At 43.1% G+C, this 72,089-nt stretch overlaps 1 protein-coding gene and 1 long non-coding RNA gene across 5 annotated transcripts; one reads left to right on the forward strand and one right to left on the reverse strand.

The window, feature by feature from the left end:
* Positions 1–4,032: 4,032 nt before the first annotated feature.
* Positions 4,033–7,335, forward strand: LOC131232957 (multiple C2 domain and transmembrane region protein 14). The gene has a single exon (XM_058229499.1). It carries the CDS (start codon positions 4,231–4,233, stop codon positions 7,228–7,230), a length of 3,000 nt encoding a protein of 999 aa, XP_058085482.1. The 5' UTR covers positions 4,033–4,230; the 3' UTR covers positions 7,231–7,335.
* Positions 7,336–29,409: 22,074 nt separating this feature from the next.
* LOC131233460 (uncharacterized) lies at positions 29,410–33,964 on the reverse strand. Of its 4 annotated transcripts, XR_009165250.1 has the most exons (3): positions 31,660–33,964; positions 31,402–31,592; positions 29,410–29,844 (listed from the first exon to the last, which is right to left on the reverse strand). It is a non-coding gene; the product is annotated as an uncharacterized LOC131233460 (long non-coding RNA). The 4 variants fall into 4 exon arrangements; XR_009165252.1 differs by lacking the exon at positions 31,402–31,592; XR_009165249.1 differs by lacking the exon at positions 31,660–33,964 and having other exon boundaries at positions 31,402–31,653.
* Between the last annotated feature and the right edge of the window lie 38,125 nt (positions 33,965–72,089).

A 72,089-nucleotide genomic window follows, 5' to 3' on the forward strand; every position in this document is an offset into this window, starting at 1 on the left:
ATTCAAGTTGTAGAATGTATGTGTGGATGTGAATGTTGTAATTTTTACATTTCAAGCACGGCGGGGAATGTTGTAATAACTTAGATTTAAATTCCTGCAATTTATTTCAATTCCTTGCTATTTATTTATTCCTCTTTAGTTTGAGTTTTTGATACAAAGAACGTTCTAGAAATAAGGTTGTCCTGCCATAAATCCTTGGTTTTTATGGTGTAAGGTTGTCCTTAGAACTGCATTTGTTTCAATCTCTTAATACTTGATTATTGAGGCTGCTTTTCTTTTTAAGCATTGTGAATTGATTAATTTTATTTGGTTATCATTTTTCCGCTATTAAAGTTTTATTTAGCATAGTCCTATTCACCCCCCTCAAGGACATATAGCTTGGCCTTTTCAGGTGTTTTTCTTGAACTGAACGCGGGCCCACATCTCCTAGCTTGGGTATCGCTTCGGTGTATGAGACGCAGTGTCGGAACTGCAGCGACGGCATGGTCGCAAAGGTACAAGTTTCAAGTCAAGCCGACTCTGATATACGAGACACTGACTTAGGATTGCGCGCAAATACTGATTTCAGGTTGATGGTTGCCGGAATTTGACCGGGAGGACCGCGAAAGCCTACGGAACGGTACGGGCTAGAATATGAGTCTTATAAGAAGCACCAAGTTAAGAGTTACTTATATATCGGCCACGATATGTGTGAATTAATGAAGAAGTTATCATAACTCATCGTATGATACGATTTTATGCGACGTGTCACATAGACAACCTAGAAGAGTGAGACAAGGATATATCTTGATAAGACATTGGTCGAATAGAATCAATGGGGAAACAATATGTGGATTAATGACCGATTGCAGCAACGAAACAACGTCGTTGTCACCTTTTTTACAAAGGCGAAGCGAGGGGGGGGGGGGGGGCAATGTTGTACCCTATTTATGGCTATTATGAGAAAGTCAATAGGAGGGTGACGCATGGCATTGCATGGGGAGTATGAAGTAGATAAAAAGATCTTTAAAGATTTGGAGCTCTTTTTACATATTACAGTTGGCGTAAAACTAGTTCTAGACGCCAGTGGTTGGTCAATATGCAAGAAGCGCGATCGAGCGGTCAACATGGAAAGATGTGGAGAGCAGTTGAATGAAGGACAGTCGAGTTGTTTAAGATATAAAAGTCGATCAAGGGAAACTAAATCAAAGCCTTGGCCGACATAAGAGGAACTGTTGTAATGATAAACACAGTAAAAGAAAGATCTAGGGAAGAGAAGAATATAAAAAGATTTTTTTTATTGCTGTAACCGTTGCAATAATGGAAGAATGATTTGAAAGAATAAGCTACAACAAAAATCTATAAATAACAGGGGAATATGACAGAGAACACCAATAACCACACAACCAATCAAACACAACAATCAATCAACTCTATCAATGTATCTCTTATCTCAACTTATCTTAAGAACAGTGGTAATTCTTAGCTATAATCTTTAGTTATAATTCAAGTTCACGCTTATACTCTAGATTTGTTCTTTATCCCAAATCAAACAGTTCTTTCAAAAGATGTATTCTTACAGTTACTCCTAATGGCTAATTATGATGTTTAACTTTTGTTCGATTTGCATAGGTATTCTAAAAGTCTTTTCTTGCGGAAGGCACAAAATAACTTATATTCGGAGAAAGAGCCTCACTATCCAATTATCGCTTGATCATTATCAATCTCTGCAAGTGGTTGAGTAAGTGACCATTATTCTCAAAATCTAGTCATATATATACAATATAAACATATTTACTTATTTTGCCACTCGGGGTCAAAGTTGATCAATTTAGATTAAGCAACTGTATGTATCGTTGCGCGCCCACATAGTAAAAAACAAACTAAGATACCAATAGATTAGCCCACGTTTTATAAATATCAATTACATCAATTCATTAAGCACACAAATTTTTAAATGGTTAGATATTGATTTCCATGGCGTGGGCCACCTAATTGGACCGAGTTATGGTTCACCTAGCGGGTTACTTTATTCCCGTTTCATGGAGAGAAACAAGAGGAGAGTGGGTCCACAAGAATAAGAGAGAAATGGAGAGTTGGGAAAAAAGAGCAATGTCTATTTTTCACGGTACGTGTATGGTCCACTTGATGAGCGGATCAAACAGGCTTTGGAGCCAGAGCATATAAATTGCCATTGCATTTCCAAGTAGAGAATGACTGGTTCAGTTAACATGCGTCCGTTATTGTAGCTGTAGCATGCGGGATCTCTGTCGTATATGGAGCAGACCCTCCGGCTCGGAACTCTTCGTGTGGGCCTGCCCTGGTGTCCCACAAGATTAATAATTTAACAAAGAAAAGAAAAGAGAGAGTCTAATTTGATCCCTTTCGGGCGATCATAACCATCCAAGATTTTGCTTGTCGAATGTTCCATATGCCATTTAGACCAAACCAGCGATTTGAAGCGGATTTTAAGGTCTGGGAGTGATCTAGTTGAGTAATTTTTTGAAACTGGTATACCCACTGAGTCCCATCAGATGAACGGTTTTGATTAGTAGGAGTATCCACAAATTAGGTGGAGGTACTACGCTTATGGAGTCCTCCTGCAGATTACCTTTAATTTAAGAGACAAATTGACCAATATACCCTGTAATTTACAGAAGCGGGCCTACTCTGTGAGGAGACTTTCGTCAAAACAACTCCATACGCACGTAAATGCCACCAAGCTGACCAGGAGAAACTGGTCCATCCTCGACCGAGATATCTAAATGACACTCGGTTTCTCATTTTAACGAACTGGGAGCCATGATCAAGGATCAAGAAAATCTGTCAGCTGGGACCCACCGAGGATATTCCTCATCCGGAAAATCTCTAAGATCAGACGATTCTAACTAACAATCATGGGCATTTTCCCATTTGAATTTGGACTGTTGATGTCTACAAATTTAAAGTTTGGGAATAGGATTATTGTATTGTGAGATTCTTGGACAGCAGTACATTCAAGTTGTGGCCCAAAAGATCAATGTTAACGATGACTAAACCATGGGCCCCATTCGTACAAACATAAACCCAAGTAAGATTCACATATCCTCGGGCCGTGGCTCACACGCTATTCCTTCACACACTATTCTTCGCAACGGCTCCTGCTTGTCACACAGCCCTCGTGAATTCGTAACTCGACGAGCCGTTGCAGATTTGGAATAGTCCGCGACCCCATTTTACGGAGCTGCGTAAAACGCCAAAGATCTCTCAGGCTCACCATATTCTAGATGAAAATCTACTCCGTCCATCTGATTATACCATTATTTGAACCGTAAATAAAAAAATATCAGCACAAATGAAACATATAATGGGCCACAATGGTATCAATGCAAAACTTCTCATACACCCTATATGTACGCATTTTGTGGGCGGCTCGATATTTAGATCAGCCTGATTTTTGATATCTTAAATTAATCCCAGAGATTTACACTCGATTAACAGGTTTGATGAAAGATGATTACCCTGATGGCCCCACATAAACTTATGGTTGGCATCTCATCTTTAATTTTCATTGTTTCTGGCGTATGGCCCACCTAATTTGTATATATAAACTGATGTTTTTCCTACAAAAATGCTAGAATTGAGAATAAAACCTAATGGACGGAGTGGATGTTAATTATACAACATAAGTGCTCCAAAAGCTCACGTAATTCACGCGCTGTGCAGGAAAGACAGGTGTAGGCCAAGATTACGGTCCTAGAGAAAGAGAGTATTAGACATGGATCGAGCATTGAGTGGCAGTGCCGTTAATTCCTTAAAAATCAGTAGCATTAAATAACACCAACCACATTTTTTTCAAAAATATCCATGCATGAGCCGGCCCATCACATAACGCACCAAGCGCCTGCCGCGCTGCTCAGCCAACTCACCTTGCCGGGCCTACTGCTCCAAAATCCCGCAACCCGAGGCCTCGCCACGTGTGATGTACAGACCCTACGTGGCTCTGCTGACGTGGCGTCAGGCTCCCACATTTTAAACCTCTCGTTGCCTCTCTGTTCTAAACCATCGGAAATCCCCGAAACTTCGAATTTTTCCCCTTCCCTTCTTGCCGGAGTTCCATATTTCCATCGCCGGAGACATCTACAGTTTCCTCGGCTCAACAAGCTTACAATCCGTCCTTCCAGCTGGAAAGCAGCGCTTTTTTTTCTTTTTCTTTTTTTTTCCGCCGGAGATATCGTTTTTTGGCCTGACACTTCAGATCTGCCGAAAAAAATGGCGGAAACCTGCAGCCGGAAGCTCGTTGTCGAAGTTTCCAACGCGAAAAACCTAATGCCGAAGGACGGACAGGGCACTTCAAGCGCCTACGTCCTCGTCGATTTTGACGGCCAGCGTCGACGAACGAAGACGAAGTTCCGCGATCTGAATCCGCAGTGGGACGAGAAGCTCGAATTCCTCGTCCACGATCCCGACTCCCTAGCCTGTGAAACCCTCGAATTGAATATCTACAACGACAAGAAGACCGGAAAGCGCAGCACTTTCCTCGGGAAAGTCAAGATTTCGGGCAGCAGCTTCGCGAAATCCGGATCCGAGGCACTCGTTTACTATCCGCTGGAGAAAAGGAGCGTCTTTTCGCAGATCAAAGGCGAGCTCGGGCTGAAGGTCTATTACATTGACGAGGAACCGCCGTCTGATCCGAACCCAGATGCCCCCGCGGCCACAACTGACGGCGGAGATGCTCCGAAAGAAGAAGAGAAGAAGAAAGAGGAGAAGCCAGAGGAGAAAACAGAGGAGAAGAAAGAAGAGGGAAAACCAGCAGAAGCAGCAGCAGCTACGCCGGCAGCAAAAGAAGACAAGAAGCCGTCGGAGAATCCGAAACAGGGGGAGAAGACGCTGGGGCCGGCGTCGGAGCAGGCAGTAGAGAAGCCTCCAATTGCTGCCGGAGAAGCCAAAGAAGAAAAGGAGAAATCCGAGATCGCAAAGATCCCGCCGGATTCCGGCGTGAATGATGTGACAGTCGGAACTCAGCGGCCGCTCGGCAGCAGCGACCGGGCTGGTGGATCGTACGATCTGGTAGAGAGGATGCTATATCTCTACGTCCGGGTCGTCAAGGTGAAACGTACGGATAAGGATACGGGCTCGTCTGCGTACGCGAAGATGGTGATCGGGACCCACAGCATCCGTACACGGGCCGTACAGCATACGGATTGGGATCAGGTGTTCGCCTTCCACAGGGAGGATCTCAATTCTTCTTCGCTGGAAGTTTCCGTATGGACAGAAAAGAAAGATATACATACGGATACGGTTACGGATGCGTGTATGGGTACGGTGTCTTTCGACCTCCAGGAAGTGCCCAAGCGGGTCCCACCGGATAGTCCTCTGGCCCCTCAATGGTATACATTGGAAGGGCAGCCGGAGAACTCGAGTGGAAATGATGTAATGCTCGCCGTCTGGGTCGGGACTCAGGCGGACGAGGCATTTCAGGAGGCATGGCAGTCAGATTCCGGCGGGCTGATCGTTGAGACCCGAGCCAAGGCGTACCTCTCTCCGAAGCTGTGGTATCTGAGGCTAACGGTCATCCAAACCCAGGACCTGCAACTTGGTTCTACTCCCGAACCTAAGGCCCGGGCTCCGGAGCTGTACGTGAAGGCTCATCTCGGCGCGCAGGTTTTCAAAACGTCCAGGATCACGATCAGCTCATCCGGCTCGGCTAACCCGACTTGGAACGAGGATCTGGTCTTCGTTGCAGCTGAACCGTTCGAGCCGTTCCTCGTGATTGGCGTCGAGGACGTGTCGAGCGGACAGTCGGTGGGCCAGGCAAAGGTACAGGTGTCAAGCATGGACAGGCGCGCCGACGATCGTACGGAGCCACGATCGAAGTGGTTCAATCTCATCGGTGACGAGAGCCGACCATACGCGGGGCGCGTACACGTGCGGGCTTGCCTGGAGGGTGGGTACCACGTGCTGGACGAGGCGGTCCATGTCGCGAGCGATGTCCGAGCTGCGGCGAAGCAGCTATCGAAGCCGCCCATCGGCTCGCTTGAGGTCGGCATACGTGGCGCTGCCAACTTGCTGCCGATGAAGACAAAGGATGGCGCGCGTGGGACCACTGATGCGTATGTCGTGGCGAAGTACGGTCCCAAGTGGTTCCGCACGCGTACACTACTGGACCGGTTCAATCCTCGGTGGAACGAGCAGTACACGTGGGATGTATACGATCCGTGTACCGTACTCACCATCGGCATATTCGACAATGGACGGTATAAGCGCGACGAAGGAGGCAAGCCAGGGAAGGATGTACGCATTGGGAAGGTGCGGATTCGTCTCTCTACACTCGACATCAACCGCGTGTACCTGAATTCATACGCGCTCTCGGCGCTGCATCCGTCGGGAGCGAAGAAGATGGGCGAGATCGAGCTGGCAGTGCGGTTCTCATGCTCCTCGTGGCTGAACCTCCTGCAGTCGTACGCTAGCCCCATGCTCCCGCGGATGCACTACGTCCGCCCGCTGGGGCCCGCCCAGCAAGACATCCTCCGTCAAACGGCCATGCGCACTGTCACCGCGCGGCTCGCACGTGCCGAGCCTCCCTTGGGACAGGAAGTAGTCCAGTACATGCTCGACTCGGACACGCACGTGTGGAGCATGAGGCGCAGCAAGGCGAACTGGTTCCGCGTGGTCGGCTGCCTTTCGTGCGTTGTAACCCTAGCGCGGTGGCTCGATGGGGTACGCACGTGGGCCCACCCATCGACGACTCTACTGGTCCACATGCTCCTCATGGCGGTCGTGCTGTGCCCGCACCTAATCCTCCCAACCGCGTTCATGTACCTCTTCTTCATAGTAGTGTGGCGGTACCGGTACCGTTACCGGGCCCCCGCTAGTATAGACCCGAGGCTTTCCTATATCGATGCAGTGGGGCCCGACGAGCTCGATGAGGAATTCGACACGTTCCCGACCACACGTGGGCCCGACCAAATCCGCATGAGGTATGATAGGCTGCGGGCCTTGGCGGGGCGAGCACAGTCGCTGCTGGGGGACATGGCCGCACAGGGGGAGCGGGTGGAAGCGTTGGTTAACTGGAGGGACCCACGGGCGACAGGGATCTTTGTGATGTTCTGCCTCGTTGCTTCATTGGTGCTGTATGCGGTGCCTTTCAAGGCGCTGCTGCTGTGCTTGGGCTTCTATTACCTGCGGCACCCGAGGTTCCGTGACGACATGCCGTCAGTTCCCCTCAACTTCTTCCGGCGTCTCCCTTCTCTTGCCGACCGGATCCTCTAGATTCTCAGGCTGCTCTAACACACTTTCCGGTTAGATTGGACGGTTACGATGTACGGTGCTTATTTAATGTCATTTAATTTATTGTTTTAATCGTCTTTTTCTAAAGTTTTTTGTTTTTTATTGGGGTCGAAATAATATGCATTTAAGCTGAAAAGTGGCCGTTGTTTTTGTGGGGTCCACTGACTATTGACTAGGTGTAGTTATGAAATTTGAATTTGGTAACCGTTGGAGATGGGTCTTGGGCTGCGGCCTTTTTTGGTGCCCACTGGAACCAATCAGTATAGAGGTGGCTCCACCATGGCATGGATGTACTTCGATCCTATTTGTCCAAATGGTGGGCCCATAACCCAAAAGTTACGCTTGCTGCGATGGACATGTGACATAACTGCTGTTAACACTTTGGTTTCCTTTATGTCACATGCAGTGCGGGTGGGCGTCGGAATCGATATAAAGGCTCGATCCAAACCGTCGAAATGATCAAATAGGTACAATATGAATGTATATGATTGTTATAAGATTTATAGCTTAATTAACCAATTATGAAATTTAATAAATGATTATGCAGTAATCAATTTTTTCCTGTGAAGATTACTTTGTGCCTTGCGTGAAAAGTAACTTTCAAAATATCCATGCAATTAAACAAAAGAAAAATTTACAATCCATCGTTGAGAGCAAATGCAAGAATGTGTCTCTTAAGAGAATTGTCTAATATAGTCTAAAGAACAAATCAAGTCTGTAAGTGTAGATTTAGATTAAAACTAAGAGCATATTTTGAAGCGTGGATTTGGAATCCCCTAGATGAACCCTTCATATTTGAAACCCCTGGATTTGAAATCTTCTGGTTGTATTTGGCACCCTGGTTTCAGAATCCCTGAAATCCGAAAGTAACTATGCATAGTATATTTCATAGGAGTTTGAATTTAATTAGTAAATTAACTTCAATACCTCTAATTAGTGTATGTATGTAATATTTAATACAATGGTTGTAATGAGCCCATTGAAATGTATTTTTTGCCTGAAAATGATGAAATTCCAAGTCTCAGATGGGCCACAAGCACAAGATCACATTCGATTGACTAACCAATAATATTTAACCGTTGATTTACGTGGACAATGTTTGTATGGCGCAGATCATCATATTAAAGTAATTATAGTGATACAATTAATAATCTGATTATTTTGAGATATCATCAGTGGGCCCTGTGCCCAATAGATTATTAATAGCCTAGTGACACACATGTTACACATGCAACTCTTTGAAGGATTTTAGATGTAATTCAAGCTTTCACCTTGAAATTTAAACCTCATTTTTAAGGGGATTTGAAACCTCCGGTTACTTTATAGTGCCAAATATACTAGGGGATTTGAAAACCCCTCCCACAAATCCATGGTGCCAAACAACCATTAAAGATTATAACTAAGAATTATTGTTACCCTAAAATAGGCCAAGATAAAAGATAAATTGATAGATTTGAATTGATTAGTAGTTATGTTGGATTTTTCTTGTGTTGGATTTCTCTGTTATTTATAGAGTTCTGTTGTAACTTTCAAATCTTTCTTCCATTATTGCAATGGTTATGACAATTAAAAAGTCTTTTAGATCCTTCTTTGGTTACGTTTCTTTTCATGACAGTTGCTTTTTGTCAGTCAAAATTTTATTCCTTTCGGTTGCTTTTGTATTCGAACAGCTCGATCACATTTCTCTCTTCGTTCATAACTTGACCAAACATTCTATCGACCATCCCCTGACGTGTAAAACTGAATTTACGCCAACTATAACCCTGTAAAAAACACTCCAAGTATCTTGAAGATCTTTTCATCCACTTCTTATTCATCATGTGATGCCACATGTCGCTCTCCTATTAGCTTTCCAGGATGACAAAAAATACAGTACAACATTACCCCCACACATTGCTTCACCTTTGGGAAAAATGTGAAAGCGATGTTATTCCATTGCCCGATACAATAAATGCAATTGGTTGCTTGATCCACGTGTTATCTCCTTATTGATTTTGTTCAATCGAAGTTGTTATGAGAAATGTATTCCGACCACCATCAGCTCGGCTTGACGATATCACCGCTGGTGAGAGTAATGTTCAGCCGGCATCCAATCCCATAAGAACAGTTCTGAACAATACGAATACCGAGCTTCTATTCAGTAGTAACCTATTGAAGGATGAAGGGCCCATAAGGTTTAAGGAACTGCCTGGACGAGCAGTGTGGATAGAAACCTACACCCGAGTTGAAATCTCCGCTTGCCATATCTCGTCCAAGATAGGATATGTCGCGCTCAGCTAACCGACGAGGTTTGGCACATAGCTTGGTGCAGGTGAGCCCAACTCAGGGGCATCCTAGGCAGCTCAAAGGTAAGCTCGACTCGAGTAGTTGTCGGTTGGAGTAAGCTCGGCTCGGACAACCCTCAACCAACTAGCAAGGCTAGATCAACTCCAATAATGAATGATAGGAGTAACATCCAGCGTGCATGATCTTAGTGTAACCACTAGCATCACCAATCCTGCACGTCTTGCATAACAGCTAAGATTGTGTCTATAATGATAAGCCACAACTCCTATGAACATTATAAAGGAGGAGCCCACTCATAGGGACAGGTATGCAAAATCTCTCACCTAAAAGCCCTTACACTACTAAACCTAGATTCCTAGCCTAACTTTGGCATCGGAGGGTCCTTTGCTCTAGCCAGGGTCTCCTTTGTAACTCTCCTGTGTAGGTGCTCGGAGCTTGGCGAGGGTGAACTAGATTTTTGCATCAACATTTTGGCGCCGCCTGTGGGAAACGACGTGAAAGTCGTTCCTAATTCACTATAAAGAGCAATGACAAAAGGAAGAAAGAAAACACTTCCTCCAACCACCGCAGCCAGCCTTGAGCCGGCCGGGCAAAGTAACTCGTCTTCTCAGCTTCAAGTTGAATCAGCCCCTACAAGGCCGACGCAGTGATCTCAGAACCAGGGAGGGTGATACCTTTTATTGCAAAACTAGGTTGAGACACTGGCCAACGAGCTCGGCAAAATGAGGCGACTAATAGAAAGGCAACTCCCCCTCCCTAACCAAGAGGCGGTGGCCCCGACTACGGTTGAAGACTCTGCACTCGTTGGCTCCAGGAGAGAAGCACCCCGGGCCATGTCTGATCGGGCACCATCCCACGTTTTAGGGACATCAATACTAGCCTCCTCTGATTTACGTCATGAGTTGGAGAAATGTAGGCGCGGGAAGACGCCCGAAGCAGATCCAGCCCTTGAGACTGTCGCTGAAAAGAAGGACCCTTGAGAATCTCAGCTTGATGAACTACGAGGCCAGATCGGTACTATGCTCCGAGCTTACCAAGCTGTAACATCCTGAATTTTCATGACCAGAGTAGGTACTCGTGCCGAGGAAATTGGGTGTTAATAACGTACAATTGGATGCTCTAAAATCACACCCTATTTTTTTCGTTTGTTTACATCCAGATACATTCAGGAAGGTAACATTCACAAGAATAAAATCAACTGTATTGATTATATTTCATAAGAGAGAATAATAAAATGGCCTCATGATGGGAGGTTTATTACAACATCAGAGTTCACAACGAAAGTATAAAACTAAATAGTCAAACTGTCTTCTTAGTCTTTCAAGAAAATCTTCTATAAGGAAGTAAACATCTAAGTCTTCAATCTGTACATCACTTGCATCATCTGTACGGTTGGGAGAGGGTCAATGCCCTACTCATAGTGAAGGTTATCCTTTAGATTAACAATAATTCAAGAGATACATAACAGGTAAAGTAAGGTTCTGATACGTCCCATGCTCCACTAACACGAGGGTATCAGCATGCACAAGCAACCTACATGAGATGCATGCCTAGCAAAGTATGTGGGGCTTATCATACGTACTGATCATCACAATGTGGAATACGATTTATAAATAACCGGCTTGACTTGCACTCTCACTATACGGATATTCTTCGGCATGACCAACGCTACCGTGGATTTACGAGAACTCCTCAGAGCGCACAACACATGGGCTGGGTGATTTACGTGACATGACTTGTTCATGGAGCGACTATTTGCGACATCCAATCCTGGGGTGATGTGACGATGTTGCAATTTACACACATCGATTTGTGCACCACTACCTGAAGGCTCATGGATTTACGTGCCCCAAGAGGGTCTCTACCCAGAGCGCATTACGTCCATGATAGAATATTTGATCACTAGTTGTGATACATCTTACACATCACTTGCACTTACAGAGATAAATTGAAATATAAAAAATATAATTGAATCTGAATCATGAAGAATATCAACTGAATTATGGAGGTTTTGAAATAACAAGATACAAGCTCAAGCCGTAAAGATAAACGGCATGAGGCCAACATAATAAAAAGAAGAGTGATAATGGTCAACTCAACAAAAGTGGCAATTGCTAATGTAATAACAAGAAGAGTGGCATGGGCCAACTTAAATAAAGAGACGAGTGGCAGGGCCAACTCAATAAATTTGATAAGGTAGGGTAAAGTTGTATCCATGGCCTCATATAAATTCAGAGAAATTTCTTGTAATTGACATCATGTCATAATCCCAAAAGGGCCAATAGATGTAATGATATTAACCAAATCAATTAATAGGATAATTCTTAGGAAACATATAAACATTAAAGGCAGGATAAGTCACATCATTAAAGGCATGATAACTCTCATCATCAAAAGTATGAAAAAGGCAAGATAATTCATATCATAAAAGTCATGAAAAGGCAAGTAATTTAAATTAGTGTAAGCTTAAAGGATAAAACCCTCACCTTTGATGTCGGATCGCCCTCATTTGTTCTTGTGTTTACACCACAAGATTGAGTTCTAAAACAATTCAAGAGGTTAGGGTTTTTATTTATTTATTTATTTTATTTTTGCTTAAGATTTAGGTTTAGGCTTAGAAGAGTGATGATTTTAGGCCTTAACCTAATATGGGGTTATTAGCAGATGAGTGATTTACCCGTAACCTTGACTAGAATTTAGCTGTTGAACCAGCCCAAATCAGCGAGGTGACTCAATGAGTCACCTTGAGTTGACTCGATTGGACTCCATCTATTTCTTTCTTCCTCTTTTCTTCTCTTTCTCTTTTCCTTTCTTCCATTTCTTTCTTTCTTTTCTCTTTCTTTCTCTTTCTTCCTTTCTTTCTTTCTTTTCTTTTTTTCCTTTCCTTTTCTTTCTCTTTCTCTTTCTTTTCTTTTTCTTTTCTTTCCTTTCTCTTTTCTTTCTTTCTTCTTTCCTGCTGCTACGTCTAGCAAAGAGCTGGACATCGCTCTCTCTCTCTCTCAATTTCTCTTTCTCTCCTTCTCTCCTCATCGCTGGATGGCCGTTTTATATAGGCACGGAGACCTTTACGCAGTCTCGGCTTTCGCAGCAGCAAAGGGGTGTCGTTGTGACCCCTATTTTCAAGGTGTTCTCAAGGTTCCTGCTACGCTGGGTTTCTTCTGGATGACGGTCGGATCGCCCCCTGTAGTTTCTTGGACAGCTCTGATCATCTCAGATGATCTTAGATGTGGCCCATCAAGCCTTTAAATGGACGATGTTTGCTTGGATTTCAGATGCGAAAGCTCTGTTGCGAACTGAAGGTTGCAGTGACGTCCATGGGGCCCGCAACCTTGAATCTCTATCAAATCCGCACCCTCCATCGGCTTTCTTGCGGAGATCAGACCATAGGAAGTAGGTCACTGATCTGGACTCGGCGTGGGCCTTTGAATCCTACCCTCTACGTCAGTTGGAACATAGTGAACGACTGGAAATGCTCCCTGATCAGTTGCCCACGGAAACCAATTGGGTCTTCGTCGGCAACCCGCTATGATTCGAATGGACGGTCCAGATTTGTCCCTCTCTCTTGGTGGTGGGCCCTACCGAATCCCCGAATGGTTTCCTTTTTGAAAACGCAGGCGTGGGAATAGTCCCGGAACTGCCCGGTTTGTAGCCCAGTTTGCGTGCGTGCGAGCCGTTATCTACATGCGAGTTTGACTAGGGTGGGGTAGAAATCACCTTCTGGATAGGATAGACGGTCCGGATCATTCGTCCAGATCCCTAAGGTGGGCCATCACCGCTCTCATTGGACCGTCTGCTGCGTGCGTTGAGGAAATCCCACTGGTCTCGGGATTTCTTCGGTCGTTGCGTGTTGACCGCATTTTGCGGTTCTGGTGCATTGTGGTGTACGCACCCCTTATGGCGCACACTTGATCGTGGGGCCCACATGGAGTTTGGGGTAAATCCCCACCGTCTATCGGCCTTGGTTGGCCCAAATTAGGGTTTATACTAGGGTGAAAACTGAATCTTAATCCTAGAAGGGTCATTCTAGTGAAGGTTTTGATCAGTCATTGATCTTTGCTGATTCAATGACTGAAATTGGTTATGTACGATCAAGTTGAGGGAATTAGTCTTGGTATAGGGTTTTGCATGATTTGGATCATGGGAACCCTGTATTTTCATGGATGCATACTCTGGTTACAATCAGATAACGATGCATTCTCCGGACAGGCAAAAGACAACGTTCGTCATGGACAAGGGGCTTTATAGTTACCAAGTCATGCCCTTCGGCCTGAAGAATGCAGGAGCCACGTACCAGAGGTTAGTGAACAAGATGTTTGCTCGGCAGATCGGTCGAACCAGGGAGGTCTTCGTCGATAATATGCTTGTAAAGAGTATTAGGGAAGCCGACCATATATTAGACCTTGGGGGGCCTTTTCTATCTTACGGAAGTATCAGATGAGGATAAACCCGACCAACTATGCGTTTGGTGTGGGCTCAGGTAAATTTCTCGGCTTCTAGGTCAGCCAGAGAGGCATCGAGGCGAACCCAGACAAGATTAAGGCCCTCCTAGACATGAGCTCACCTCATACGATGAAAGAGATCCAGTGCCTCACTGGAAGAGTCACTGCACTCAGTCGGTTCATCTTTAGAGCCACGGACAAGTGCCTCCCCTTCTTCCAGCAGTTGAAGGGTAATAAGAAGGCAGAATAGACCTTGGACTGTAAGTAGGTTTTCCAGTAGCTAAAGCAATATCTAGGGTCATCCCCGTTGTTGTCCAAGCCAGAGAAAGGGGAGCCCCTGTTTCTCTACTTAGCAGTTTCATCCTTGGCCATTAGCTTGACCCTCATTAGAGAGTTCGGAGGGAAACAACAACTCGTTTACTATACCAGCAAGGTGCCGGTTCCAGTAGAGACAAGATATTCGGGCATGGAGAAGCTTGCCCTGGCCCTGGTCATGTCTGCGCGACAACTACGCCCATACTTCCAAGCACACTCCATCATCGTCATCATTGATTCACCACTTCGGTAGGTGCTCCAGAAGCCTGAAGTATTTAAACGCTTGACCAAGTGGGCTATTGAGCTCGACGAATTTGACATCGAATATCGGCCGAGGACTGTCATCAAGGGTCAAGCAGTGGCCGACTTCATAGCGGAGTTCACTGCTCAAAATGATGAATCCGGGGGATCTGATCCAGATGCACCCACATGTTCAATGGAAAATCTCACCATCCTCTAAGTTTCTCCATCCGTCGAAGATACCGAAGTGAAGATGAGAAAGGTGGACAAGTGGACAGACGGGTCATCAAATTCAAAACGAGGAGCTGGAATTGTTCTAGTCGCACCCGATGCAAAAACCATTCAGTATGCCATAAGGCTCGGCTTCCGAGCCTCGAATAACGAAGCAGAATATGAGGCCTTGCTAGCTGGGCTCAGGTTAGAACTGCCTTAGGGGTCCAGTTCCTTGATGTTCACTGTGATTCTCAACTCGTCGTGAACCAAGTATCAGCAGAATATGATGCCAAGGAAGCCAGAATGATAGCCTACCTGGGCAAGACAAGAAAGCTCATGAATAAATTTCAAGAGTGCAACATTAGTCAGATACCAAGAGCTGAGAATTCCGAGGCTGACGCCCTCGCGAAATTGGCCTCGACAACTGAATGGAGCATCCCAAGGATCATCCTAGTGGAATTCCTTGATAAGCCAAGCATCGATCAAGCTGACCAGGGAACCGTTCACCCTATGCGGACAACAGCGAGTTGGATGGATCTCATAGTCAGGTGCCTCAAGGACGACAAGGTTCCTAAAGACAAATTGGAGGCTCGATGCTTGAGGATCAGAGCAACACGATACATGCTTATAGGGGATACTCTGTACAAGAAAGGGTTCTCTCAGCCATATCTAAGATGTCTATGACCCGACAAGGCAGAGTATATGATCCGAGAAATACACGAAGGAATTTGCGAGAATCACATCGGCAGCAGAGCCCTGGTGCAGAAGATCGTCCGCCAAGTATACTTTTGGCTGACGATCCAAGAAGACTCTAGAGACTTCGTTCGAAAATGTGACAAGTGCCAGTGATTCGCTGTTGTCCCTAGACAGTCGGTAGAAGAACTAACTCCCATCAGTGGGCCGTGGCGATTCGCTCAGTGGGGGATTAATATCATTGGACCTCTGTCCCATGGTAAGGGACAGACCAAATATGCGATCACGGCGGTGGATTATTTCATCAAGTGGGCCGAGGTCGAGCCTGTTGCAAGGATCACCAAACAGAAAGTAGCGGACTTTGTCTAGAAGAATATTATTTGTCGGTTCGGCATTCCACACACCATTGTGCCGGACAACGGGAGGTAGTTCGACAACGACAAGTTCAGGGGTATGTGCCAAAGGCTCGACATCATTAATACCTACTCATCACCTCAGTACCCTCATTCCAATGGGCAGTTGGAGGTGGTGAACAAGTCATAAAAAATCACCTCAAGACTAAGTTAGAAAAGGCAAAGGGCACTTGGGCTGAGGAACTCCCGTTCGTGTTGTGAGCATACAGAACTACGGCTCGATCAGCAACAGGAGAGACCCCGTTCTCCCTTTCTTATGGTGTTGAGGTCATCGTCCCCATCGAGATAGGTCTCCCCACTGTTCGAGTGCAATCCTATTAAGATAAACGAAACGCCAAGCAGATAGCAACAAGCCTCGACTTAATCGAAGAGCTGAGGGACATTACAGAACTGCAGAGCGCAGCTTGGCATCAATGGGTCACCCGCTTCTACAACTCTAGGGTCAAAACAAGACATTTTCGATGGGAAAACCTAATCCTTTGGCGTGTGTTCCAGAACACGATGGAACCCGGAGTAGGCTCCCTAGATCCAAACTAGGAGGGACCCTATCAAGTAGTCGGCTCGACCAAGACTAGCTCCTACCTTCTTGAGGATTTAGAAGGACGACCACTGCCGCATCCCCGGAACACCGAGCACTTAAAGATCTACTATTCATAGGGAGATCAATGTAAGAGTCGACACTACTTGTCATGACCGCGTTCTGAATAAAAGATGCAGTTTTCTACATAAAATCGAGTTATTCTACATGGCCTACATAGAACTTCCTGTGCAAGGAAGATCCCGATGATGGGTCGACCACTTAAAAAGTGGTCGCCTCGTCATCCGAACATGCTACGAAGGACCATTTCTCATGTGCAGAGATGGAACCCTTCGATGAGCTAACTCTTAAAGAAGAGGTCAGCTCATCATTCGACAACCCCCACAAGCATAATCCATAATCAACAAATAGAATCATCAATCAAAAAGTCAGCAAGTGTATTTACTAATGAGGAGCTAAAATGCCATGATATCTGATTACACAAAAGAGAGAGAGAGAGAAGAGAGAGAGAGAGAGAGAGAGAGAGAGAGAGAGAAATTAGTTGGCGCAAGGGGGAGGGTCGGCAGCAGGGCTAGGGGGCTAGTCGGCCGGAGCATCCTCAGTTTCCTTAGTAGCCAGGGCGTTGAGGTCGAGGTCTGGGTAGAGTCCCCTAATGTCACCCAAGCAGGCGTTGTAAGCATGGTAATAAATCTTATCGATCTCTCTTGACCTCTCTGTTGAAGACTTGAACTCCTCAACAGCGGTAGCAGCTCTTGAAATAGTCGAGGCTTCGAGCTCGGTGTGTTGTGCAGCCAAGGCCTTGGCGGTGTCAAGCTTGGCCTGCCCTAGTTCAATCGTCAACCGTGCATTGTCATCCTCTACCTATGCGAGATGGACCTTTGTACCCGTCAACTCAAACTCAGACAAGTCCAAGTGGGATTGAAGCCCATTGACCACTCCTTGGAGTATAAGCTCCCTCAATTGGCCCTCTGCTACTAGGCCCCTCAACTTCTCCTGCTCCTCGACCGAGGCCTTCAGGAGCTTCTCCAGCTTGGCCTTCTCTCCTTTGATCTGGGTTATCGCCTGTAGCCTTTCCCGAATTAAGATAAACATCGACAACACCTGAGAAAGAAAAAAAAAAGTCAAAAATAAGACAAAGATCAAAGTGAACAAATTGAGTAAGGTTGAGAGCCTACATGTAACAGACTAAGGCAAAGTCTGTGACGAACGATTCAGGATGACGGGTTAGGGTGTTGGTGATCGTCACCTCGAGCTCATGCTTTGCTGCCTAATCGGCTAGGAGAGACATGTGATAGTCAGGTGGGTATACCCCCGATTCCACAAGGCGAACTGGTCCAACGGCTCCCCTGACACCGCTAGCAGCCGAGGCCTGAGGCTCAACCTCGGGCACAGCGTCGCCTCTAGCCAGGGTGTCGGTCCTACCACCTAGAAAATCCACTTCAGCGGGCGTGAGGTTGACACCCTCGGCCTCCTCCATGATTTCCCTCTCGAGCCTATCACGAGAGGGACTTACTACAATAGTCTCTCCAACCACTTCCCTCTTCATCCCTGGTGGATGATGAGGGGTAGCCGGAGGAATTTCAGGGGCGGGAGCAGGAGTTGCAGCAGGCTCGGCCGCGACAGGGGTAGCTTTCTTCTTCCTCATCATAATCTTCACGTGAGGCTCGGTGCTCAATATTACGCTAAGAGGGGGATGCTGCACCCTCTTCCTCTTAGATCCGTAAGCTTCAGCCATACCTAAACAAAACGGCTCGGCTCAGAGGCATATTTACAAGAAAAACCTAAATTATGTTCAGGATTGCATAACTCACCCAGGGCAGTAGGGAAGGGCTTGAAACTACAGAGCCTGGATTGAAGAAGGTTGTCCAGACTGATGATGTTGTGCCAGACACGCTGCTCTTCCTCAAGTAACCGGGCCTTAGCAACTTAGGCTCGGAGGAAGTAAGAGAGTTTAGGGGGACCCTTCGGATAATCTACAAATAGAAGACAAAGATCAGAACAAAAAGAGCATATTATAATTCTAAAGCGAAGCATACATCTTAAGAGATTCAACCTGGGTTGAAGAACTTGGTGGGCACTCTGACCCACAGACTGCTAAGCTTGGACGTAGGTGCTTCCCATTCTCCCGAGGCCTAGAATCACTTGCTCTTCCAATCCTTATTAGAAGACAAGAGCCTAACGACGAGGCCTGGGGTGCATTGACTCCTCGCCGAGAAGTAATACCAGCACGGCTCAAATGAGTCGTGCTTGGCTTGATAGATGGACATGAACTCATCCGGCGTTAGCTCTTGTTTTTGAACTGATGCCAAATAATGTAAGAGGATATTAAAGTTCGCCAGGCATTGGGGATGAGCTGACCTAGAGCCAGCTTTAGACGTACGGTCATCGTGTGCACGAAGGGGTGGATTGGGAACTGAAGTCCGCATTGGAGGGTGCAGATGAAGATTGCAATATCCCCATCAGCTGGGTCCCCTAGAGAGTCGAGAGGGGAAGGTGCTTTGATATGTACGGAGTCGGGAATCTGATAATCTGCTCGGATCTGAGCCATCGAAGACTCGACTAGAACCGAACCCCCAGGGATGACTACTTCAAATCACTCGCCCGAAGGCCCAGCCTTGGCTCTTCCGGCTGGGTCCTGAGGTATCCTCTTCATCCCTTTAGGACGAGCCTTTAACTTTGGGCCGGTAGTTTTCATGGCCGGAGGTCGGATGGGTATTGCCTCGAATGGACCATCCGAGCCCCCGTGCCCAGAATTAGTGCTCTCTGGCTCGGAGTCATTCCCAACTACCTGAACTTCTTGAACCTCGTCTGATCCGTTAGACATGATAAGATTAAAGGAAATTGAAAAAGATTGGGAAGGGAAGAACTCACAGAGAATCGCTCTACGGAAGACGATTGGCAGTGCAAACTCTCTAAGAAGAAGAAGTAGGAGGATCCAAATGAAAATGGAAACCAGGTTTTATAGCCTTAGTCGGTTGTCTGTAATAATGACATATAGTTGTTTCTGAAGTTAAAACGACAGGGAACCGAGGTCTATGGTGTACGTGGAGGCAGATCATTAGCCTGGGCTCACATCCTCCGAGCCGTGTGCTGCTCACACTGAGTCACATTTAATGCATAGACAACCCTCCACCTTTCAACATCCATGTGGCAATGCCCCACTTGCCCCGGTGATTCGAATCTCTAACCGTCGCCATGTGTCCATCAACCACAGGCTCGTACCCAAAAAGCCAATGCCGCAATACGACGCCTGGATAGCAGAGAGCCATGATTACGGTTGTTCGTTTCAACTTTGTCGACTCATCATCATGGAGAGAGTGATAAATCATTGCCCCAGGCATTTACTCCCTGAGTCCGAGCTTGAACTCAGAGAGTATGGGGTTTCTGTTACGGGAAAATTTGGGCCGATCCCGATAGGAGTAAACTCGACTCGACCGATCGAGCGGCCTCACCAAAACAAGTATACCCCGACCCCAATTGAGGAAAGCCCGACCCGGTCAGTTGAGCGAGCTTGCTATAGCAGGTCAGGTGACAAAACTAAATGAGTTGAACCACGGCTCGGTAGTGGCTCGCCTACTCCAACCTGGTCATAACAAGCAATGTTCAGCTTCCAAGTTCTTTTGTAGAGCTTTCACATTAGCCTGGAACCCAAAAGAATCCATTTACACACTCCACCCGTTGCCTCCAGCCAGACCCTTGTTGACGAGTGACCAGGATCAGCCCACCCATGGGCTCGAACTATCGCAGTGAGACCTAGACTTCCGGGTCGGCTCGGATGAGAACATGGTCTATAATCATGTTGAGGAATAAACTCCCGTAATGAACGTGAGGAGTGGTTTCCAACGCACGATCGCGAGGTAACTGCCAATATCAGCATCCGCGTCATTCACGCCTAATGGCAGTAGTCGTGCCAAGAATGATGGACACGATCACTCCAACCAAAAGGTATAAATAAGGGATGCACCAACAGGAATAGGTATGCAAAATCTCTTACCCGAAACCTACCCACACTACTTAGACCTAGATTCCTAGCCTGACTTTGACATCGGAGGGTCCCCTGCTCTAGCCAGAGTCTCTTTGTCTTCCTCCTGTGTAGGCTAACAAGGCTCGGCGAGAGTGCTCAGCGAGGGTGAACCAGATTTCTGTATCAACAATAGCCATGGATATCCATACACATGGCACGATCTAATTATTATGATGAAGATGTTGTCCGACATCAAATGAGCACATGTCATTTATTTCTTACAAAAGAACCGCCCCGGTGGGCTTAGGATTTAAGAACATCTACCTTTGCTAAGCACACGCATACATTACCCAGCTAACGTACTGAGTAAACTCTGTAGGGTCCACCATGATTTATGTATTTTATCCACTCCATCCATCTATTTTACAAGATAATTTTAGGGCTTGGGCACACAAATGAAGCATATACAAAGCTCAAGTGGACCACACCAGAAGAAACCGTGTGAATCGTACATCTACCGTTGAAAATTTCCTGGGGGCCACAAAAGTTTTAGATCAAGCTAATGTTTGTGTTTTTCCTTCATCCATATCTGTATGATATTATGAAGAGGTCGGATGACAAATAAACATTACTGTAGGCCCTAGGAAGGTTTCAAAGGTCGAAATCATTGTTCTCACTGTTTCCTGTAGTGTGGTCGACTTGAGCTTTGGATATGTTTCAAATTTGGGCTGAACACCTAAAATGAGCTAGACAAACGGATGTAATCCACATATATTCACTGTGGGCCCAACAGAGTTTACTAAGTACTATAAAAGAGTACTAAGTTACACATGATGCACGTCCACTATAGCAACGAGTGAAGTGTGGGACATCCTATCTGTTGCATCAGGCAATCCCAATTGTGTAAATGATTTGTTTCCGAAATCAGGTGGACCACCCCCCATGTGCATGGAAACACATTAGATGACTTAAATGAAGGGTCCAGGTGCTTCTAAAATCGTAACCCAACCAACTACAAATCATACTAATAGGGGCCTATTTAGATTCACATATTAGGGTGTATTGTATGGTATTAAAGGGCTTGATGTGAAATGTATGGTGTTTGGTTTGGAGTTGAAGACCATGGAAAACCTTGTGCGCGAATACAACATGGAACTAAAAAAAATGCAGCCATTGTAATGTATCGTCAGACATCTTGACTGCCATCTGTATAGCCTATTCAATGTGTTGTATTCGCGTGCGAGCGAGTTTCAAAACCCTGCAGAGAGTTATCTCCATGAGGAGAACGGTCAGGTTTCTACACTAGCACTTCCTTAGATCATCCCTGACCTTCTGCATGTCGCCATTCAGCTGAGAAGGTTCCCTTCCAAAGGTTAATTTCAACGTATATGCGATAGATAACCTTCTTACCACGTTGCTCATTGCAAATCGAGCATTCGAACACTAGATTGTGTTGCGAAAAGTCAATCCTTCAGGTATGATCATCTCCCTTCTGGAACGTACTGTGATATCCAACGACCTGTAACCCTGAATTAGGTAGATGAGGTGTCTGTGGGTTGTAGTTTTTGAAATTTGGATTGCTTCTCTTTATATAAAACCCTCCCTCGTATAATCTCTTCAAAACCATTTGTTTTTAGGAAGTTTTCTGTTCTCAGTAGGCACTGCATCATCCGATCATATCTGTCATAGAGGTATTACTCTTTTAAAACCCTCTTAGATGCAAAATGCACTCTTTCTTTTTGCCCAAATCAATTTGCAAGGGCCCTTTTAAGATGATTCTATATTGATAATATGTTATCCATTTTTAGCATCATAATCCTTGTTAACTGTTGGGTTGGTCACTGTACGATATTCCCTGATTACATTTAAATATGCATTTTTTAAAGTAAGGCTACAAGGTTATGTGTGGCGTTATCTGAGAGATTAAGTGCTAGCTTCATGCCTTCCAGCTTTGAACTTATATTGGTCAATGCCAGTAGCTTCATGCCTTTTCATTGGTGTGTGTTAACAGAGACTCATGATTGTCCACCTTTGAACTTATAAGCTTGTAAAGTAACTTCTTGCCTTTAATGATTGATGTGTATATAGGAAATTTGTAAATGAAACTTGTGACAGTTGCCTGTTAATAGGTTTTTTTTTTATCAATCTATTCATTAGCAAGTTAAAAAATTAACTACTAAAAAAATAACTGGTACAAGAATTACTATTAACAGAGTTCCATCATATTCCCATAATTACACATTCGTGGTATGATGTTCATTGACAACTTTTATAAATTCATTTTAACAATCTGTACATCAGCAATGTTGAAAAAACAAGTATTTACAGAGCTCAATGCCTATAATATCTCGACTATAGTGGATGTGTTTGTCAGCAACTTTAATAGATAAATGGTTCACCGAGGCTTGAAGGATATCGATTCAGATTTGTAAATGTTTGTTGTAGTATCATTTCATGTTTCTATAGATATAAAATGTACAATTTATTGTAATTCCCATTCAGATAATTTTGAATTCCATTAAACTGTAATGACTTTCGACAGTGCAGAAAATTCCGATGAAAGGTCCTCTACCAGCAAATGGACTGAGAGTGAAATAGCTTTTGCATTAACAGCCATTGTAGCTTCTGTATGTGTAATGAGAGAGGCTAAATATTATCGCCGTTACTGTATTAAGGTAAAGCCCAATGATTGTCACATTGAGAGGGATAGATTCATCAACCAAATAATACGTAAGAGCGATACTGAGTGTCTTGCGTAGCTAAGGATGGGCAGGGATAATTTTTTTGAATTATGTTCGCTATTGAGGGATTGGAAACTACTATTCGATAGCAAGAGATGCAATATGGAGCAGCAGGTTGTCATGTTTGTACATACTATCGGACACAATGTACGTAATTGTGTGATTGGTCATCGATTTACACGATCTGGTGAGACTGTAAGCAGACACTTTACTAGAGTGTTGGATGCTATAATCGGTCTATATCCAGAGTATGTGAAGTTTCTTGGATTACACACACTCAAAGAAATATCCGACAACCCTTTGTGGAGTTTATACTTTCTGGTAATATTGTAAAAATGTTGGAAGCAATTCGTAAATTTTAACTTGAGAGTTAATGAATGAACTGATCATGTGGCACACTTTTGATTGTAGGATTGCATCAGGGCCCTAGATGGTACCCATATCCCAGCTTATTTGCTAAAAGAATCAAGATCAACTTTCAGAAATAGAAAAGGATTTCTGTCACAGAATGTTTTTGCCACATGCACTTTTAATATAAAATTTGTATACGCGCTTGCTGGTTAGGATGGATCCGCATTCAATGCTCGTGTGTTACAAAATTTCCTAACCCGTCACCCTAACTGTTTTCTTATTCCACATGGTAATTGCGTATAGGGGTGATTATTTACATTATAAGAGTTTATGTGTGAAACATAACTGAAACATATCTTGCAATGTGTATGAAAATATTATATTGTTGATGTTGAATATGCACATTCGAGGTGTGCGATATCACTTGAACAAGTTTCGTACTAGAAGGAAGCCTACCAATAAAAAGAAACTTTTCAATTATCACCATGCCCAATTGTGAAATGTCATAGAGCATTCATTTGGGCTTTTAAAAGGCCGCTTTCCTATTCTACGTACTCCTCCTCAGTTCAAGTTTATAACTCAAGTAAAAATTATTATAGCTTGTTGTGTCATTCATAATTTCATCCGTGTCAGTGGTGAAGATAGACTAGCTAAAGTAGTTGAGGATAGTGGAAATAGTACAAAGGATGTTTTGCAATCCCCTGTAGAGGTAACTACCGTGGAAGAAGGACAAACGTGTGCTCGGGTGACGGATCGCGCACGTGATGAGTAGACAAGGAAGAGAGACGAGATGGCTGAGAGAATGTAGAATGACAGTTTTTCACGCACAAGACAACGTAGTTAGATTTCTTGGTTTATGTACTGATCTACTTAGTTGAAAGCAGGAATATTTTAACATATATTCACAATCTTGAGGAGACTATCAATATTATTTGTGTTGAATGTCATTATATTTGGCTATGACTCATTACTTTAGTGTATCACCTGGCTATAGCTGTCATATTTCTATTAACATTTTTTGCTTGTAGGTTCAATGAATTTCCTGAGGAGTACCTTCAAGGACCCAAGGAGAAAAGATGTGGAATCATCACCTTCAAAGAAGTGTGGTGCTTCAAACCAATGCCTAATTTGCCAACTCAACATATTGGAACTCCTAAAAAATAGTCTACGCCCTTGCGCAAAGGGCCATCCCCAAAAAGTATATCTCAACCGAGGTGTACTTTAGGGGGTGCAAGTAAAACTAGTAGAGTTCAATGGTCAGACAGTATGGATAATGCCTTGGTCGATGCCTTGGTGGAACAGGTCAACCTTAGACTTAAGAGTGATATCGGGTTTAAACCCGAAGCATACAAGGCAACGATCAAAGAAATCTACGATACTTGTGGCATTTTGCTAGAAAACCATCATATTTCTAATCGCCTGTAGACCTTGAAGAGGCTGTATTGGGCAATCAAGGATATGCTCAATGCCTCTAGTTTTTGATGAGACGAAGACAAGAAGATAGTTATTGCTACAAAGGATGTTTGGGATGGATATATCGTGATAATATTTGAACATATAATTGGTTTTCAACTCATACAATCTGATTTTATATATTTGATGAAAATATATTGTCTTTGTGTGTACAGTCACACCCCTACATTGAACGAGTGCGAGGAAAACATATCGAAAGATGGGACGACCTGGCGTTCATGTTTGGCAATGACTTTGCCCACGGTGAATTTGGAAGTACGGCTTACTCATCTCCAATTTCAGGGAAATGACGTGGCCGTAACAAACTGAATTCCGATGACAGCTCTGAGGAGGAGGCTTCCTAGACTGTACGTCTCTCATCCTCCGATGAGGATGACCGAAGTCCTGCTTCCTGCACTCGTAGTGGCGAGGGTTCCTCAAATCGGGCAAAGCGATATACCAATAGCCCAATGGAGGCCACTTTAGGATCTCGTCATAGTAATGCAGATGGGACCAACATAAGCCGTCTAAGGAAGTGTAAGCCGAGTGAACATATAGGGGACAGGATGGGGGAAGTGGCAGAAGTCGTGAACAACCTGACCATTACAATGGCGCAGGGAAAGAGCATGTCGCGTGTGCAACGGTTGTTGGGTATTCTGGAGGAGGTGGATGGTCTTTCCCATGAAGACAAAATTCGTGTTGCAAGGGTGTTGCAAACCGATTTAGTCAGTGCTGGGTTTTTTTATATAAAGATGGGACATGAAAGAAGAATGGAATGGATAGACAAAGTTATCCTTCCTCGCAGTGGCTTGAAGTGAAAATGGGCCACGTGTTATATCTGTTGATTGTTTTCTTTTGGATCATACTTTTTTTTTTTTGCTGGATTGTTGTGGATAATGTTTTACTGGAGCTTGAGAAGGCTCAGTTTGGGGGTTTAACTTTAATACCCTGGGTGATCTATTTGCTGCTGGAGCAGCAATTCTAACTTTAAAATCTTGGACTGCTATATATTGATTATGCTATAATGGAATGATATAGTATTGATTATGTTGCAAGTTATGACTTTCACCGATACAGTAATTCTGTACCAATTCACTGATACAGTATTGATTATGGAGCAACAATTCTGTCTAGTTATTATGTTTAAGGTTTCAGACATTCATTAATACAGTATTGATTTTGTGTCTTATTGATATATAAGTTGAAATACTTATGGTTGACAGATTAATATTGTTTTTACTATAACTCTTCTGTCTGGCCTAATCTTGACAAATTAATTTCGAAATACCTGTTCTGATTCCCAATTATACTGCTATTGTCCTATATTTGATATTTTGATATGTAATCTTGAGATGATATCACTAAAATAGATATTTTTGATTATGCAATTTTACTGATACACTTCTGACCTCGATAATCTATTCCTGGATTATATATTGATTTTGCAGATTATGATTCAATGTTCTACTGATATACTTTTGTCCTGTGTAAATGACGTGGATTACTTCGGCTTTATGTATGAAAATTTAGATTTTTACTGGTACTATTTTTGCTATTGAGAAAGATTTGTTTTCTGAATTTTAATACTCTAATTCGATCTTGTACTAATACTCTTTTGTCTTGAATTAAACCTGACAGATGTGGAATGAAATAATGTCTCTGATATTCAGGTTTTACTAATACTATCCTATATTTGGATATATAGATAGGTAATATGGAGATTTGCTAGGTTGGTTGACGTGATGAATATGTTCCCTGTTGGTTAACATGATCAATTCATCTTCTTTGCCAGGTTGGTTGAGGTGATCAATTTCTAACCTGTAAGTCAAAGATTCGAAATTTGTTACCCACATCTTCAAAAGATATATAATATGGAGATTATATAACAGAATTAGAGGAAAAAATTCAGATTAATTTTTTTACTGATATACTTCTGATTAACTTGTTGATTATTGATTGCAGCGAAATGAAGCAAAAGTTTTATGTAGTGTTTGTTGGGAGGAAACCCGGAATATATGCGACATGGGAGGATTGCAGTGCTTAGATTCACTGTTTCAGTGGTTGTAAACACAAGTCGTTCACGACTTTCGAAGATGCCATGAATGCCTGAAATCAGCACCAGGTTGGTTAATCCTATTTTTATCGTACGTACATAGATTTCATACTCAAAGCATTGAGTATTACATCATATTAGTACTAGGATTAACAGAATTTATGATTGTTTATTATATCATTTAGGCCACCGTCTCCGATCGCGCGGCGGGAAAGACAACTCGAGGTGTCAGTGTTCGTGCATCTCATCGCCTGACGACGATGGACAGTGGGACCTGTGTATCGGCTATCACAAATTGAACTGTAATCGACACCAGGTCCAGCTGGGAAGATAGTAGCCTTGAGAGGGTGGCAGTTGCTGGTGTTAGAGATGAACCATGCATCCGTCCGCTGTTTCGTTTGCTGCTTGGAATGTTGATTTTATATGTGGCTATGAGGTTGTTCTTTGGGTTATAATTTTTGTGAGAATAAGGAGAATGAACTTCTTCTTCTTCTTTTTTCTTTTTTTTTTTTTTTTTTTTTTTTTTTTAAATATCTTCTTGGACTTGATCCATGTATCATGGATTTTTTTTGTGAGACTTTCAAATCGGGTGGATAATCCGATCACATATGCTTTGATGACGTAGGGGAATTTTTGGGTATTTTATTATTATTATAAAATTTCCACCCTGTATTCTTATTCGATGGACGGCGTGGATGAGCACCTATGTCAATGTGGGACCCACATCGCCTCTTCGGATTGGGCGCGTCCAACATCTGCGGACCACTTTCACAGGAATTTCCATGGCTAGTAACCCAGGTGGGGCTAATGGTCATGTTAGTGAATGATTCTCCTCGTCCATCTGTGTCATGAGTCACAATTTTGTCCATCTGATCCGTGAGAAAAATTTTAGAACTCTGTGCTATTTAAAATAACATCCATACCGTTAAACACGTCAATCCAACTTGGTGACAATGGATGAATGGTTAGGATTATTCAATCAGAACATGATGGACGGGTGAGATTAATCACAAACATGACACTGGGCCCTGCCTGGGATACAATGTATGAGAGCTTAAAATTTGCAACACTACTACACAGACTATTAATATTTATACATATATACAATATATGGCCCTTATACGTCGTTTCCAAATATTGAGTTGTACAAGAAATTGTATACTTGCTCGAACAATACCTCCTATTGAAACATTGGTTAATGACATATTGAGTTGGATGTATTCTGAAAATCATCGAACGTATACATGAACAGTATCCAAATATAATACAATACACCCTAATACACGAATCCAAACAGGCCCTAGAATGACTCCACCAGTTATATTTGAGCTATTCACTGTTTTGATATAGCCATCCAATTTATAGTCCCAGTTGGACAGTTACGAGTATGATTTTGAGACCACGCTCCATCCATGCCAATGATTTGAATGATCTAATTGGTACGCATATAGACACATTTATGGTAGGATTAGATGCCAGACGTGTGTAAGGTACAACTTACTTAATCTTACCATCTCCCGAAAATTTGTAGAGACAACTGTCCACATTCGCCCGCTGATTAGTGGGCCAACACATCCAGACGGTGTGGTAGATGATATATGGAGGTTCCATAGTTTTTAAGAATTTGCTTGTCCATAGCACTAGTATATTATAAAAGTAAATCCTATTTTGAAATTTCATTGTTGCAGATATAACAGTAAAACTGGAAAAGCACCCCAAAAGCCATCCCTTTTTTATTTCATGAGCCCGACCAGAAATCAGATAATCATTCCTGGCATGTGTAGCAGAAAATTGGGCATTCTTAGGGATGGTTATGGATGGATCAACCCATGAGTCAAAAAAGTAACCGAGTAGTTCACCAATGTACATGTACAGCAGCAGCACATCATACTGAGATGGTCCATAAATAAAAGCAAAGAAATCTAATGATCCAAATCCTCTTCGAGTGGGCCACCGGGTGACATAACACAGAAACCACACCATTCAGACAATACTCCGCTCATCAGATCTCAAGGTTTTAAAAAGTATCATCTGAAACCAGTACGCATCGCCTGATATACACTGGTATTCGCCATGGAGGAGTAGGGGTATATCAGGCCTGTATCGGCATGAAACAGCCCGATACGGGGCAATATGTAACAGTATGGATGATGAACAATACATTGTGTGACAGACCCATTTCAAACATTGGATCAGATGGCTCATGCTTCCCAGCCAACACAAATCTGTTTGCTGGGCGTTACAACAAAATGGTCATGATCACCAGACGATTTCAAAATTTACACCCAGCACAAGAGAAAATCACAGAGTCTGATCATGCACACATGAGGCGTGTTAATATCTCATGCTTGGATTGGTTTCCCATACCTTCATGCATGCCGGTTTTTTTGGCACCTGCATGTGAGGATAGCATTTTACAGTATAGATTTACAGTCCCTCTTTATCTCTCTTTGGTAGAAGAAATACGATGCAAATGAATTAAAATTACAAATACTTAGGTGACAAACAAGTACACATCTGGATGACTGTCTTTATGAACAAGAATATCTCAAGTGTACCATGCCATCCTTCATGCTAAAATAATAATAATAATAATAATAATAATAATTGATAACCTGTTTCCACTTTCATCTATTTCTTTTGTTAATTTTCAGAGCATTTCCTATCTCAGATGGGAGAATAGAAGAAAGAAAAAGGGCATACTCCTAGCAAAGTCTGAAAATTAAGGCAAGCAACACTAAAATAAATGATATAGATATTACACACACCATTCATCATCTGATTCAAAGACAGAATAGCATCTCATAAGAAGTCTCTTTCAAAGACCTTTGCTTCTCCCGAGTAAGTTTACAATATCGTACAGCACTGATTGGTTTTCTTGGCTTGCTTGTAAAACATCTGTTCAAGAAGACATCCCATCCATCAGCATGCAACCTTTTAAGTTACTTTAAGAATCAAACCATGTGTACAACTATCTATCCATACATAATGGAGACCTATGCATGTGTGCATAAAAGCATCTGATGGGTAGAATGCATGTACATGAATATGCATCATGTTGTACAATGCATTGACACCACATGTATGAAAGTGTTATGTACATGCATTCTCTTGAGTGGTGCACGATTGCTACATATCAATCAATTTCAGGATTGGCAAAAAAAAAAAAAAAGTGATTGGATACCCATCAGGACTAGGCACTTTATCCCGACCCAACTCCCACACTGCATCCTTGAGTTCCTCAATAGAAAATGGCATTTCCAGACTCTCGGCATCATCGTGGGAGAGGAAGTCGAAGTCAAGCTCATCAAAATTAGGTCTAACAAAACCCTTGGCGGAAAGTAATTTAGAATAGAAACTAATCACAACATCACAAATGGCATTCTTATCTAAAATAGAAGAACCTTTCCACCAATAAGAGGAGAAATGCAATTGACCCTCGCTCGGGCACTTGCAGTGGCATGGAAGAATTTGGTGTTTTTATCACCTTCGGCCAACCACACAGCACACAAGCATTGACACCATTTGATTTCCAACTCCTTAACCCTAGAAGCATAATTGGAAAGTAACTTAGCTCTGAGGTTGAAATCAGATTTGAATAGGGCCTCGCTTTGCTCCAAGATATCCAATGACTGAATCTTGGTCAACAATGACTCCATTTCTTTTTCTCTTAAAGCATACACCTCCTGTCTCCAAACTTTATCTTCTCCTTCAGCATCCTCAGTTTCTTGTAGAGAACAAAACCTACATTTCCGAACACGGCAAAAGAATTCCACAATTCGATAACAAGATCGTGGAAGCCTTCAACCTCAGGCCAAGCTAGCTTGAATCTGAAGGGATGAGGCCCCCAATTCAACTCTTCGACATCCAACAAAATAGGACGATGATTCGATATAGGCCTCAAAAGCCCCTGTTGATGCGAAAAAGGAAACCATTGGATCCATTCCAGAGACACTAAAAACCTATTGAGAAGTGACATAGCTAGAGAAGACTGCTCATTCGACCAGGAATATTTGATCCCCCCCGGGAGATCGATGAGCTAATGATTAAGAACCCAATTAGATACAGCTGGTCACTTTGGATGCCTTAAGCTTCTCAGACAGTAACCTAACGACGTTAAAATCCCCTCCTAAGCACCAGGGGAGGGGCCATCTGTTAGGGATTGACCATAATTCATCCCAAAAAGAAGGGCAAAGAGAAGGATAGTATGGACCATACATGACACTGTTTATTTAAACAAGATACTAACAGAGAAAAAATATACCCACTTATCTTCCAGACAGCAAAGATCAGGGTTCCAGTAGATCAGGATTCCTCCTGAACCTGATGCTCCTAAGGAATCAAGAGCCACCCGCTTGACTCTTTTACGACCCCAAAATGATTCAACCAAACTCCTGGATATTGACTGGATTTTGGACTCTTGAAGGATAATAATAATTGCCTTCGACCACTTACAGACATTTTTAATGAGGATGTGTTTACAGGGGGCATCCCAACCCACGGACTTTCCTTCTGGCCCAGCACCCGATCTTGACAACTCCCTGCATCTTCTAGGTGCAGGAAGAGAATGATGGATCTCTCTGAATTGAAGATCTCAGATCCTTCTTTCCTCCATCATCTTGAATAGAGCCATGTAGTCTTTATATCTGTTACCAAAAACTACCCTGAGAAGATGACCAACATGACAAAGCACGTCCCTAACCCATCTCTTACCTTTAACAATCTCCACCAAAATCTTCAAGTGCTCATCAGAGAGGGTAGAAAAATCATTCATGCTCGCCCAGGGGCAATCGGTGATTTCTGCTCAAGCAGCTTGGATAGGGAAGGCAACAAGGGCCTCCTCCAGTGACATGAATAACAAAACCTGAAGAAGCATGAGATATGGAACACAAAGAAGGTGGAGAAAATGGAACCAAAGCTAGCGGGCCTATCGGATCAAGACAGGTTTGCTGATGACTGCTGGCTGATCAACGAATTTTTACATATTTGTGTATTTCATTATGCATAATGCATAATGTTTGAATGATATGAACTCGTTTTGGATATAATTGCATTGCTTTTGTCCAACAACTCATAGTTGGGGCCCCTATCCAATGGAAACCTATTATGTATTGATTTTTTGTCTAATATTTGAGTCCTCTGTGCATAATCTTGTGCCTCTTAACATCCCCTGAAGTTCCATAGACAAATTCCACCATTTTCCTAATGTTTCCCCTAAAATGCAATATATTTCCTGGTACATGTGATATTATAGACGATATCAATACATGTTTCCATGTCTTGGAGGTGAGATACATTTAAAGATAAACAATACATAAAACCCTGCCTTGGGGTAAGGTGGTTGTTGAAGGCTTAAGTTTCATTGTCAAAAAGGCAAAAAATAAAAGTTTATTGTGGAAGACAAGCAGTTAGGTGGCATCCCGCCTAAACTAAAATTTCTGGGGCTTTATGCAATTGCAGTTACGTGGAATTCTGCAGTTAGAAACTTTTCAAAACAAATTGGGGGCAGCCTGGTTTTCCATTTAGAAGAAGCCATAAAAAGGAAGAAATCAATTATTTTCAGCAGCAGTTGGTCTTCCTTCAAGCAATTGTGGTGGATCGTAACACGGAGGATCATAGAAGAGGCAAATTGAATGCCTCGGGAAATTTCTCAGCTAACTAATTCTTTTGTAAGTCAGGAGAAAGCCAACTCATTGTTCCCTTCTATAGTTTGGCTCAGGAAAATATCCACTGCTTGCTGAAAAAATGCGCATGCATAAAAGGTGCATCAATGTGTACTAATAGTATCAGGGCTTCAAGGTTCAACCCGAACCCGGTTGACTCAACCTGAGTTTGGGTCAGGTTTGGTCGGGCTATCAAACTCCTCAGTTGGGTTCAAGTTGGAAAACACCAGCCTAATTTGAATTTGGGTTAGGTTCGGGTCAAATAGATTCGGGTCAGGTTAGATCAGGTTGGGAATAATCACGTGTATTTAGGTCAGTTTGGGATGGGTCGAGCATAGAGGACTTCAGGTTGGATTTGGTTCGGGCACCTCAGTTGGAATTCAGGTCAAGTCGGGTTGTGGGTTGGGTCCTTGATGCAGGACACGAAATTCAAATATGATGTATGAGATTTCAGGCTTAAGATCACGTTAGTTCAGAAACAATTACACAAATTCCATATCCCACATGAAAGTCCAAACCATTTAATTAAGAGGAATCTATGCGGGTGCAAGCCTAAACATGTTAGGGCTGGATCTGTTAAAATTATAAACCAAACGATACTCAAAGGTAAGTAGTAATCATCCACACATGCACAGCAATCAGTCCCTAATACAAGGGATTCACCAATTTCAATTCAAGGAACCCTAAGGAGAGAAAATGGGCAAATAAATTAGGGATAATGCAATCTAGGGTTAGGGTTTATGAAAAACTGGCATGAGATGGTAAAATAAGAAGAAAACCTGAACCAGAAGACAATTCCCGCACACGGACAGCAACAATGGCCCAGACACACGTGCGTGTGATCATGGCCGCACGTGTGTGGGGCCCACTATTCAAAAAAGGCCACCTTGGCCCCGGTCGGCCAGGGATGGACTCCAAAACCCCCAAATCTCAACTCGAACCGATGCACGGTTTGTGCGTAGTGTTCTGCCGAAGTTTCAGCCCTCCTGCAGGGCCAAAATCTGGAATTCTTCTATAGAGAGGAAAATTACTGCAATAAAGAACGGATTTGAATCCTGGATGATTGTACGAGATGAGAAGTATGGATGGTAGAAGATGGAGGTGAATCGGAATAGATGTGGCTTCGCACCATGGTAGTTAGCCCTTCAAAGAAGGGAAGGCTTCACACCTAATTAGGTTTTCATAACTCGCAAAGGAACAGGAAAATGCAACAATTTTTATTAATCTTCATTGAATTAAAAGAACTACAAAGGGTGCCTATTTATAAGAAAACCCTATACCCCAAAACTCGTGCCATGTGCGCAACCTATTACTTGGCGATGAAGTAAACTAAAATAAAAACCAATCAAAGAAATCTAAAGGTTCTAAATAATATAAATAAGTAAAACCTAAAGTATCAACTTAATCCGAGTAGTGGGCTCCGATCATGAGATCCCATGATAGGCTTTATTTGATTATTGGGCTCACTCTAATGAACTAAAACTCCGTCTTCTAACTAGGAGGCCCTCCTTGAACGTCGTCATCGAGCCAGATCAATGGTGGGGCCCTCCCTCTACTTCCGTATGTGCGTAGGAGGCAGCGTGCGTGGGTGTGTGCGCGTGATGTCCCCATCAATTCTCCCCGGCTACGAAGATTTCGCCACTGGCGAAATAAAACTCCTGAACCACTCCAGGATGTCAGGATCAAGTCTCTGAAGCTCCTTCTCAGTGAGTCACGTACTGTCTGAAACTAGGCGTGACTTCCATTTAACCAGGTACTTATAAAACTCGCCGTCCGATATTGAAACTATCTGATGGTCCATGTTATCCCCTATTTCCTCTCTGAGTATGTGAAGGTTAGGTATGAGAGGTAGAGGCTGAGAAGAAAGGTCAAGAAAAGTAGTTATGGGAGGTAGAGGCTGGGAAAATGGGTCGAAACAGGTATGTATGGGACGTAGAGGCTGGAAAAATGGGTCAGGACAGGTAGGTATGGGATGTAGAGGTTGGGACAATGGGTCAGGAGGGGGCCATGGATCAAGAAAAAGGTCTGGGGAATCAGGATGATTAGGCGAAAGGCTAGACAATGCATCAATGGTCCCTTGAAACACAACTAGATCCTCCACATTGCATGTGGAACTAATTCCCATTAAGGTAAGGATCTACCTCATACGACAGATTATTTCGCTTTTATAATTTCAAGGGTCCAGTCACATTATCTATCAAATAACTTACTTAATGGCCCCTGAGGATACCGCTAGCCTCGATGCAAAACTATCACAGTATTCACACAATCTCTTTCAAACGTTTATGCCGGTTCCGCAAAAATTTGTAATGTTCATTACTAAGAATGATCTTTCACGATTTGATGCAAATGAAATTGATGCGATGTACAAAAGACTCGCACTCTAATGGCCTATGTGACAAATGACACAAGGATAAGATTAATAAGCCTTGTGCTTATAACCAAATAGAATCTTATCAAAAGGATTTAAAATTGCGGACCTACGACGTAACTATCAATGCAAACTCTATGGGCAAGAGTGGTGTCCCATGTCTTGGTATACTCTATCCCTCCTAGAGACTATCCAAAAGAGTTCATCTCGGGAAGACATCAAGGAACTCATCCACTACCTAATGGCCTCAAAGGGGTAACTCACATTAGCCTGGGCGCACTCTCCAGCCACAAGGCTGCCACATGTTGTGTTAATAATGTACAACTGGATGCTCTGAAATCGCACCCTATTCTTTTTCATTTGTTTACATCCTGATACATCCATGAAGGTAACATTCATAAGAATAAAATCAATTGTATTGATTATATTTATCAAAGTAAAAGAATAATTAAATGGCCTCATGATGGGAGGTTTATTACAACAACAGATTTCACAGTGGAAGTATAAAACTAAATAGTTAAACTGTCTTCTTAGTCTTTCAAGAAAATCTTCTATAGGGAAGTAGTCATCTAAGTCTTCAATCTATATGTCACCTGCATCATCTATACGGTTGGGAGAGAGTCAATGCCCTACTCATAGTGAAGGTTATCCTTTAGATTAACAATAATTCAAGAGATACATAACAGGTAAAGTAAGGTTCTGATACGTCCCGTGCTCCACTAACACGAGGGTATCAGTATGTGCAAACAACCTACATGAGATGCATGCGTAGCAAAGTATGTGGGGCTCATCATACGTAGTGATCATCACAATGTGGAATACGATTTATAGATAACTGGCTCGACCCGCACTCTCACTAGACGGATATTCGCTGGCATGGCCAACTCTACCATGGATTTATGAGAACTCCTCAGAGCGCACAACACATGGGCTGGGTGATTTACGTGACATGACTTGTTCATGAAGCGACTATTTGCGACATCCAATCCCAGGGTGATATGACGTTGTTGCGACTTACACACATCGTTTTGTGCACTACTGCCGGAAGGCTCAAGGACTTACGTGCCCTAAGAGGGTCTCTACCCAGAGCGCATTATGTCCATGATAGAATATTTGAATCACTAGTTGTGATACATCCTACACATCACTTGTAGTTACAGAGATAAATTGAAACATAAAGAATATAATTGAATTTGAATCATGAAGAATATCAACTGAATTATGGAGGTTCTGGAATAACAAGACACATGCTTAAGCCGTAAAGATAAATGGCATGAGGCCAATATAATAAAAACAAAAGTGACAATGATCAACTCAACAAAAGTGGCAATGGCCAACGTAATAACAAGAAGAGTGAGAAGGGCCAACTCAAATAAAGAGACGAGTGGCAGGGCCAACTCAATAAATTTGATAAGGCAGGGCAAGGCTTGTGTCCATGGCCTCACATAAATTCAGAGAAATTTTTTATAATGGACATCATGTCATAATCCCAAAAGGGCCAATAGATTTAATGATATTAACCAAATCAATTGATAGGATAATTCTTAGGAAACATATAAACATGAAAGGCAGGATAAGTCACATCATTAAAGGCATGATAACTTTCATCATCAGAAGTATGAAAAGGCAAGATAATTCATATCATAAAAGGCATGAAAAGGCAGGTAACTTAAATTAGTGTAAGATTAAAGGATAAAACCCTCACCTTTGATGTCGGATTGCCCTCATTTGTTCTTATGTTCACGCCACAAGATTGAATTTTAAAACAATTCAAGAGGTTAGGATTTTTTATTTTTTATTTTTTAGCCTAAGATTTAGGTTTAGGCTTAGAGGGGTGATGATTTTAGGCCTTAACCTAATATGGGGTTATTAACAGATGAGTGATTTACCCATAACCTTGACTAGAATTTACCTATTGAACCAGCCCAAATTAGCAAGTTGACTCAGTTGGACTCCATCTATTTCTTTCTTCCTCTTTTCTTCTCTTTCTCTTTTCCTTTCTTCCTTTTCTTTCTTTATTTTCTCTTTATTTCTCTCTTTCTTCCTTTCTTTCTTTCTTTTCTTTCTTTCCTTTCCTTTTCTCTCTTTCTTTTCTTTTCCTTTTCTTTTCTTCCCTTTCTCTTTTCTTTCTTTCTTCTTTCTTGCTACTACGTCTAGCAAAGAGCTGGACGTCACTCTCTCTCTCTCTCAATTTCTCTTTCTCTCCTTCTCTCCTCATCACTGGACGACCGTTTTTTATAGGCACGGAGACCCTTATGTAGTCCCGGCTTTCATAGCAGCGAGGGGGTGTCGTTGCGACCCCTGTTTTCAAGGTGTTCTCAGGGTTCCTGCCACGTTGGGTTTCTTCTGGATGGCAGTCGGATCGCCCCCTGTAGTTTCTTGGACATCTCTGATCATCTCAGATGATCTTGGATGTGGCCCACCAAGCCTTTAAACGGACGGTGTCTGCTTGGATTTCAGATGCGGAAGCTCTGTTGCGAACTGAAGGTTGCGGTGATGTCCATGGGGCCCGCAACCTTGAATCTCTGTCAAATCTACACCCTCCATCGGCTTTCTTGCAGAGATCGGACCCTGGGAAGTAGGTCACTGATCTGGACTCAGCGTGGGCCTTCGAATCCTACTCTCTACGTCTATTCGAATGTAGTGAATGACTGAAAATGCTCCCTGATCAGTTGCCCACGAAAACCAATCGAGTCTTGGTCGGAGTCCCGCTATGATTCGAATAGACGGTCCAGATTTGTCCCTCTCTCTCGGCGGTGGGCCCTACCGAATCCCCAAATGGTTTCAGTTTTGAAAACGCAGGCGCGAAAATAGAGTCCCGGAACTGCCCGGTTTGTAACCCGGTTTGCGTACATGCGCGCTGTTATCTTCATGCGAGTTTGACTAGGGTGGGGTAAAAATCACCTTCTTAACAAGATAGATGGTCCAGATCATTCGTCCAGATCCTCGAAGTGGGCCATCACTGCTCTTATCGGACTGTCTGCTGCATGCGCTGAGGAAATCCCACTGGTCTCGATATTTCTTCGGTCATCGCGTGTTGATCGTGTTTTGCAGTTCTGGTGCATTGTGGTATACGCACCCCTTGTGGCGTAAACCTAATTGTGGAGCCCACATGGAGTTTGGGGTAAATCCCCATCATCGACTGGCCTTGGTTGGCCCAAATTAGGGTTTATACTGGGGTGAAAACTGAATCTTAATCTTAGAAGGGTCGTTCTAGTGAAGGTTTTGATCAGTCGTTGATCTTTGTTGATTCAATGACTAAAATTGGTTATGTACGATCAAGTTGAGGGAATTAGTCTTGGTATAGGGTTTTGCATGATTTGGATCATGGGAACCCCGTATTTTAGAATTTAGGAATCTAAGGTGATGACGTTTTTATAATTGTTTCTGATGTAGGAGTTTTATGAAATCTAATGGGTTTACCTGGTTGCATGCACATTTATAAGGAATTCTTTATAAAAAGGACTTACATCTAAATCCTTACAGTTAAGGAATTATCGTCTATTCATTTAAAGGAAGGTACGCCCATCAAATTACACGAGGGATAGTCTTGTCACAAAATCAACGGTCAGATGGCTTGATTTATGAATGGAAATCATTCCTAATGGTTGGGTTAGTGTCAGGGCAAGGACGTAAGGCTAGAATAGTTGGATTGGTATCGTACACACGAATATATTACGTTGAATCTTATGGTAAAGCTTGAGGATTTTTTATGCTCAAGTATCGAAAAGTTTAGGGCGTTACACAAGCGCAGGCTCCGAGCACGATAGACGCGATGATAGAGGAGACGAAGTCCCCATTCACCAGCGAGATCATGAGCTCTGTTATGCCCCTGAGGTTCCGGATGTCGCCCATTGCACAATATTCCAGTTATGGAGATCTAATCGAACACATGGAATCTTAATGATCCTGGATGGAACTCAAGTCAGCCTTCAGACCAATCATGTGCCGTGCTTTCTCTCTGACTCTCATGGGAGCCGCGCGAGGCTGGTATAGGCAGCTAAAACCGAAGTCAATCGGCTCATTCGCCGACCTTAGCAAAACATTCTTGACACATTTCATCATTGGGAAGCAACGTCGAAAATCGTCCACTCACCTGCTCATTATCAAACAAAGGGAGGGAGAAACGTAGAAGGACTACATCGTCTAGTTCAACGGGGAAGCGATGTAAGTTGACGACTATTCCGACATCGCTTTGATTGTAATGATCTCTGGCCTTAAAGAAGGAATTTTACTCTTCTCGTTCGGAAAGAACCCTCTAACCACTTTAGGAGAACTTATGAATCTAGCTCGGAAATACTCGAACGTTGAAGATTTCTTCAATTCTCGAAAATGTACAGGGAGCACGGAAAACTTCGCGAGGGATAAGAAACGTAAGGAGGAAGCCCCACCCCGAACGTCCTCAAGTAAGAAGAGGTCGGATGAAGACGCTTACACAGGCAAAGACCGAGCAGACGTCCCAAGAGTCAATTCAGTTCGTACACTCCCCTCAACGCTTCTCTGGAGCAAGTTCTCCTAGAAATTCGAGATAAGAAGCTTCTAAGGTGGCTGAGGTATATGAAGGCAGACACGAATCACCAGGATAAGTGCAAATATTATCATTTTCATCGCGATCACGGTCATAACACCAGCGATTGTGTTGATCTCAAGGAGGAAATCGAAACCCTTATCCACAAGGGACACCTACGAGAGTACGTCAAGGAAGGATGGTCGACTAGGAAGGATAAATAGCCAAGCAGAATGGTCGACGATAACATTGAAATCCGCACTATTTGCGATGAACTTGTAGGGAGTGGAGACTCTAATCGTGCCCGAAAGGCCACTATGTTAACCTTGCATATAAGCCCTGCAAGGAACAACGAATGAATCCATGTAGCTTAACATTCTCCGAGGACGATGCCCGTAGTATCCAACACCCCCATGTGGACATTTTGGTCGTGGCCATGACCATAGCCAATTGGAAGGTGTGCCGCATTTTGGTAGATACAGACAGCTCGACTGACATACTTTTCTTTGAAGCCTTCGACAAGATGGGAGTCGATAGATCGCGCCTCCAACCTATTAAAACCCCTCTACACAGCTTTACAGGGGACAAGGTTATCTCTGAGGGCATCCTCCTCCTCCTCATCATAATCGAACAAGGGTAGAATCAAGTCACCTCGATGGTGGATTTCCTGGTAGTGAATTGCCTGTTAACTTACAACGTCATCCCCTGACGGCCCTCTCTTAACTCCATGAGAGCCGTGGTATCTACGTACCACCTGATGATGAAGTTCCCTGTCGAATGAGGGGTCGGCTACCTCCGAGGAGATCAGCACAAGGCTCGACGTTAGTATTCGACTGCAGCAATGAAAGGGATGCCCAAACAAGCCCTTACAATCAACTTGCTCGATCCTAGAGAGGATTCCTTATAGAGATGTTCTCCGATAGAAGATCTCATGACCATTCCACTCGATGATGCCGACCCCGCCAGAACAGTCCAGCTCGGGTCATATTTAACCCTTAATCACTGAGTAGAAGGTGACCTATTTTGTGTGGAAGAATATTGTATGTCGGTTCAGTATCCCACATACCATTGTTTCAGACAACAGGAGATAATTTGACAACAATAGGTTCAGAGGCATGAGCCAAAGGCCCGGCATTCGGAACGCTTATTCGTCACCTCAGTATCCTCAGTCGAACGGGCAGGTTGAGGCAATAAACAAGATAATAATGAGTCATCTCAAGAACAAACTTGAGAAAGCGAAAGGGGCCTGCGCCAAGGAACTCCCATTCGTGCTATGGACATACAGGACAACAGCTCGGTCCGCGACAGGAGAAACTCCATTGTCTCTCTCTTATGGAGTTAAGGCAGTTGTCCCAATCGAGATAGGGCTCCCTACGGCACGAGTATGGTCTTATCGAGAGGACCAAAATGCCGAGCAGATGGCGATATGTCTCGACCTTCTCGAAGAAGCAAGGGATACTGCTAAGCTTAGGATTGCGGCTTGGCAGCAGCAAGTTGCTCGATTCTACAACTCTTGGGTGAAGACGAGGTGATTTCGACAGGGAGACCTCATCCTCTACAGGACATTCCAAAATACTGCAGAGCCCGAAGCAGGGACCCTGGGACCAACCTGGGAAGGACCTTACTGAGTAGTCAGCATGAACAAGTCTGACTCATACTGACTCGAAGACTAGAAGGGTCGACCCGCACCCGTGGAATGCCAAGCATTTGAAAATCTACTATGCGTAGAAAAAATTATAAGAAAAAGTGACAAAGGTCAACACCTGCTTGTGAAGATTCTACTCTGTAATAAGATGTATTCCTCAACATAGAATCTTTCGACCCTATGCACCATGTTCCCGCTTAATCTACAAAGGGCCTCCTATTGGAGAGAAGCCCATATAATGAAACGACCCTTAAAGAAGTGGTCGACTCATTAAAAACTACACGATCCACCGAGGACCTTCCCTCAAGTGTAGGGAAACGATCCTCCGACGACCTAACCCTTAAAGAAGAGGTTGGCTCGTCAACTATATCAACAATAATATTAAAAGTAAAACAACATAAACAACCATTCTACGACTATAATCGAACACATGACACGTCACAACTACCAAATGAGTATGTTGAAATAAAATAAAAGCATTCTCTGAAATATGATATCAAATTGTCTGAAAATTTCTAATAAAAAACAAAAATAGAGGCATCTCAGTCAGCCTGAGGAGGAGGTTGGTAGGTGAAGGGGCTTGCTCGGAAGGCTTGTCCACTGCTTCCTTGCTAGAAAGTGCATCTAGGTTGAGACCTAGTGGAGGTGCTTGACGTCTTCGAGGCAAGCGTCATAGCCACAGAGGTAGAAGGTCTTGGCCTCGGCATCCGCTAAGGACTTGAACTCTTCAACAGCCGCAGCCCTAATTAATGCAGCTGAAGCTTTAAACTCGGCCCATAGGGCAGCCGAAACTTCAAACTCGGCCAGTAGGGCAGCCAAAGCCCTCTCAACCTCAGCAGTAGCATCGGCCTTTGCCTGCTTCAGATACGCCATCAACCTGGTGGCATTGTTAATGATGGAGGAAAGGTGGGCCTTCACTTACACTAGCTCATTTCTAACCGTGTCTAGGTGGGATTTAGTCCCACTAGGTTCAGCCATCACCAAGCTCTCCTTCTCCTGGACTTCTGCCATCTGGGTCCTCAGAGCATCCCGCTCCATGCCAGTGGACATCAGTAGAGCTTCAGCCTCGACCTTCCCCTTCCGAAGAGCCTTAATATCTGTTGTCCTCTCCAGGAGAGTCACCTCCCTCTCCCTAGTCATCTGTATCACCTTCTCCCGAGTGGATAGAAACATGGGGACCGCCTGGACAAAAGGTCAAGAATACATGAGATCGCAAACAAGGGAAATGACCCAGATAAGAATAACTCGGATGATGTAAGGAACTTACCCTATAGCAGACTGATGCAAAATAAGTCAGGAAGGACTTGGGGCGAAAGGTCAGGAACTTTGTGATCTCCGTCTCTGGAACATGCTTCGCAGCCCAATCGACCAAGTAGGACATATGTGTCACACCCCAGACTCGGTAACCAGACTCACAAGGAACCTGATAGCCGGTTCTAGCTACAATAGCCTCTGCAGTACCCTACTCTCGGCTCCTGAGACAGGTTCCGATCCTGGGATCCTACAAGGAGGATTTTCGTAACCAGATATCCATTTCCAATATGAGCATACCCAAGATTATAGCAAGTGCATCTCAGAATAACAAAGGCACACATCACAAAATCCACTATAAAATTGAGCTTTTCAAGTACATAGCTGAAAGGAATACATCTAATGACAAGAGAAGAAGGAAGGAAGATCAGCAACACTGGGTCCTCGGCTCAACTTCTATCCAAGCTCAGCTGCTATGACACCGACCTAGGATCTCCTGCACGCATCAATTGTGCATAAGCTTATAGAAGCTTAGAGGGTGGTGAAGGTATGTGACAATGGTGTGCAGAGGAATAATAGGAGATGCAGAAGGGAAACATGATCGATGCCAATGCCACAAGCCTAACCAAGGCTAAGCCATGAATGTAGGAAGCCATACCAAGGCTAAGCAATGCAACAGGGCTTATACAGCCGATCTCAATGCAATGCGAAGTGATGCTAATGCTTATAACTAGTCCACATATCCCATACAGTTTCATCATAAGGAATATCACCGGGGTCTGATGCACTACAGGATGACTGCTGCTATCAAGACCGTATAATCAACGAGTATAAGAGACCACACTATCTGCCTGTGAACAGCCAACCACTAGCAAGGCTCGACGATAGCGGACCCAATCATGAGCTGGTCAGACTTAGCCTAGTCATGCCCTCTCACTTAGGCGGATAAGGCCACATCCCATCTCAACCGACTACACGACAATGGGAGACGCAAGGCCCTGATGAAGCAAGGGCGATAATGTCCATGAGATGCGATGCTAGATGCATGAGTCATGCATACCAATCATGCATTAGCTCCAAGCACTCAATGTGCATAAGAGGGGAACTCCATCCCTCTATCATATCAACCTAATGACCACACATAATGCAATCCAATCACTCAATGATGCATATGGGTCATGAAGGTGTGTCATACGGTGATGATGACTTAGAACATAATCCTCCTTCACAAGGAGGGACTAAGTCTAGATATATAGACAGATACTCTAAGGAGCAATCCTTAAGTGGGGGCCCAATACTTTGGGGTAGTCCACAAGCTAAGGAGGGTAATATATGTAAACCTAAAGGAATAAGCGGTCCTAATAAGGGTCCAAGGTGGGCCTCCAACCACCTATAACAACCCCATGGGCCTACCTTAGGGAGGACATCTAACCTCAACTAGGTCCCAAAAGGCAGCCCGCTACTACTTGAATATGAAGCAAGGCCCAAGGCCAAAACAATCCATGACCTAGTGGGCTATACACCAAGCCCATCACATAGGTAATATGGTGGGCCCTTAAGCAAGGTTTGGGCCCAACCATAAAGGTCATAAACCCACATATTATGGTGGGCCTAGTGGGCAACCTGATAATCCAACCATATGGGCAATTTCTATCCTTTATCTAAGTGAGTTAGTCCTCACAACTTGGCCCAATTACAAGGTTATTTTAGTGGGCAACCAAAGGCCCAACTTGTTGCACATTATGACCCACAAAACTATCATAATAAGTAGTGAGATACAGGCCCAAAGGTCAAGGGACCTAACTAGAAGATCCAAGATGAATGGGCCTACTAAGCCAACCAAAACTATGAGGATAGATCCAAAATAAAATCCAATGGAGGTGGGCCTCCAAGTAAACATAAATAAAGCCCAAAGACATCTCAGAGAATGATAATCTTATGTGTATAATCCATCCTCAATTGGTGGGCCATGCTACCTCAAAATAGGTTATTAGGGGCAACCAGTTTGGGCCCATTAGTGAATTCCTAGCCCACCTATTTCTGGCCATGCTGGAGCCCAACAATAAATAATATAAATTAGGTATATGTTCCCTGGTGGCCCACAGATATCTCTGTGGGTCCCACCAGATGGGAGAACTGGATTACACACATAAAACAGGTGGACCATGCTGCTGGAACGAAAGTCCAGCAGTGATCCAATGGGCCTGGGCATCCCAAGGGTAGACGGACCTATGAGCCTTGGCAATTGGCCCAAAACTCATCCATATGGGTCCCAAAAATGGATGCCACTGAAGGAGATGCCATGAACCACATGGACCATAAATGGATGGATGGTGGGGATAACAAATACATCAATGGTGGGCCCACAAGGAGGGGTGGATGGCCAACCATGGCTGGACGCCCCAGCTTGGGCGTCCTAGCCTGGTGGGCCGGTCCAGCCCGCACCACGATTGACACAGGGGTTTGTTAGCCCCAAAACTTTGCAGGTAGGTCCTACCATGGTGGGCCACACCTCTGTAAAACCACAAAATTTTAAGATTTATAGAAATATTTTAATTAATTTAAGGAATTCAAACTATCTAGAAAATCTGCTAAGTGTAGAATTTTGATATGCCCAGATCTGAGCCTCCAATAGGGTGGATCAATGGCTTAAAAAATTTCAAGAAAAATAGGTTTTAGGTCCCCTCATATATATCCTAAAAGGTGGGTTCCACGGATGTGGCCCACTAATGGAAAAATTATTTTATAATTAAGGATTTCCACTCTGATAAGTTGCTGGAAACAATCGAGAAATTTCAGGCTAACCACCTCACTTGGGCCACACGTTTGGGGCCTCAATCGGGGTCGGATAGGGCTGAAATTTGGGGGACATCAAGATGAGATCCCCACATTTCAGTAAAACATATTTGATGGGTACAAAAGGTCCCCCGATCAGTCCTAAATTCAAGCCCAAAGTTTAACAAAAATCTACCTAGAAATTTCTGGACAACAATACATACATGGAATAAAATAAATGTATAGGCCTATTATGGAAGTGATTGGGCCATAAATTGGGTACCATGGCCCACCCTAGTGGGCCCCATAATTGTCCAGAACAAACTCCCAAATTCCCACCCTTGCATGAACATTTAAGGTGGTAAATAGGGGCATCTAAACCATAGTGTGGGTTGAGTATAGATGTCCCTTCCTTGTTGGGCTTTTTTGGGCAATCCAGGTCCACTAAGTGGACCACACATAATGTCATCAGATTACAAGAGAAGGAAAGAGAAGGAAGAGCATCCGACCATCTGGGGAGGGCTCCACCACTATTGAGCCGTCCCCACACAATCACAACTACAAACAACAATATAAACACATTGTTCAACATAAATCTTATGATACATGGCCTAGATCTTTGAGATGAATAGTTGGGATGCCATCCCAGCCACATGCAAGGGTCTAGATGACCCATCATACCTAGAGAAATAGAGAAAATCCCCATGCAAGGGATCCATCAAGGGAAGAATCCCATGCATAGACATGCATGTATAATGTGGGCCTCATGGCCATATCTAGATGATTGTGTAGGATCTCCACCATTAATTGGTGGGTCCTACACATCCAAATGAGATTTCTAGAAAGGCTATTACCCTAAGCCTTATTTATATCACCATAGGCCACCATCATTGCCTAGGAGAGAGAGAGAGAGAGAGAGAGAGAGAGAGAGAGAGAGAACTCATCATTACAAGCCTTAAAAGCCTCTCTCTCTCTCTCATTCCCTCTCATTTCTCTCTACACCTTTATCTCTCTTTTCCCTAGCAAGCACCCAAACGTCCCCTCTCCTCCATTTTCTACAACCCCTTTTCCCTAAAATACCTCCTCATCTATCCATTCTCACCTAGGGTGAATTGATGGGCATGAGAAAACATGTAAATCATGATGGGGTCCACCAATCATACAATCAATGGCCCATATCGATCGATTCTCTTAACTTGAGATGTACATATCAGATTAATGCACGGGACGCGGCGTTCGAACTGCGGCACCGATACGGACAAGATGGCATGAGTTTCAGCTTGATCCGAGTTGGGTCTACATGATCGAATTTAAGGATAACCACAAACACTATCTGAGGGTTGCGGGTCACCGGGATTCGACCGGTAGGACCGCGGGACCAAGAGAAATGAAATGCATACCTATACATACATATGCACACACATGAACTCGGGTCGAGTCTTACAACCCTCTCCACCAACAAAGAAATTTTGTCCTTGAAATTGACTAATCCAGGACAAAATGAAAGGCAAAACACCACCATCACATAGCAATCATCAAAGAGAGGGAAATACATACAATCATATATATCATTCAATCATCAAACAAATGGGGATAATGCTCTCTAATTGCAGCCTCGCGTTCTCAAGACGTCTCGGCCTCTGAATGATGACCCCACTGCATCTTCACCAAGGGAATGGCCTTGGTCCTAAGAACCTGCTCCTTCCAATCAAGAATACGAATCAACTGCTCAACGTAAGAAGCATCCTCACGGACCTCGAGGGGCTGCCAATCAATTAAAGAAATGGTGTCCAACCCACACTTCCGCAACATAAAAATATAGAACATTTCGTGGATCGCGGACAACTCAGGAGGTATGGCAAGCCTATAGGCCATAATGCCCACACGCTCGATAATCTCAAAAGGTCCAATAAATCTCGGGGCAAGCTTGTCCTTCACACCAATCGAACCATGCCTTTCATAGGCGAGACCTTGAGATATACCATGTCCCCAACTACGAACTCGAGGGGTCGACGCCGATGATCAATAAAACTCTTCCGCCAGCTTTGAGCTGTGTGCATCCTCTGCCTGATAACATTAATAACCTTCGACGTCTGCTGCACAAGCTCGGGACCTAGGAGACGACGCTCTCCAACCTCGGTCTAACAGTTAGGAGATCTGCACGGTCTACTGTAGAGTGCCTCAAAAGGAGCCATGCCGATAGTCGCATGATAGCTATTATTGTACGTGAACTTGGTGAGGCACAAATGCTCATCCCGTCTGCAGATGATAAGTGATGCTGTGTTGCAAAGTGGTCCCCATCACCTACTGGAAACTCCTCCAAAACTGAGACGTAAATCTGGAGTCTCGGTTAGAAACGATCGAAACTAGAATGCCATGCCGTCTCACTATCTCCTCAGTGCATACCTTTATAAGCCGGTCCATTGTCTAGGAAGCATGCATCAGAATGAAATGCGCCGACTTCGTCAGACGATCAATGACAACCTAGATGGTATCGTGACCGCGCTGAGTCCTTGACAAACCTGCGTTGAAATCCATTGACACATGCTCCCATTTCCACACTGGAACGCTCAATGGCTGCAAAGGACCAGGGGGTCTCTGGTGATCGGCCTTGACACGCTGGCATGTGTCACACTCAGCCATGAAGCTAGCAATCTGGTGTTTCATCCTCGACCAAAAATACTGTCTCCTCATATCTCTATACATCTTCATGGAGCCCGGGTGAATAGTAAGTCTCGATCGGTGTGCCTCGGTCATCAGATTACGATGTAACTCTGGCAATTTCGAGGCACACAATCGACCTCTAAAGCGTAATCCACCATCGAAACCAATCTGCCAGTCTGACTGCTCCACGGATGCGGCCTCTGCTCGGTACTCCTGAAGTGACTCATCCGTCTGCTGAGCCTCGATCACCCTAGCCACCAAAGAGGGTTGAATCAACAAGCTCGAAAGTTGAACAATGGAAGAGTACAAACTGAACTTAAAGTCAAACTCTGAAACATCCTTGAGCATCAACCACTGTCGAACCATCATCTGTGCCACCAGGCCTCGTGGCTGATGGCTGAGCGTGCTCGCCACCACGTTCGCCTTACCGGGTGGTACTGAAGGTCGAAGTCATAATCTTTCAATAGCTCTATCCATCGCCTTTGTCGCATGTTCAACTCGGACTACGAAAATAGATACTTCAAGCTCTTATGATCCGAGAAGAGCTCGAACTTGACCCCCTATAGATAATGCCTCCACACCTTCAGTGCGAAGATAACCACTGCTAGCTCCAAATCATGGGTGGGGTAGGTCAGCTCAAGGACCTTGAGCTGGCGCGAGGCATACACCACTGGCTTCCTGTGTTGCATCAGGACAGCACTCACGCCAACTCTCAAGGCATCGATAAATACAATAAAACCCTCACTCCCATTAGGAAGAGTGAGAACAGGAGTGGCATGAGGCGGTCCTTCAACTCCATAAATGCCTCCTCACAAGCGTTACTCTAGACAAACTCGGTGCCCTTCCACCTCAACGGGGTCAGTGGTGCTGCAATACGGAAGAAATCCTTGAAAAATTGACGATAATATCCCACCAGACTAAGGAAGCTACGGATCTCGGATACGTTTGGGGGCTGGCCCCACTGACACACTACATCAACCTTCGAGGGGTCCACAGCGACACCCTTCCCTCATCACCACGTGACCAAGGAACTTCACTCCTTCCTACTAGAACTCGCACTTCTCCAGTTTCGCATATAGCTGGTGGGCACGGAGGGTCTCCAGTACAATCTGCAAGTGCTCTACATGGTCTTCCCAGGTCCTCAAATATACAAGAATATCGTCAATGAACACCACCATGAACTGATCAAGGAATGGCTGGAAGACCTCATTCATCAGCTGCATAAATACGGCAGGCGCATTGGTCAGTCTGAATGACATGACCAGGAACTCAAGGTGACCATAGCGCATCTGGAAAGCCATCCTCGAAACATCCTCCTCTCGGACCCGAATTTAATGGTAATCGGAGCGCAAGTCTATCTTGAAAAAATACTGTGCACCCTGCAACTAGTCAAACAAATCATCAATACGGGGAAGCGGGTATCGGTTCTTGATAGTGACTCTGTTGAGCTCGCGGTAATCCACACAGAGCCGCAACGAGCCATCCTTCTTCTCCACGAACAATACTGGGGCTCCTCAAGTCGAACTGCTTGAATGAATGAAACCTAACTCCTGAAGCTCATCTAACTGCTCCTGCGGTTCCCTCAACTCCATCGGTGTCATCCAGTAGGGGGCTTTCGAGATAGACGCTGTACCGGGCACCAAATCTATCTGAAACTCCATCTGCCGACGCGATGGCAAACCCGAGATCTCCTGAAACACATCCGGGTACTCACAAACAACTGGCAGCTGCTCAATACACCCTGCCATAGAATCCTCGATGACAGAAGCCAAGAAACCAGATAACGGCTCTCCTCTAGGCTCAGTGACAAACTGGAACCCTGGCGAACTGGGAATATGAAACGTGACTATCTTCACAGTACAGCCTAAGACAACATAATACTCTGCAAGCCAGTCCATACCCAGGATAACATCAAAACCTGCCATTAGCATCAGGAACAGATCAGCAGGAAGGAACATCTCGCCCACTAACACTGGACAAGAAGGGCAAGGACGACTCAATACTATAGACTTTTCCAAGGGAGTCAAAATTGCGAAGGCCTTAGACGCGGACTTCGACGGAATACTGATTGATCGGCAAAACTGCTCGGCCACGAAGGAATGAGAAGCACCGGAATCAAACAAAACATGGGCAATGCAAGCAGAAACAAGTGAATACCCTCGATAACTCCGCCGGTCAATGACTGCGGGTCCTGGCCTTGCACTTGTTGTGTGGAATAGAATCTGCCCTGAGCTGGCAAGGGAAGCAAGCCGGAAGACTGTGGATCCTGAGTCTGCACTTGCTGAGCTGTGATACATACTCGACCCAGGGACTAGACATGTGGATATCCCCTCTGCTACTGCTGCTATCTCTACTGCTGCTGTTGTGGCCGCTGGGGAGGTCTACCTAGCTGCCTCTGCTACTGAGGAGGATCCCTAAGAACGAGAGCTGGAAGCTGCGCTCACTGTTGATGCGCTGCTGAGAAGGACGAGGAGGAGGCAACTGCAGTGGCCTCTGCTGCCACAAGGGGAGAAGGCAATCTTGCCTCCAATGCCCAGTCTACCCAACACCATAGCAAATGCCGGAAGATGAAGCGGCTAGCTGCACTGATGATGATGAGGAAGCAGCTGTCTGTGCCGCAAGCTACCGAAACTCTGATATGCCCCTCCATCTCTGCTGACGGTGCTGCCTGGAATTACTAGCTGGTGCTCTCCTCTTCAGGTCTCTACCAGAACTCTGCTCACGAGATCTCTAGGTCATAGCCTAGTCCCCCTCATAAACCAAGGCCCTATGCACGACCTCATCAAATGTCCTCAAACAATGGCCTATTGCACGGCTACAGAGCGCGGGTCACAAACTGTTCTGAAAATGGCGAGGTCTCATCTTCTCATCACCAGTGAGATGAAGAGAAAACCTAGACAGAGCCAAGAAACGGGCCTCATACCGCAACACCATCATATCACCTTGGACCAGAGTCTCGAACTCCATCGCCCTCTACTCCTGAACATGCTCAAGGAAGAACTTCTGGTCAAAACGAACCACAAATTCCTCCCACGTCCAAACGAAATCGGGCTCGCATCCTAGATACGACGACCACCAATGGCGAGCCTCTCCCTAGAGAAGAAAAGTCGCCAAGGAAACACGTTGGTCAGCCGGACATTGCATCGTGTCAAAAATCCTCGCTATCTTTGCGCGCCAAGCCTCGGCGGTAGATGGGTCAGGCTCACCCCTAAATCTCAGAGGGTCATGCTGCCTGAACTCTCTAGAAATAGCACTAGCGCGCAGCAAATCGGTCTGCTCGGGAACCAGAATGGCTGCAGTCTGACGAGTTTGCAATGCAGCAGCGACAAGGTACATCAACTGTTGGAAATGCTCGGCACCGACTAGCACTATCAGAAACACAGGAGCGGCACTCACCTCAAGCGGAGGCACGGGTGCGGCTGAAGGGGCTGGAGCCTTTGCAACCGGAACAACAGGCTCAGATGGGGGAAATGGTGCTACAGGGGGCAGAATCACGACCTCAGGGATAGGATCGGGACTAGGGTCCACGATGGGTGGAGCGGGGTGTGCTCGGGTCGACCGGTTATCATGAGTGCCTCTACCTCTCATGCCTAGATCGCGGGCACTATGGCCACAGGTGCCACGCCTAGGCAGCATCGTGTACAAACAAATGATGATGCAAGGGATCAGAACAATTACAGGATTAAATAAGGCAAAAGAAAGGCTCTCGGGGCACAACTTATCCTAGGCTCGCAGCAAATATGCGCTGTTATCCCAAGTTATTCTAGAATTACTTGCCATCCTCTGATACCAACTCCTGTCACACCCTAGACTTGGTAACGGGAGTCATAAGGAACCCAATAGCTGGTTCTGGCCGCAACAGCCTCCGTAGTACCCCACTCTCGGCTCTTGAGATAGGTTCCGATCCTGGGATCCTACAAGGAGGATTTTCATAACCAGATATTCATTTCCAATACGAGCATACCTAAGATTATAGCAAGCGCATTTCGAAAATAATAAAGTCACACATCACAAAATCCACTATAAATTTGAGCTTTTCAAGTACATAGCTAAAAGGAAATACATCTGATGACAAGAGAAGAAGGAAGGAAGATCAGCAACACTGGGTCCTCGGCTCAACTCCTATCCAAGCTCAACTGCAACGACGCCGACCTAGGATCTCCTGCACGCATCAATTGTGAATAAGCTTATAGAAGCTTAGAGGGTGGTGAAGGTGTGTGACAATGGTGCGCAGAGGAATAATAGGAGATATAGAAGGGAAACATGATCGATGCCAATGCCACAAGCCTAACCAAGACTAAGCCATGAATGTAGGAAGCCATAGCAAGGCTATGCAATGCAACATGGCTTATATAGCCAATATCAATGCAATGCGAAGTGATGCCAATGCTTATAACCAGTCCACATGTCCTATACAGTTCCATCATAAGGAATATCACCTAGGTCTGATGCACTACAGGATGGCTGCCACTATCAAGAACACACAGTCAACGAGCATAAGAGACCACACTACCCGCCTGTGGATAACCAACCACCAGCAAGGCTCAACAGTAGTAGACCCATTCATGAGCAGGTCAGACTCAGCCTAGTCATGCCCTCTCACTCAGGTGGATAAGGCCACATCCCATCTCAACCGACTACACGATAGTGAGAGACGTGGCCTAACGGTGTAAGGTACTCGGGCGCTCATGATTTTCACTCAGTTACGGCGTTGAGGTGTCTTCCAAGTACCTTGAAGGTTTAGGGGCTTTCACTCAGGGATATCCTATGCACCCCAATGCTCAAATGATATATTTTTGGTGTCCACATATAGCCATCCACGAATATACTAGTGGATGCAAGGCCCTAATGAAGCAAGGGTGATAATGTCCATGAGATACGATGCTAGATGCATGAGTCACGCATACCAATCATACATTAGCGCCAAGCACACAATGTGCACAAGAGGGGAACTCCATCACTCTATCATATAAGCCTAATGATCATACATAATGCAATCCAATCACTCAATGATGCATACGGGTCATGAGGGTGTACCATACGACGATGATGACTTAGAACATACTCCTCCTTCCCAAGGAGGGACTAAGTACTGCCATCCACGAATATACTAGTGGATACAAGGCCCTGATGAAGCAAAGACGATAATGTCCATGAGATGCGATGCCAGATGCATGAGTCACGCATACCAATCATGCATTAGCTCCAAGCACTCAATGTGCACAAGAGGGGAACTCCATCCCTCTATCATATAGCATAATGATCACACATAATGCAATCTAATCACTCAATGATGCATATGGGTCATAAGGATGTGCCATACGGTGATGATGACTTAGAACATACTCCTCCTTCCCAAGGAGGGACTAAGTCTAGATATATAGACAAATACTCTAAGGAGCAATTCTCAAGTGGGGGCCCAATACTTTGGGGTAGCCCACAAGCTAAGGAGAGTAATATATATAAACCTAAAGGAATAAGCGGTTCTAATAAAGGTCCAAGGTGGGCCTCCAACCACCTATAACAACCCCATGGGCCTACCTTAGGGCCACTAAGGAGGACATCTAACCTCAAATGGGTCCCAAAAGGCTGCTCGCTACTACTCGAATATGAAGCAAGGCCCAAGGCCTAAGCAATCCATGGCCTAGTGGGCTATACACTAAGCCCAACACATAAGCAATATAATGGGCCCTTAAGCAAGGTTTGGGCGCAACCATAAAGTTCATAAACCCACTTATTGTGGTGGGCCTAGTGGGCAGCCTGATAATCCAACCATATGGGCAATTCCTGTGCTTTATCCAGGTGAGTTGATCCTCACAACTTGGCCCAAGTACAAGGTTATTTTAATGGGTAACCAAGGGCCCAACTACTTACACATTATGACCCACAAACCCATCACCATAAGTAGTGAGATACAGGCCCAAAGGTCAAAGGACCTAACTAGAAGATCCAAGATGAATGGGCCTACTAAGGCCAACCAAAACTATGAGCATAGATCCAAAATAAAATTCAATGGAGGTGGGCCTCTAAGTAAACATAAATGAAGCCTAAAGACATCTTAGAGAATGACAATCTTATGTGCATAATCCATCCTTAATCTGGTGGGCCATGCTGCCCCAAAACAGGCTATTAGGGGCAACCAGTTTGGGCCCATTGCTGAATTTCCAACCCACCTATTTCTGGACCTGCTAGAGCCCAACAATATATAACATAAATTAGGTATATGCTCCCTAGTGGCCCACATATATCTCTGTGGGTCCCACTAGATGGGAGGACTGGATTACACACATAAAACAGGTGGACCATGCTGCTGGAACGAAAGTTCAGTAGTGATCCAATGGGCCTAGGCGTCCCAAGTGTAGACGAACCTATGTGCCTGGGCAATTGGCCCAAAACTCATCCATATGGGTCCAAAAAATGGATGCCACTGAAGGTGATGGCCATGAACCACATGGACCATAAATGGATGGATGGTGGGGATAACAAATACATCAATGGTGGGCCCACAAGAAGGGGTGGACGGCCAACCATGGCTGGACTCCCCAGCCTGGTGGGTCGGTCCAGCCCTTATCACGATTGACACAGGGGTCCGTTGGCCCTGAAAATTTGCAGGTTGGTCCTACCAGTGGTGGGAGACAGCTCTGTAAAATCTCAAAATTTTAAGATTTACAAAAATATTTTAATTAATTTAAGGAATTCAAACTGTCCAGAAAATCTGCTAAGTGCAGAATTTTGATAGACCCTGATCTTAGCCTCTAATGGAGTGGATCAATGGCTTCAAAAATTTTGGGAAAAATAGGTTTTAGGTCCCCTCATATATGTACTACAAGGTGGTGTCCACAAATGTGGCCCACCAGTGGAAAAATTATTTTATAATTAAGGATTTCCACTCTGATAAGTTGCAGGAAATAGTCGAGAAATTTCAGGCTAACCACCTCACTTGGGCCACACCTTTGGGGCCTCAATCGGGGTCGGATAACGCTGAAATTTGGGGGACATCAAGATGAGATCCCCACATTTCAGAAAAACATATTTGATGGGTTCAAAAGGTCCCCCGATCAGTCCCAAATTCAAGCCCAAAGTTCAACAAAAATCCACCTAGAAATTTCTGGACAACAATACATGCATTGAATAAAATAAATGTATGGGCCTATTAAGGAAGGCATTGGCCCATAAATTGGGTGCCATGGCCCACCTTAGTGGGCCTCACAATTGTCTAGAATAAACCCCCAAATTCCCACCCTTGCATGAACATTTAAGGTGGAAAAAAGGGGCATTCAAACCATAGTGTAGGTTGAGTATAGATGTCCCTTCCTTACTGGGCTTTTCTGGGCAATCCAAGTCCACTAAGTGGACCACACATAATGTCATCAGATTACAAGAGAAGGAAGAGCATCTGGCCATCAGGGGAGGGCTCCGCCACTATTGAGCCGTCCCTACACAATCACAACCACAAACAACAATATAAACACATTGTACAATATAGATCTTGTGATGCATGGCCTAGATCTTTGAGATGAATGGTTAGGATGCCATCCCAGCCACATGCAAGGGTCTAGATGACCCATCATACCTAGAGAAATAGGGGAAATCTCCATGCAAGGGGTCCATCAAGGGAAGAATCCCATGCATGGACATGCATGTACAATGTGGGCCTCATAGCCACATCTAGATTATTGTGTAGGATCTTAACCATTAATTGGTGGGTCCTACACATCCAAATGAGAGAGATGAAAGAGACTATATGAGGAAGAAAAAGCTACATGAAGAAGAGGAAGGATCTACTTGATGAAGAAAGCACCCACCTAGATCAACCTTGAAACTTACATCACCATCATCTAGAGGCTTCAAGCAACATGGATCAATGGCTAGGATCAAGTGAGAAGGGATAGATGAGGAGGTATTTTAGGGAAAAGGGGCTGTAGAAAATGGGGGAGAGGGGATGTTTTGGGTACTTACTAGGGAGAGGAGAGATGAAGGTGTAGAGAGAAATGAGAGAGAAGGAGAGAGAGAGAGAGAGAGAGAGAGAGAGAGAGAGAGGCTTTTAAGCCTTGTAATGATGAGTTCTCTCTCTCCTAGGCAATGATGGTGGCCTATGGTGATATAAACAAGGCTTAGGGTAATAGCCTTTCTAGAAATCTCAGTCTAGGGTGAAATGATGGGCATGGGAAAATGTGTAAACCATGGTGGGGTCCACCAATCATGCAATCAATGGCCCAAATCGATCGATGCTCATAACTTGAGATTTACATATCGGATTAATACACGGGACGCGACGTTAGAACCGCGGCGCTGATACAGATAAGATGACATGGGTTTTGGCTCGATTCGAGTCGGGTCTACATGACCGAACTTAAGGATGACTGCAAACACTATTCGAGGGTCGCGGATAGTCGGGATTCGACTAGTAGGACCGCGAGACCAAGAGAAATGAAATGCATACCTACACACACATGCACACGCATGAACTCGGGTCAAGTCTTACTATATGGTAACCTAGTTTATAATTTCAAGAACTGCTGATGAATTTTTTGCCAGTCAACCAATGCCACTGACAATAGTGGCTTGATGCTCAATGGTAGGCACCTTAACACCCCTGACCGGCGAGGTAACTTTGTCAACCAGATAGTCAACCTCCGAGGGCGTAAAGTCAAGAATATCCTCTACCACCTTTTCAGTCAACCTCCTGGCCTCTAATAGGGAGGGACCCAGCAGGTTCAGGAACTTCTTCCCTTTGCATCTCGGGCGGGAATGAAGGAGCAGTTAAAGGCTCCTCAACAGCATGGACAGGTGCAGCATTGGGCCTTGGCTTGGCGGTAGAAGAATCTACACGAGCAGAAGGGGTCCCCTTCTTCAGAGTGGTAGTCTTCGTGTGGAGCATCTCCGCAACGGAAGGAGGTTGCTTCCTCTTCCCGGCCTTTGGGGGTTTGTCCATACCTACAGAGCACAATTTAAGTCAGAAAAGCATCAACATCAGAATTTTAAGTGGCAGACGAGCACTTACCAAGATCAGAAGGGAAAGGGATAGATCCACAGAGCCTAGATTGGTGAGGAAGATCCGGAGTGATGAGCTGGTGCCAAAGGCGAAACTCCTCTTTCAGTACCCTCGCCTTGTTGACTTGGGCTTGGAGGAAAGGGGAGAGCTCAGGCGGTCCCTTAGAGTAAACTGCAGAGCAATATAAGTTAGTTTAGTATTCTATAAAGATAAGAAGAGAAAATAGACTTCTCTCAAACTCTGACCTGGGAGGAAGAATTTGGTGGGCACTCTGACTCAAATGCTAGCGAGCTCGGCGGTGGGTGCTTCCCATTCCCCCGATGCCCCAAACCACTTATTCTTCCAATCCTTGTTGAAGGTCGGAAGCTTGGTAATGAGGTCAGGACAACAGTGCATCCTTGTTGAAAAATTGTACCAGCACGACTCCACTGGATCATGCTTGGCTTGGTACATGTACATGAATTCATTTGGTGTCAGCTCTTTATTTTTAAGCTGATACCAGATAATATAAGCCCCAAACAATGACCTCCAGGCGTTCGGGGCGAGCTACCGTAGAGCCAACTTCAGGTGTGAGGTCATCATCCTCATAAACGGATGGAATGGAAGCCGAAGCCCTCACTGGAGGGCACAAATGAAGATAACAACATCCCCTCCAGCTAGGTCCCCGGGGAAATCGAGCAGAGCAGGGGCTCGAATAACAACAGAGCCCGGGACTAGAATTCTGAGCAGACTTCAGCCATTTCGGCTTCAGTCAAGACTAACCCCCCTAGAACGAGCTTAACAGGTCGTCCAACTTGTGGTTTAGTAGTTGCCCTCACGACTGTAGACCGGGCAACCTTCTTTGTACCTTTGGGTCGAGTAGTAGTCTTCGGGCCCTTAGACTTCCTAGCCCGAGGATGAACAATCGTCTCAATAGACCACAGGGCATTGTAGTTAGTAGCTCTGCTGAGGCCTCGATCCTGGTGCTCACGCTCTCTAGGTCGGTATTGTCACCAAAGGTATAAACTTCACGAACGTCTTCCGAGCCATTCAACATCAAAATCTTAATGGAAAATGGTACAAAAGCAAAGGAAATGGAATGGAAAACTAGGCTAGGGAACGGGAAAGACTCATAAAAAATCGTCTGCTCCAGGAGTCTATTTGCAACTAAAGCCTCTAAGTAAATAACAGAATTAACAGAGGAGGAGGTCATTTTTATAACAATGTTCAGCCGGATGTAATCATGGCGGGGGTTAATTACTAGAGACGAAGGGCCACCTTGCCGAGCACCATCTCATACGTGACAACATACAATTAGCCAAAACGATACGTCTTCAGTAATCGCGCACCATCATTGATCAATGGCATTTAATGCAGCGAGTGAGGAGCCGTCCTCTAGCCCAATGCTTTACACGTGACAACACCACATTCACCTTAATGATACGTATCCTTGATGTCTGCCACGTGTCCGTCCACCCTAGGCCCGCAGTCGAAAAGCTGTCGCCGTAGAGTACGGTGCCTCGATAGCATCAAGCCATAATAATGAATCTTCCTCAATCCTGCTGCTAACATTAGCCGTCGATAAAAGTATAACGGATTACCCATGCAAGCATTTACTCCTCGAGTCCGCGTTGCAAACTCAAGGAGTAGGGGGCTTCTGTTATGGGAAATGTAGTCCAACCACCATCAGCTCGACTCGATGATATCACCGCTGGTGAGAGTAATATTTAACCGACATCCAATCCCATAAGAACAGTTCTGAACAATATAAATACCGAGCTTCTGTTCAGTAGTAACTTGTCGAAGGACGAAGGGCCCATAAGAGTTAAGGAACTGCCCGGACAAGCAGTTTGGATAGAAACCAACACCTGAGCTAAAATCTCCGCTTGTCATATCCCGTCCAGGATAAGATATGTCGCGCTCAGCCAACCAACGAGGTTCGACGCATAGCTCGGTGTAAGTGAGCCCAACTCGAGGGCATCCTAGGCAGCTCAAAGGTATGCTTGACTCAGACAGTCCTCGGTTGGAGTAAGCTTGGCTCAGACAACCTCAACCGACTAGCAAGGTTAGATTAAATCCAATAATGCATGATAGGAGTAACATCTAGCGTACGAATCTTAGTGTAACTGCCAGCATCACCAATCATGCACATCTTGCATAATAGTTGAGATTGTGCCTATAATGACGGGCCATAACTCCTATGAACATTATAAAGGAGGAGCCCACTCATAGGGACAGGTACGCAAATCTCTCACCCAAAACCCCTCTACACTACTAGACCTAGATTCCTAACCTAACTTTAACATTGGAGGGTCCCCTAGCTAGGGTCTCCTTTGTAACTCTCCTGTGCAGGTGCTTGGAGCTCGGCGAGGGTGAACTAGATTTTTGCATCAATAGAAGTCATATCGAGAAATATCCTTTGTCTCACTCTTATAGGTTGTCCACATGACACATCTCATAAAATTGTATTGTATGAGGAATCATGATTTTCTCTTTCATTAATACATCCGTATTACAATTGATAGCTAAGTGACTTTAAGTTGGTGCTCCTCTTCTTCCATTCTTCACTATTTCTCCCTTGCACAAACCCTTATTTTCCTCTAGCTTCCCCCTTTTAATACATTATGGCTGCATCTTCCTCTTCTTCCACTCTAGCTTTTCATTTGGAATCATTCATCAGAGACCTAGATGTTTTATCATTTGGAGTGATCAATGATCTTCTATTCAACATTTTGATCGAACCAAACATTGTACTGTTAACGATTGGTCCAGCCTTCCACCCTACAGTCACCTATGAATAGCTTCGTGAAATCAAACCCAATTTTCTAAAGTGCCTTGATGAAATTCTATTTGTCTAATCTGACAATCTTTTGGACCCTCCCAATGCATTTAAGTTGTAGCGAGCATGGCCGAAACTGATGAATGGCTAGGCCGAATGATTCGCTCATTTTAAAGCACGACATGGTGACACATGGAGGCAAGTATGAATATATGAATGCATCAAACTCTCCCTACACGAATATCCAACCAATTCCTTCCTTTTAGTAGTGTCAACTTTCTCGAGTTTGTCGACCAATACATTCCATTTTGGATGTGGCCTCATGGGTCAGACAATCATGGATGTATGTGCATTCACCTATCTTTTACTGTTGAGGGAGTCTGTCTATCCGGACTTTGCTCTGAAACATCCACATCACTTCATCCTATTGGACCAGACCAACAAGGTAGGCATGTTTTACCTTCATGGCTCCATAATGCAAATCTCAAGATGAGGTTGATAAAGAAGAACACATGACTTTCCTTCTGATATGGATCTATTTATTCCTATTATGTATGAGTGGTCTGCAAATCACCAAAGAATATATCCATCTTCCCAAGGCGCTTGCTCAAGGATGACAACTCACCGTTGCCCCTTTTATGCTCAACCACCTTTACCATAGCATTATGAAGTAACTACAAATGGATTTTACCACTCTGGTGGGCCTATCTGGCTTGTTTAGAGGTGGTTCTATGAGTATTTTGGAGCAAAGTTTGTTAAATTTATTACAAAAGGATTAAATTTTACTTCCTTCGGCCACCGCAATAGTATCTTCCCCAAGATCAATTATTCTTTCACTGAGTATGTGAATTTCTTTCTTTATTTTACTCTTAAAAATCCAACCATTCTTTTTACCCCTTTAAAGATAAAGAGTTCGGCCCTACATGGTTAGCTGAAGACTGTGTGCCAACCAACATTGAGATGGCAAGCCTCAGAGATGCGGCTTGGAAAAGCTATATAATATGCATAGACTTACTATATGGTGACACTATAGATATGAGTGTTAATGCCAAGGCTGACATTGAACAATACTGCCCCAATCTTCTTACTTGTCATTTTGGTTTGGCTCAATGTATCCATTTTCCCTTCACTGAACTTGCAACCAACCTCTGACTCATCGACCAATTGAAGACTCGATCATCACCTTTTTAACTCTTTATAGAGGGTTCGATTCTATAGCTCTTCGTTCACATTTCCTCTCTTCAACAACTACTCCCAATAGATGGAATCATTCTGAAATTGCATGGTGGAATGACATGACATTCACAAAAGCTTGGCGGAGCTACGGAATAAAGGCTATGTCCTAAGGGGTATGTAACACCTCAAATTTTCACGGCCCGAGTACGTACTCGTGCCGAGAATTTTGAGTGTTAATAATGTAAAAATTGGATGCTTCAAAATCACACCTTGTTTTTTTTTTTTTCCATTTAGATCACATCTAGTCACATTCATGAAAGTAACAATTCATGAGAATAAAATTGACTATACATATTCCTTTAAAGTATAAAATCAACTAATTGTCTAATGCCCTCACCAAGTGGGAGTTTGTTACATTATTTAAAGTTCTTACTGTGGAAATTAAATAAAGCTTAACGTAATGCTAGCCTTCTTTTTTTATTTGGAATAATATTTCATAGAGCGTTCATCATCTGTATCTTCAATATGCATTTCAAATGCAACATCTGTATGGTTGGAGAGGGTCAATGCCCTACTCATAGTGTTGGTTATCCTTTAAGATTAACAATAATTCATGAGATTCATAAGAATAATGTGAGGGTTTCGATATATCTCATACTCCATGTAAGTGCTTATATGTTTAGCACACATAAGGTTGTCAAATTTCGTAAGACAAAGATACACAGTGATACCGGTCAGATTGCAACTACACTACATCTCGTGAAGATCAGTTCTAGATCGACTTGTCATCTCAAGATTAGATCAAGATCGACTTATCATCTCAAGATCGGCTTATCGTCTTAAGACATCGCTCAGTTTCAAGTTTATCAAGATTAGAAGATCTCTATATTAGCCAACCAACAAGTGATATAACCCTAAAAAGACCTTAGCTTAGGTGATTTTGAAAATTTTTCAAATTAGGTTAACTTTGGTATAATTTCACTGAAGTTCGGCAAGCCTACCTTTAGGTTTGGCTAGCCTAACTTATTCGGCTAACCTAACTTCAGGTTCGGCCAAAATTACATATTTAAATATTTGAAAAATCTGATACAAATTCGGCTAGCCTAACTTTAGATTTGGCTAGCCTAACTTGGATCTCGCCCAGCCTGAGAAAAGTTTGGGTCAAATTCCAGCAAAGGATTCTCAGATTTTTGAGAGAATTCGGCCAGCCAAATAGGGAATTCGGCTAGTTAAAATTTCCCTTAGGCTTGCCGAATTTTGGATAAATCTTATCTCACACAATCCGATAGCCATTAGAACAGATTTGTTAGAATTCGCCCAGCCGAACCTAATCTTAGGCAAGCTGAATTTCCAAATCCTTTAACTATAAATAGGGACATTCTCTCATTCTGTTTTACAATGAAACTTCACTAAAAATCTTCTGCAAGTAAGATAGAAACTCAGGTCCTATTTGTGTGGTATTTATAAATTTATTTAAGCTTATTTAATTCCATTTCTCAGGCAGATCTCAACTACACTTTTAGAGAGTGGTCTATACTCTACTTGATTATCAAGATAATTAAATTTGTAGCATTAGGGTTTTTTTCATTCCCTAAAAAACTTTAGATCCATATACTCTTTCTAGTTAATCGAATACTGCCTCCTCTACACTCAAGAAAGAAGATCATTGCATCTTCAAATAATCATTTAAAGATAAGTACATTGTTGGTTACTTTATTTTATTTGGGTTTTTCTGAGATAGCCCGAAAATCTCTGTGGGTTGATTTGTGATTGCGTTGAAAGTCACAAAGGGAGTTTTATTGTGGTGAGCCCATGAAAATCACAAGAATTGTATAAGGTTGTTAAGATGGACCTGTGAAAACCTTAAAATAGTGAAAGCCAAAATTACGGGGGTAGTATTTTTGGGAGTGGAGTAAGTGTGGGTTTAAGCACCGAACCACTATAATCCCTTGTGCCATTGTGGAGATTGTCTATCATTGGTGAATGTTTTATTTATTTCATTCTTTGTGCTGAATGTCGTATTTATTTTTATCTTCTCTTGCTAGTTTAAAAGAATGATTTCAAATACATTGCGAATAAGGTTGCAGTGCCTAAAATTCTAGGCGAAGGCACTACAAGAAATTTCACTTTTTCCTACGAAAAATTTCGTAGGTAAAGGATATTATTTCGTAGGCAAAGAGTTTTACCTACGAAATATTTCGTCGGTAATTTCGTTGGTAAAAAGACCGTGGCTAAAGGTTTTTACCAATGAAAAATGTCATCGTTGGTAGTGATAAGACTTTTACCTACGAAGTTAAAATGGTTGACAAGACTTTTACCTACGAACTTTTTCGTAGGTAAAAACTGTGTACCTACGAAGTTAAAATGGTTGACAAGACTTTTACCTACGAACTTTTTCGTAGGTAAAAACTGTGTAATCGTAGCTAAAAATTTCGTTGAGACTTTTCCCTCTGAACGTTTTGGTAGGCGAAAACAGTGTTAAGAATTTTACCTACGAAAATATTCGTAGCTAATAAGACTTTCACCTACCAACCATTTCGTAGGTACAAGCTGTGTTACGATTTGTACCTACGAAAGTTTTTATAGCTAATAACTGTGTTACTACATTTACCTACAAAATATTTCGCAGGTGAAAACAGTGTCAAGTCTTTTACCGACGGAATGGTTCGTAGGTACAAAATGTGTTAAGACTTTTACCAACGAAATTTGACGTTGGTAAAACTGTTGATGAAACTTTTACCTACGAAATGATTTGTAGGTAAAATATTGTGAATGAACCTTTTACCTACGAAAAATGTCGTAGGTAACACCACGGCCACTCATACGAACTATTCACGTTAGGAAATCCTGCTCCAGTTTTCGTAAAACCGCAGCAAATACCTTGATATCATCTCTAGTGAGGTGATCTCTGTACCATCACAAAATAAACAAAAGACTCATTTTTAAGCTTAAAAATAAGATACCTTCGACACACTTGAAAGTACAATACAAACCTAAGAACAAATCACTGCAAGTTTTCAAATTAGAAAGTATATGATTTTAAGCTCTAGAAACTGCATTAAAAATCTGTCTACCACTCTTCATTGCCTAGTATAAGAAAACTCATCAACAAATGCTTCTTTAGGTTTTACATCTCATGGGGGCTCACACTATTGCCTAATATAAGAGAACTCACGTAGTAAATGTGCAACCAGTCCTTACCAGATCGATGGATATCAAACTCTATTACCAGCTCTCCCTGTGCAGCCAAATCGATGGATATAAGCTTTTACATCTTGTGGGGGCTCACACTGAAACATAAGAACTAGTATTCCACTCATCTTGAAGAGAAATAGAATGTTAATTAACAAAATCCTAGGCACATTGAGGTCATGCTCTGATAAATAAAAAACATTGAAATAACATCTATTTCTCAACTCTTAAACAATCATCTTGAATTTCAAATGTAGATTTTTGTATGTCTTCTGATCTATGATTTAGAAGTAGAACGAAGAAGCAGAAATGCAACCAACTGCCTAGTTGTGTGGCACTAAACTGTAGTACTTGACCTGGAACATCCATATAAAAGGAGCGGATGTTATTCCAAATTCATGTAATTCTAAGTGATAAGGAAAAACTGAACACATGTACATGGTATGGAAAATAGCCAAAAATGCATTTTGAGTTGATTTCAGGTTCTCAAACTTTTTCCTTGGATCCTACCATGTGTTTTCTTTATCAAAGATGCCTTTTTCAGCAAGTAATGATTTTACTGACATGGTTGTATGGGACTTGTGGCATCTTTACTTTGTAATGTTGATCATCACTTTATGCCTTCATAGAGGCTGTTACAGTTAGAAACAGAGAGCTGATGATTTCAAGAGTAAATTTGCTGAAGCACAACGTGCAAGTGAAGAGAAACACGAGAAGTTGGAAGCAGCAGAAGGAAAAATAAGTCAACTTCAAGGATCTTTGACAAGGTATTTATAATCCCTTAAGAATAGTATAAGCCAACATTGTTGTGAATCCGTGGCTAACCAAACTTCACATTTTAATGGCATGTGGGCAGAAATGGAATTTATGCATACAGATTTCACGTCCTTAATCCCTCTTTATGACTGAGGTGCCATTTGATAAACTGGAAAATAAGTTCTGAAAATATTGAACCGCTGAATTGTAATTTTGAAATAATTTTAGGGATATTTAGTCAAAAGTGAAAAGAAATTTCAGGAATTTCATCAAACACATGACATGCTTATTGCTCAATGGATAATATAATTACACACATTTGTTTTAGGAATTTCATCAAACAAAGCAACACAAGGAAAAGGATAACCAAGCAAAGGCCAAATAGGAAGGTTTGAAGGCTTCCCTGATTGCTCGTTGCAGAAATTACATGCATGATCCAGGATTATACAAGCTGATAAAAAAATGCCAGACTCTACTTGCTACTCATATGAACTAGATTTACTTTTGCCAACTACTCAACAAGCAATCTGCATAGACTCAAGTAAAAAGCAGGTAAACTAATAGTTATTGGGAAGCCCACTACATTGGATATTATATTTCAAATAAACCCTTTGACAATTAGAAATTGAAATATAATATGTGACATGTTCCTAGCAATGTTCAAAAGGCTCATTAACTGACTCACAAGCTGCCATGGCATCGTTTTATTGGGCCCCATACCAAGCCACAAACTCATTCTTTATCAAATCAGTGAGTTTTCATTGACTCAGCCACCTCGATATTTGAAATTGAACCCCAAGTCTTTTACTAAAAGAAACAACTGCCAGATATGGATAGACACCAATGCCTTATTATCTCTTTTATATCAGGATACCATACACATATCACAGCTGCATAAGTACCCTTTCCAGCATGTGATAAGGTTTAGCATAAGGACAAAACCTTAGATCATAAGTTTCAAAATACAAAAACTGTGTCAACGTGTATTTTACTTTGTGATATTTTACTCCAACACAAGTCAAACAATTGAATGTAGTTCATTAAATTCCATCCCAACATTGTGCTCAATGGATGAACATAGACAAAAAAGAAGATATCATACCAAGGTTCAGAGTACACCTCATTTTCTTCATGTGTTTCAACCAAGGCTATCTACAAGTGGGGCCCACCATCAGTCTGTTGGACCCATAATAGATGGACCAAGCATTGAAAATCTCCTTGATGGGACAATCATAATATTTAAGTTTATGGCCTGTAAGAAGATAGTCAAGAAAAGATGCAATGGTTACAAGTGACTGTGGTGCCAGCATGGATGCATTATCTGAGCTGTTCATTAGACATGCTTAATGAGTCACCTGGACTCACACACGTGTCCCACGTTGGCATGTGTGGGGCACTTGCAAGCACACATTACTTGCATGCATGTTACATACGATAAATTCAGCTATTTCCTCACTGGTGAAAAATGCTAATAGAAAACCTTGAGTTATATATATATAAAGAAGACTAATTCATCTTAAAATCTCTCTCCTCCTATTCCTTGCTCATTCCAATTAAAAAACTCATCTAAGCTTCTTTCAATATAAAATTTCTTCTTAAGAAATTCAAATTTAGAAATGGTTTTCTCAGGAGATTGCTGATATAATAATTTCAGTTAGAAGGAACAAACAGGATGATGGTAGCCATACCAAAATACCATTGAAAATCTCCAATGATACTTTTCTCTTGTTCAAAGAAAAACATTCATAACAATGATGACAGAGGACAGCAAGTGATGGTTACCTGATTGAGAACCTCAAAGTTCAATAGCTGTTTAGCCATTGAGTAATACCCCTGCATTGATTGAAGCCCAATGCATATGAATATGAAAGACCAATATTCAAAGCTCACTGTAAAGAAAGAAGAAAAAATGAAGCCTGCAAGAAGTTTTGCATCAACAGGTAATTCATGAATTCGGTAGATTTAATACCACCCAATTCATGAAGTGTGTTGTTAAGACATTTGAGCAACAACCCTTTACCCAATTAACAAATTAGGCAATTAGATGGTCCAAAAGCATGGTGTCAAACAAGGAAAAAAGTAAATTCCACAATTCCTGAATCAGTCAATTCCACTAACAAAGTGATCTTGAGCTCCACAATCAATAAAATAGCCCATGAAATCAAACGTGTAGTCCATAGGATGGTTGGTGAAAATCAGTTAGTCATGGACCAATTTTGTAGGCCATTGACTGGATCATTCATTTTAATGACTATTGATCAAATTAGTAGAATCATTTGATTGGAGTAATGCAATGTCCATTAAGAAGGAAAATCGAATACACAGCTCTACCAAACAATAAAAAAAATTTAAGAATTTTTCAAACCTCTATAGCAACAGGGCCAGTAATCCTATCTAGGCCACCAAGAGCAGCAAAAATTTGACGCCCCACATACACTTGTCCAAAAATACCTTTCCCAAGCATCGACCATATTCCTTCTACCTGGCAATATGGAGGCACCAATCAAGTTGATACACGTCATCCAATCATGAAGTAGGATGCAATAGTTTAGATCTCAGAGCATGTAACTGTACCTCAGAAAGAACATAAAGATAAGGTGGCTGAATGTCTGCCCTTGAGAGTTGAGACTAATAATTTACAGAATTTAGCATTCACAGAAAAATATTAGCTCCTCATAAAGAATGTCCGCTTGACAGTAGACAAACAAGTAGGTGAAGACCAACAAACCTGATCTTTGACCACCAAACTGGGTAGCTTTAACAAACTCTCCAATGTCGGATAATGAGTCCATTATGTTCCTGTTTATTCGAGAATCACCAACATCATGCTGTCCACATTTATTAATGTGAAAAAAGGAAGCGTGATACAACACAAACTCATTGTTAAGAAAATGTAAATATGACAAAATCGTAAAAAAAAAAAAAAAAAAAAAAAAAGGAAAAAAAAAAGAAGAAGTAAACATGAGCAAGTACCTGTGAAACTGCAAAAGCAGGACCATTGTTCAGAAAAATACCAGGGAACCCTCCTTTCTCATATATAGTTACAGCAGAATAGAGAATCAGTAGTTGGGTTTGTGCTTACATTTAGAATTGAAGGTTCGGGCAATGGACATCTGACTAGCTAATCAGTGTCTAGAGGTTCAATCGGATGTTCGACTGACTTAAAATCCACTACAACTTCAATCCCATGGGTGGCAGCAACAGCAGCAGCTGAAAATCCTTGGTTTCTTTACAATAATGAGACCCAGATGCAAGACTAGCTTACACAAAAAATCTTGCCACAGTTCTAATGAAGTGGTTACTAATTAAAAGAAGACTTCAGTCACTGAACACATATATCACTGAGAAAGAATCTGCCTTATATTTAGGTTGGAGTAGAGAATGGGAGCCACCCAGATTTTTCCACTCCAGAACCACTAGTGGGATGCTCTTAGTCAATGATAATGACATACGTAAGAGGCTTGTGTACGGTCCACCCAAATCCTCGTACTCTTGGTAGGATATTCTTAGTTAATGAATAGTGACAGACACAAGGGCTTGTGTACAAGTCCACACAAGTCGGGATTGATTAAACATTGCAATAGAACCAATTGCCTAGCATTTAGATTGGAGCAGAGAATGGGAACCGGCCAGCTTTTCCACACCGAACCAGCCAGCTTTTTGAGCACATCATGCCTCAAAAATCTCCCAGATTGGAAGATCCTATCCCCACTAAATTTGGGCCTGTTTTTTAGTTGAATGTGGAAGATTGGTGTATTTATCTTCCTAACCTTCTATAGGGGAGAATTTGCACACGGTATAGTGGACTACAAATTTTCAGTATGACTAAATTATGGGCCCTCTTGAACAATTAGAAAACCAGATTATGATATGCATATCCACAAATATCAGCATTTTTTATTTTTCTTTTTTACTGGAGCAAGTTTCAGCAACATTTTCTGTAAACTATTTATTAGAGATATAATAATAGACTTGATACTCTCAATCATTATAAAATTCCAAATTAACCATCAACTACATTTTCTTTCTTTCCATAGTTATATGATTTTGTCTTTAATCTTCAAGAGTACTGTGCTTACACTTGCTATGTTTATAGGACCTTAAAATAAAATTAAATGATGTGCAAGATTTTTAGCAAATCCATTTTGAAAAGCAAAAATAAAGCCACATAGACATACTATTGGGAACTTAAAGCTTTGCTCTGTGGGCGAAATCCTGACAAAGCAAATGAAGAAACTTGATGTGGCTACATGAGGACAATAGGGAACCCTGGTGGTGAATGAAAAATAGTTAAAATAAAAAGAAAGCAGAAGCACTTTAAGATAGCCATAGCTTTTTCCACAAACAGCAAATCAATGAGTAGATAGCCGAAATCCAAGGCCTCAAATCAGAGAAGCCGATTTCTCAACAGTGTAGTATAGGAAACTACCTACCTCCCCAACACCCCAATCAAGACCAGGAATTAAGAGAGAAGAAGGAATAACTTTTTCATGAAGCAACTTACATATATGAATGAATACATTACCAGAACACCCAATATCCTTTGATCAAAAAATGTTTTTAAAACATAAAAGCTAAGCTTGAGATAGATGTCTATAAAAAGATAAAGAAACCAAGTGATTTCTAGGAGACTTAATATAACTGATTCAAATTTCAACCATGTAGCACAATGGCCAGCCAGACCGGACATGCTAATCCATGTGCCAATTGCAGAAAGAAGATGTTCTTTCTGGCACAATCTCTCACGTGAGTTCAGGTGTTCCACCTTTATATGACGATTCATACTGTTGGCATCATTGGACCCACTTCAGGTGGCCCATGAACAAAAAGTGCTCCCACCAGATGAGAAAACTCATCACCTGAACATTTCGGATGGTCATGTTGGAAGGAAAATACAGCAACGATCAAATGGATGGATTTAATGGCTGGAATCTTCCAACCTGTGGCAAGTTACGCATAGATCATCACAAGTTATGCACAACTAGGATGGCTGAGTGTACACAACTCATAGCAGTAAATAATAGACATGTTCAACAACATAGAGAGCATATTTATGAAGTTAGAAAACAATGATTTCAGGCAATAGTAAGAGACATAAGACTTGTGGGTGAATCGAAGTTGACACTGTCATTTCCATTTTGAGTTAGCATGCCTCAATATGGTATATTTCAGTGAAAACATTCAGTTACAGCTATCTATAATGTTCAACAACAAATTTTATAGAGCTTTCCTAAGCCCACATGCATATACAAGTCAGAAGCCTACCATTATTTAGATTTTGAAAATTGTAAATCCCTAATTAAGGATTTGATAATACAAATTCCCAATTAGAGATTCGACAATACAAATCGCCAAATAGAGAGAGAGAGAGAGAGAGAGAGAGAGAGAGAGAGAGAGAGAGAGGGTTGTCACCTCTTGAAACTCAAATCTAGCAGTTAATCATCGAATCTGGGATGAGGAACAACTTTGTGCAAGCAATGGCAGAGGACATCTTGCATGAGTAATGGCAGGGAAAGGTTTAGAGTTGTGGGAAGTGGGAATCGCGTGCGGGAATGGCGAAAGGGACTGTAATACCAGCGGCATTGATCGCCAGACCAGAAGGTGGGTTCAAATGGGTTTGGATGATGGGTTGGTGAGTAGGGTGTTTCAGTAATGGCAGGTACGGTTTTGAATGATGGTGGGTTGCATCAGATAGGGTTTTGAACGCCCGAGATGATGGTGGCAACAACAATGGGTTTTGCAGGGGCTGAGAGAGAGACAGAGAGGGCAGAGGGAGGGCGGCGAGAGAGGGCAGAGGGCAGGAGAGAGAGAGAGAGAGAGAGAGAGAGGGGAGGGCGGCGAGTGAGAGAATGGGGGGAGATTGGGCGCGGCTCTGTTTTGGGCGCGCGCCCAATTTTGGGCGGGACCATGGACGGTGCTTTGTGGGCCCAACCATGATGTATGTGTTTCATCCATTCCGTTCATCCATTTTTAAAGATCATTTTAGAGGTTTATGCCAAAAATTAGAGGGATATAAATCTCAGGTGGTCCACACCACATGAGAACAATAGTGATTGGATATCCACCATTAAATTCCTCCAAAGGCCCACTGTGCTATTTATTTGACATCCAATTTGTTGATTTGGTCATACAGGATCAGATAAAGAGAAAAAACAAAAATCAGCTTGATCCAAAACTTTTATGGCTACCAAAATGTTTTTAATGGTCGACGCTCATTCAACATTGTTTCACGTAATGTGGTCCACTTGAGATTTGAATATATCTCATTTTTGGTCTCATATTGTAAAATTATCTGAAAAAATATATGGACGGCATGGATGAAACACATACATCATGGTGGGGCCACAGAACACCGACCATCAGCCATTGGCTGGTGTTGGCCGGTGTTGGGGGAATAGTCAATCTGTTCCCAAGCGTACTAAGTAAATCCTGTGAGGCCCACCATGATTTATTCATTTTATCCACTCCATCTATTCATTTTAACATATAATTTTATTACATAAGATCAAAAATGAAGCTTATAAAAATCTGAAGTGGACCACATCATAGGAAATAGTATAAACTGAACGTCTACCATTGAAAAATTTTGGGAGGCCACTGAAGTTTTGGATCAAGTTGATATTTTAGTTTTCCCTTCATCCATGTATTTGTGATCTATTGAACAAGTTGGATGACAAATAAAAATCATTGTAAGCCATAAGAAAATTTCAATAGTGGAAATCATTATTCCCATTGTTTCCTATGGTATGGTCCACTTGAGCTTTGGATATGCTTTAATTTTGGGCTCAACCACTAAAATGATATGGAAAATGGATTGACAGTGTGGATAAAACACTTACATCACTGTGGGCTAAAAATGAAGCATATCCAAAGCTCAAATGGACCACACTACCGGAAAGAGTGTGAATTGAACATCTACCATTGAAAATTTCATGGGGGCCACAAAAGTTTTAGAGCAATATGATATTTGTGTTTTCATTTCATCCCTGTCTTTGTGATATTACGAACAGGTTGGATGACAAATAAGCATCACCGTGGGCCATAGAAAGGTTTTAATGGTGGAAACATTATTCCCACGGTTTCCTATGGAAAAAATGAGTTATATCTCAATCTCAAGTGGACCACATTATAGGAAACAGTGTTTAATGAACGTTGACCATTAAAAATGCTTTGGGGGCCATAAAAGTTTTGGATTAAGTTGATATTTATTTTTTTCCCTTCATCTGGGTATTTATGACCTAATCAACAGATTGGATGTCAACTAAACAATACATTAGGCCTTAAGAGGATTTTAATAGTGGATATCCAATCATTATTTTTTTTTCCTGTGGTGTGGTCCACCTAAGATTTATGTCACCATACTTTTTTTTTTTTGTAAATTACTAAAATG

Source organism: Magnolia sinica, chromosome 18 (genome assembly GCF_029962835.1).
Source record: "Magnolia sinica isolate HGM2019 chromosome 18, MsV1, whole genome shotgun sequence".
NCBI lineage: Eukaryota > Viridiplantae > Streptophyta > Magnoliopsida > Magnoliales > Magnoliaceae > Magnolia > Magnolia sinica.

What these genes read in the sequence shown, in the direction of transcription:
- LOC131232957 (XM_058229499.1), top strand. Translation starts at nt 4,231, where the DNA reads ATGGCGGAAACCTGCAGCCGGAAGCTCGTTGTCGAAGTTTCCAACGCG.